The sequence below is a fragment of the Rhamphochromis longiceps genome, linkage group LG3, assembly GCF_057381845.1.
Source record: "Rhamphochromis longiceps isolate RC_006_pf linkage group LG3, R_longiceps_female_GT1.1, whole genome shotgun sequence".
Taxonomy (NCBI): domain Eukaryota; kingdom Metazoa; phylum Chordata; class Actinopteri; order Cichliformes; family Cichlidae; genus Rhamphochromis; species Rhamphochromis longiceps.
In genome coordinates, this window is record NC_140559.1 from 42,719,629 (window position 1) to 42,785,093 (window position 65,465).

General features: G+C 41.6%; 6 protein-coding genes and 1 pseudogene across 8 annotated transcripts; 3 read left to right on the plus strand and 4 right to left on the minus strand.

Annotated features, from left to right (window-relative positions):
* The first annotated feature begins 4,249 nt into the window (after positions 1–4,249).
* On the plus strand, positions 4,250–32,444 carry slc7a8a (solute carrier family 7 member 8a). 2 transcript variants are annotated; one of them, XM_085398702.1, is made up of 11 exons: positions 4,250–4,513; positions 17,990–18,194; positions 21,688–21,839; positions 27,647–27,772; positions 28,558–28,711; positions 29,143–29,266; positions 30,332–30,435; positions 30,825–30,921; positions 31,037–31,186; positions 31,387–31,564; positions 31,972–32,444. In XM_085398702.1, the coding sequence occupies exons 2-11, from the start codon at positions 18,034–18,036 to the stop codon at positions 32,130–32,132; spliced, it is 1,407 nt and encodes a 468-aa protein (XP_085254828.1). In that variant the 5' UTR covers positions 4,250–4,513; positions 17,990–18,033; the 3' UTR covers positions 32,133–32,444. The 2 variants fall into 2 exon arrangements, with proteins under 2 accessions (XP_085254828.1, XP_085254820.1); XM_085398694.1 differs by lacking the exon at positions 4,250–4,513 and adding an exon at positions 11,225–12,193.
* Positions 32,445–35,251: 2,807 nt separating this feature from the next.
* Positions 35,252–39,826, minus strand: LOC146674841 (ubiquitin-like protein NEDD8). The gene is made up of 4 exons (XM_085398735.1): positions 39,558–39,826; positions 39,404–39,451; positions 39,242–39,324; positions 35,252–38,196 (listed from the first exon to the last, which is right to left on the minus strand). Exons 1-4 carry the CDS (start codon positions 39,573–39,575, stop codon positions 38,070–38,072), a joined length of 276 nt encoding a protein of 91 aa, XP_085254861.1. The 5' UTR covers positions 39,576–39,826; the 3' UTR covers positions 35,252–38,069.
* Positions 39,827–39,988: 162 nt separating this feature from the next.
* Positions 39,989–46,381, plus strand: gmpr2 (guanosine monophosphate reductase 2). 2 transcript variants are annotated; one of them, XM_085398715.1, is made up of 10 exons: positions 39,989–40,121; positions 40,503–40,647; positions 40,920–41,039; positions 42,758–42,841; positions 42,936–43,109; positions 43,193–43,274; positions 43,531–43,637; positions 44,908–44,950; positions 45,041–45,200; positions 45,290–46,381. In XM_085398715.1, exons 2-10 carry the CDS (start codon positions 40,561–40,563, stop codon positions 45,477–45,479), a joined length of 1,047 nt encoding a protein of 348 aa, XP_085254841.1. In that variant the 5' UTR covers positions 39,989–40,121; positions 40,503–40,560; the 3' UTR covers positions 45,480–46,381. The 2 variants fall into 2 exon arrangements, with proteins under 2 accessions (XP_085254841.1, XP_085254848.1); XM_085398722.1 differs by having other exon boundaries at positions 40,030–40,121; positions 40,534–40,647.
* A 96-nt stretch (positions 46,382–46,477) lies between these two features.
* Positions 46,478–49,588, minus strand: LOC146674843 (tripartite motif-containing protein 16-like). Its single transcript, XM_085398744.1, has one exon. The coding sequence runs from the start codon at positions 49,578–49,580 to the stop codon at positions 47,997–47,999; it is 1,584 nt and encodes a 527-aa protein (XP_085254870.1). The 5' UTR covers positions 49,581–49,588; the 3' UTR covers positions 46,478–47,996.
* Positions 49,589–49,599: 11 nt separating this feature from the next.
* LOC146674844 (uncharacterized) lies at positions 49,600–50,885 on the plus strand. Its single transcript, XM_085398756.1, has 3 exons — positions 49,600–49,976; positions 50,063–50,180; positions 50,312–50,885. Exons 1-3 carry the CDS (start codon positions 49,905–49,907, stop codon positions 50,470–50,472), a joined length of 351 nt encoding a protein of 116 aa, XP_085254882.1. The 5' UTR covers positions 49,600–49,904; the 3' UTR covers positions 50,473–50,885.
* A 4,777-nt stretch (positions 50,886–55,662) lies between these two features.
* LOC146674845 (uncharacterized) lies at positions 55,663–57,401 on the minus strand. Its single transcript, XM_085402425.1, has one exon. It carries the CDS (start codon positions 57,259–57,261, stop codon positions 55,687–55,689), a length of 1,575 nt encoding a protein of 524 aa, XP_085258551.1. The 5' UTR covers positions 57,262–57,401; the 3' UTR covers positions 55,663–55,686.
* A 6,768-nt stretch (positions 57,402–64,169) lies between these two features.
* LOC146674846 (uncharacterized) overlaps positions 64,170–65,465 on the minus strand; it is a 1,630-nt pseudogene continuing 334 nt past the window's right edge.

Sequence of the window (65,465 nt, forward strand, 5' to 3'; positions counted from 1 at the left end):
GTGGTGAGTGTGGAGGGAATTATGGTGTTAAATGCAGAGCTGTAGTCTATGAAGAGCATTTTAACATAATTCCCCCTTCTAGTGTCCAAGTGAGTGAGTGATGTGTGGAGGAGATGAGAGATGGCATCGTCTGTGGAACGATTTGGACGGTAAGCGAACTGTAGTGGGTCCAGTGTGTCTGGTAGTGAAGAAATGATGAAGTCTCTGACCAGGCGTTCAAAGCACTTCATCACTACTGAGGTGAGGGCTACAGGGCGATAGTCATTGAGAGAAGCAGGGTGGGGTTTCTTCGGGACAGGAACAATGATGGACTCTTTGAAGCATGTGGGGATCACCGACTGAGATAAAGAGATGTTGAATATCTCAGTGAACACAGGAGCTAGCTGGTATGCGCAGTCTCTTAGGATACGACCTGGGATGCCGTCTGGTCCTGCTGCTTTCCTGGTGTTCACTCTCTTGAAGGCTCTCCTTACTTCATGCTCGGAGATGACGAGCACGTTTCCGGTGCTGGCAGTATCTTCCTGTCTGCAGCCCTTAGCGCCGCTAACACTAGCATTGTTGGAGACCTTAGCTGCAGCCTCGAAGCGAGCATAGAAAGTGTTCAGCTCGTCTGCCAGAGTCACGGCCGCGTTCGTCATACCGGTTGTTGGTGCTTTATAGTCCGTTATTGTCCTTAGTCCCCGCCACAGGCTCCTGGAGTCACTCTGTTGGAGTTGTGACTCTAGTTTCCTCCCGTAGCGCTGCTTCGCCTCTTTCACCGCCCTCCGCACGTTATATGACGCGGCTTTGTACGGGTCCATGTCCCCCGTCATGAGTCCCGTGTTGTAGGCAGCGGTGCGGGATCTCAGAGCGTCGCGGATGGTTTTATCCACCCACGGCTTCTGGTTGGGAAACGTTGTGATAGTCTTTGTCTCCACGGTATCATCCGCTAGTTTCCCGATGAATCCCACAACCGCTTCCGTAAACACGTTGACGTCATCGTCGGAGCTGTTTCTGAACATGCCCCAGTCTGCGTCATCGAGTGCGTCCTGTAACGCGGCCACCGATTGATCCGTCCAGCGCGCGACCTTCCTCTGAACCAGAACTTCCTGTTTCAGCCTTTGTTTGTATTTTGGCATGAGGAAGATGGCGGCGTGATCAGATTTGCCAAACGGGGGGCGGGATTGTGCCTTGTAGCCGTCCTTGACCGTAGTGTAGCAGTGGTCCAGTGTCCTTTCACCCCTGGTGGGGCAGGTGATGTGTTGATAAAAGTTCGGCGCTGCGCGTTTGAGGTTGGCGCTATTAAAGTCCCCCGTCACAATAAGCGCAGCGTCCCGGTGTTGTGTCTGGTGCTGTGTGAGTGCCTCATGCAGCTCGCATAAGGCGGTGACCGTGTCCGCTTGTGGTGGAATATAAACGGCACTTACAATGACCGATGTAAATTCCCGAGGTAGATAAAAAGGACGACACATGATGGACAGTAGTTCCAGATTTGGTGTGCAGGAGCGTGTGAGAGGAACAACGTTCGCACTGTTGCACCAGTTGTTGTTCACCATTAAACACACGCCGCCTCCCCTTGACTTCCCCGAGTCCCGTGTCCTGTCCATGCAGTGAACCGAGAAGAACTCGGCCGGCTGGATGGCGTGGTCCGGCACCGCTGGGTTCAGCCATGTCTCGGTGAAGCAGAGGAGATTGCAGTCCCGAATGTCTCTCTGGAACTTTATCCTGGCCCTGAGGTCGTCAAGCTTGTTCTCCAGTGACTGGACGTTGGCGAGCAGGATGCTAGGCAGAGGTGTGCGGTGTGCACGAGCTCTCAGCCTGTTCCTGACGCCGGCTTTTAGTTTCTTTTGACAATGCAATGAGAAATGCTAGGGCTGCCTATTTTTCATACCTGGTTGCAAAGAGCAGAGGTAATCCTATCCGGTCGTTAAGTCTGACGTCACTAGCCGTGTCTGGGTCTAAACTCCGCTGCAGGTCCATATATCAAACGATCACTATGGCATTACTGAGAGTTGAAAAACTGTCTAAAGTCTTTCATCTTTAATAAAATGATCAGCGTTCTGCTCTACCAGGTGTAACAATTGAGTTTAACATCCAGCCATCCATTAAAACGGAATTTATGACATTTAACGGAGTTAGAAGTTAGCAGGAAGTTAGCTCGCTAGCTTCTATCTAAATACAATATAGCATGTCCTGACTGCGGGTTTTTGGAAACAAATTAAAACGTACAGCTCTGCTATCACTTCCAGCATAAATGAAGACAGAAAACTAAACAGCAGTGACGTTTGTAGGGTTACTGAAGTTTAGGGTTGCCAACTCCCTGAAAAATAAATAAGGGACACCTCGTGGCCAGGGCCGGGCAACCCAGTTGTCTTCACCCTTCCCAGTGTGGTAGCTCTTTTTTTGTGTGTGTGAAATTATTTTTTAACCATTTGACTTGAATTTGATTTAAGCAGATGCATATTCTTTGTGATATGACCATATGGGAAACAAATGATCATTTAGCCATTTATTTTTAGCTCAAAATGACAACATTAACACAGTAAAACAGGTCTCCTTCTTAAACAGAAGCCTGTCATGCTTAACTTTTGAGAATATAAGTAAATCTTTCTTTAAAAGAACTCTGTCCTGCTTAACTTAAAATTATATAAATTAATAGAAAGCAATACAACAAAAATATTCTTGTAACAGTGCACATTTAGTGCATTTAGTACAATTGGCTTCAGTTGAGGTATTATTTCAGCTTTTCTAATGCTAATCAGCTGCTCCTGTTTGTAAACCCGCTTTTTCCCATGATTACGCATCTTAACTCATCATCATTATTAATCTATGTATTACTTTTATGTATTATTCATCTATTTGTTGTAATCATCCATCCTTGCAGTTGTTTATTACACAAAATAAATGATATTATCACACTTCTGGCCACATAGCGCTGATATTCACCGCACATGCCCATATTAACCTTAACCAGAGGGTTTAAACAACAAACCAGTGTTTACATACCATATCTGCTTCTGCCGTGGCCTGGTGGACAAAAAATTGGTAAAGGGTTCCCCGAGCTTTCACGCCCCTCATGTTCTTCTTGTGCCCACCAATAGAAGCATGCCTATGGAAAAAGTGCGCCGGCACACAGTGCAGTGCGCTTTATAGGTGTTATCGTGCACTTTCCCAGCCAGGTGTTTTCCTTTTCCCAGTCCTCCCTGTACTTTTGCAGCCTTTTTTCTTTTCTTTCTCTGAGGGGAACAAACCTTGCTGCTCTAATGCTGGGCTCACACTGTGCGATTTTTGGCCCATTTTGAGCCGATTTTTGAGTCGTGCGACCGATTTGGTGATCGGCCCGATTTTGGCCTTCATCGTGCATCGTGTAGTATACGTGGGGTAACGAGAAGCGATTAACACCTCACGACCAGCTCCCGATCATCAATCGCTCGTGAGGGTGTCACCACAGCCGCTCACACTGCTCATGCGCAAACACGTAAACGTCGGTGAAAAAGATGGAGCAGCACGGCTGTGCAGCCTGTGATCTGGACACAAGTGATGGAGGCACTTGTAGAACTTTGGAAAGCTCATCCGAGCCTTTTCGATGTGGCATCACAAAATTATCACGACCACAACAACCGTGAAAATAGTTGGATTTACACTGCTGCTCAATCACAGCTGCCTGATCATGTTTTTCATTAGCAATTTAGCAAAGTTGATGGTGGTGGTTTGTGTGTCTGTGTGAGTGAAAGACAGAGAGAGCGAGCGACAGATTTTCTGTTATAACCTTCATGTTATGGAGGCACAGTGTGAGCACTCAGGTCGCATCAGAGCATCGGGCGGTATAGTGTGAGACCTGCATCGTGACCTGCAAACTTCTAACCCCTGCGAGTCAATCGTGCAGTTTGAGCAGGAGCTGAATAACGTGACTGAAAAAAATCGCAGTGTCTGCCCAGCTTTAGGTGTACTGTCATCCGAGACGTGCACCGCAGTGTCGGCGTTTGTTTCCCTGTTGGCCATGCTTCTTGTTGTGGTCATCTGTTGTCTTCCGGTATTTTCTCCGCAAGCGACCTTTCCTCGACCAATGAGATAATCTGAATTGTCATACTCGAATTGTCATAAGTGTGCTGTCAGCTCATTGGTCACAAAGCAGGAGAGGGGCTGGGAATGATGTTTTCAAACAAAGTGTTAATTCCATTAACATTTATAGACTACTTTTGATTCTCACTGTATTACGGGACAAAGTGCGTCCCTTATTAGCTCAATACGGGACGTGTACTTTTGTTTCTAAATACGGGACGATTCCGTTTTTTAAGAGACGGTTGGCAACCCTACTGAAGTTGGGCTAGCTGGTATATAATGATGTGCTACGTGACCGCTAGCGACACAGCTATGTTAGCATAATATAAACAAGCTAACTTTTTTTCCACTCGATAAAAGTTAACGTGAGTGTTCTCGGTGGTCAGGAACAAATGTAATCGCATGGCAGGATGCTGTAAAAGGACCAAACTTCAGCCAGGAGAACAACTGAGATAATCCATCCACATATGAGGTTAGTCATTCATATACTGCTGCATGGGCTGGGCTGTAGTTACATCCTAAGGTTTTAAAAACTGAGCTTAAATAAATGATTAGTGGTAATAAAAGCCGAGGGAGGTCAACAGTGATCACTGACTGTTTTAGGAGCTTTTTGAGATTAAATAGAAGAAAATACAAAACATTAAACATGTTAACAACACAAAAGCCAGACTAGACACGCAGACTACTTTAGGCCCGGAAGTAGTCAGCCACTAATCAGAAGGTCGGTGGTTCGATCCTATTGCCCCATCGCAGTCATATGATGCTTTTACAACTTTCATACATGACTCTGGTCAAGCAGCCATTACTGTTGGTGTTTACTGTCCGGTCTTTCATCTCCTGTGGTCTGCATGCCTGGCTCCACAGCCATTGCCTCCTGGTTTGGATGTTATTGTTCCAATTTTCCAGCCACTGAGCAGCAAACAACCTGGAACAGCGGGGTTACTCATTAACTGCCATATCTGGAGAATCTTGGTTGTTCACTGCCCAATCTGCCACCTGCCAGGTGTGCATGTGAGTGCAGTTTATGTGAATGCATATGTTACAGGTTATTACATCAGTATCCCTGCAATTAAGTAGGAGAGTGAATGTATAAGAAGTGAAAACCTGAAGAAAGAGTGAAGAGCTGGTCTTTTCAAAAGCACTGAAAATTATCTAAAGAGTATATTTTTCTATATGTCAGCGCATATCATTGTGTCTGTATAAGAACAGTCCTGTGTGCATATTTCCCCCCTACACAGGTATGTGTATATGTGCAGCACTATCTGAATATGAGAGCCACGGCAGGCTTTACCACACTGATAAGCTCCCAGCAGGAGCTTATCAGTGAAGTTCAGCTCACGCTGCCGCTCCTCTAACTTTGTGTCTGTTCCAGCACTTGTTCCTTAAAACAGCCTCCCAAAACTTTCAGTTCTAGACATATAAACTCTGGTCTTTAGACTTATTCGTGATTTCAGTACAGAGTTTTTCAGTATAGCTATAGAGTGCATGCATGTCTGCTGCATATTGGATTGGAATTTAAACAGTGAGTGCGAGGCAAAGCAAAGACTTTCACCTTTCATTTGAGGTAGTTTAACAATGATCATAAACGTCTTAAACTAACACTCAGAGTCAACACGTCTGTCACATTCTGCCAGAGGCTGCAGGTCTGGTGCACTTAGGTCCATAATATATTGGACAAAACACAGTTTTTGTAATTTTGCCTCTGTGCACTGCCACAGGGGATTTAAGGCGAACAATTAGGACACGACGGAAGTGCAGAGTAGAAGATTTAATTCTAAAATTTATGAGACATTTATGGGATGACTGGCTGACGAGTAGTATCTTGGCATGTTCCCTTCAGAATCACAGTCAACTTTATTGACCAAGTATGTGTACACATATAAGGAACTGGGCTCTGCCAATTTCTTTGCTCTCAGTGTACGCAACAGAATAGACAATACTGACAATGAGACATAGACAGTAACAACAAAGCATATTTATTGAGCAATGGTGCAGAGTGTGAAGACGTTGGAATAAATTATGGAATAAATAAGGGATAATTTACTAGTTACTATAGATTCAGTATATTAAAAAAGCCTGAGCGAGTGCATAGAATATGATAAGGATAAGAAACTCTCTGTTACAACATCAAACCAAGTCCAGAATTATTATTGCTAATATGTATTGTAATATATCTATCTCACTAAAGCACTTCTGGATGGATGCAAACTGCATTTCGTTGCCCTGTACCTGTGCATGTGCAATGACAATAAAGTTGAATTCTATTCTATTCTATTCTAGAACACTCCTGAGAGATGCGTCCATGAGTGTAAAACAAGGTTCAAACCGCTGCTTACACTCAAGAACAAGAAGGCCTGACTAGACTTTGTCAGGAAACATTTTAAAGAGTCTGCACAGTTCTGAGAAAAAAAATCTTCCGACAATTGAAACCAAGATTATCTTTTAAAAGAATGATGGGAAGAGAAAATCATCATCTGTCAGACATGGAGAAGGCAGTGTAATAGCATGGGCATGTATGAGTGTGATGATTTGTCTGAATCAGAGTCATCACAATCAAACATTTGCTGAGACCTTTAAGAAAAACATTAACATGTATCATGGTGGGATTAAAGGAAAAGCCAAATGATGACTAAGGTCATTGAAAAGTATCCGTATCATACTCCGAATAAAGTCCTTACACCAGCGCTGTCAAACATAAGATTCAACGGGAAGAATTGGCCCTGCAAAGTCTTCAATCGAGCTCACTGGATGACTTTGGAAAATGTGAAGGAGAAGATAAAATTTGGACTTTTAATTGCATTTTAAGGTTTTTCAGCCTCCCAAAGGCCATCGAAACAGATATCAAGACATCAAGGACGATTTCTTTCTGTTGAAGTAGCACTTCCTGTTTTTATATAAGATACCTCAGGGATTAAATGTGCAGTTAAACTTCTGTAAACTAATAAAAAGTGCACTTTCATTGATCCATCCCACAAAAAATCAAAATGGGCTGGATGTGACCCATTATGTAAAACGAGTTTGACATCCCTGGTTCACACTGTTCATCTAATCGGGGACATAATCATTTTCTGACTCAGCATGCATAAATATTTTTTAAGCCTCTTTCAACTTCCACGCTTCTTTTCCTGCACTGCTGTCTCGGTGCTCGTGTCCAGGGTTTTATCAGGAACTCTCTGAGCCTTATCTCTTTGCACAAATGCTGGACAAACACACACATGTGCACACACAAATTTAACAAAAACAAGCCATTTATTGTTGAAATGCCTGTGACCTCTGCAAATACTGACCCCCTCCTTTAAGCTGTTTGCAGGGCACGTGATGAGTAAAAGCAAAGGAGTGTTTACCGAATACTGACCCTGCATTAGATAACATTTCCTTTGCCTGTTTTAAAATTTAAAATTTAAAATTTACCCTTTTTAATTTTTCATATTTATTTCCTATCTTATTCATAGCCTTTTCCTTTTTTGTTTTCTTTAGGTCACGAGCAGTTGTCCAAGCATTTCACAACATATCGTACTGTGTATGACTGTGTACGTGACAAATAAAATTTGAATTTGAATTTGAAAAAGAGGAAACCAAAAGGATCGCTGGCATCAGAGTGAGCACTGTATGGGATTTTGCAAGCATTGTTAGGTAGAAATGTTATTGATTAGATGACCAGTTAAGCAGCTATGGCCTTTTAATTAAACAGATTAAATGACTGACCTAGTTATATCTTTTCTTTAGAGAAGCAGTGTTGGTCAGTTCTCAAACCTATTTTCTGGTAAGTGTTTTATCAGAGCTCTTTATCCTGCTACAATTAGAGTGACGTAATTAGAAACAGTCCAATCTAATCAGCCAAACAATGCCTACAGAAGGCTGCTTTGTTTCAATCAGCGAGCGAGGAAGACGATCAAGGATCAGGTGTCCTCTGTATCTGCAGCCCAGCACAGTCAACACTATCAGAAGCAAAGGGGCCAGTGTTTGATCACAAAGGTAGCTTGATCAGCCTATAATCGCAAGGGTTTTTACACATAATGAAGAAAGAGAGCAATCTAATTCCCCTGCCTGTGTTTATTTATATTAGAATATATTTAAATATAAAACACTTGAGATTTTTGTAACTTGACTTCATTGTGTGATATTTAATTTGTTGTTTATGTGGATCAGAGTGTTTGGCAGCTTTCGGCTGGTTAGCTGATGATGGTGACAGAGGAAAAACAGACCCAGAGCATTTTACTTTGAGTAACTAAACCTCCTCTGGAAAAAGAAATTATAAATAAGAACCTTTGCACACTGTCTCATTTTATCAAATCACAACGTTTCAGTCCAACCGACCTTCATCAGGTACAAAAACACAGAGTACCTGATTTAGTTAAACCCGTAATTAAACCTCTAAAGTGTCGACCAAAACCCAGACACACAAGGGTGTTTGAGGCTGAGCTTCAGTCTTCATTATAGCCACACATTACATCTTTAAACTAATCATTAATTCAAAATTAAATTAAGGAGGTCGATTTCTTTAAAGGAACTTTAATTAGATTAACTTTTGTTCTGTCTGATACATTTAAATGAAAGGCGGTCAATACACGAACGTAATCAAGTGATAATGCTGAATTCATTTATTGGTTATTGGCTTCTTGTGCTTCTGAATCTCAGAGAGAGAACACCTCCAACACGCTGTGTATTACATATATATGTACTCTGTTTAATGTGCATAATTTTCTGAGTCATGAAAGGAGGAAAAAAGTAAAAGTTGGACTATTAATGTTTTAATTTCTTTTCAGGCACGACTCTATAGCTAAAGGGAGGTCTAGTTTCTGTACTTGCTGACCCACTAAAACCTGCTCAGTGCTCAGTTACTACAACAAACTGGTCCACTTATTTTTACTTTCCTAATGATGAAACACGTGATGAATGTGTTCGTGACTAAAGGTGGATTTGCAGTATGAACTTTTTTGTCTGCGATGACAAAAATCTGGGTCATTTCAATCCAGTCTGCAGCGATTCGGGTGACCTTGTTGTTTTGTTCACTCGGCACAGAAAAGCAAGGCCTCGCACAGATTTGTAGATTCAATAACTCAAGATATGTAACGCCTGTCGTCTATTCCGCTATCATGAGTCAACAGTTGTTCAGGAAGTGCTGCTGGGGGTCTCTCAGGTGAAGCTTTCCTATAAAATCAGAGGAAATGCGAATAAAGGGAAAGATGTTTGACAGTAAATGTGTTGTGAAGCACTTTGGCTGAGGGCTTCTCATCCTGCCAGCTAGCTCCTGCACTGAATGAGTGTCCTTGTGTCTCCTACACCGCCAGGGACTGCTTACTCCAGCTGTCCTCTTATCTCTTCAGGGAGAAAGGAAAAATGAGAAATTCCCACCAGTTATTGAGACAGTGAGGGGAAAATCTGGAAGAAGCGGCAGTGCTTTGGCTTTTAAAGAGACATGCTCGTGTTCTGCACAATATTCAGTTAGCTCAAGAAGGATTAAGATATATTTATATAGAGATCTTTTCTATTTTAGCTGAGCACCTACAAATACTGGTGGTTGGACACACTACAATAAGAGGTAACAATGCAAGTTTTTACAGAGAAAGAAAGAGAGAGTGTAATTTCGAGTAGTGCACACAAATTGTTTTTTTCTCTTCGTATTCTCTGACCCTTCTCTCTGAAGGCGCCAAATTGTTTTTAAAAACACATTTTTTATCATTATAACTGATTTTCCAAGAGCAACCATCATTATGTGAATTCTAAATATAGATTTATTTAAAAAAACATGCAGCCCAAAGATTCTGAAGCAACAACATCGCATGCAGGATGTTTACAATGTTGCTGTGTAACCAGTGTATTTCGCTCTTTAGCCCTCAGCCATAAAGGCTTAAAGGCTGGTTGGTTTCCCCCGGCAACCTCAGCTGGTTTGTGAGTGATTGCTGGAGGCTGCAAGGAGATGTGTGGTGCAGGATCAAAAACCTCCTTCCAATCACTGTGAGCTCGGGATGCTGGCAGCGAGTTTGCACGGAAGTTCCTGATACGTCTGCAAACACTCGCCAACTGCTCCTGATAGAGTTCTACCTTTTATGCGGTGCCTATAAGCGCCTTGTGTAATGTTCACCTACACACTCACTGGGGGCAGCTCAGGGTTTATGGAGAGAAAATATTCTCAGAAGGTTGATACATGCGGATGATGTGATCCACAGCTGTAAACTAAAATGTATAAATGTGTGTAATTCTAAGTCTTTCCAGATGTGGGTTTGCAGTACAAATGTGAACAGGCACAAAACCATTTTACATCCAAACCGGAACAAGCAGTGATCACAAGCATTTTTAATTTCAGTGTCACATGTTTTTCACGTACACAGAGTAGTGTACACATATCCAAGAGTGTTTGTGCCACGCTTCACACCATCACCGTGCACGTGCACTCCAGGATTTCGGACGATTTGGTGTCAGCTTCACGGAGCCACATGTTTAAGAAAACTGGGACATATGATAAAAAAAAATATCAGTTTTTAATCGTGGAATGACGAGTTATCCACTTTATTTAGAAGAAAAAAAGAGTTTGTTTTTTGGCAGTGACACGGGAAGTCAGATATGCCAGTTTTCCGGTTGTACTTAAACGCATTTACATTTGTTGACATGTGAAACTGACACCGTAAAAACTGCAAGCATGGCGTGCACGTGCAACGTGATTCGTCCATATCAGGTGATCATTTTAGGCATATTTGATGATTTATAGGCGAGTGAAAAAATGTCACAAACATTCTTAGACATCTGCACACACAGGAAACTCTTTGGCCCGGAAAAACACCATATATGTGGTGAGGTAGAAATAAAGAAAATATGTTTGTTCAGGTCTGGATCTATTTGTAAAATATATGTGTGTATGTGGATTGGAACACACTAGCAGACACACACACACAAACACAGATTTACACACAAATCCCTGTGAACACTTGTACATTTTGGTTCACGCATGTAAATCATCAGACTAATTTCTCTCCACAGAATCAAAATAAATGTTACACCCCCGATTTAGGGAAAGGGGTCTGTGACCATGTAAAGCTGCACAGACCCCACGGATGAAAACACACCGGCAGTGCTGTGGCGTGCAGCGTGAGGTGTGACGTCTCGGTGAAAGAGCTAAATTTAGACCGCATCTTGAATAATAAGCGAGAGAGTATGACAGAGGAAGGGGGGCAAAGGGAGCAGAAGCAATGAAGACTGAATCTACATATATATCTTTTCTTTTCTCTTAATCAAAAAGCGGTTTTAGTTGTTTATTGAAGGAGGAATGAGTAACGCAGCACGAGCTCATGGTCGTGAGAAGAAAAACACAGACTCGAAGTAGACAGGGGGCTGGGAGTGGGGCGGTGCTATGAAGAACGTGTATCTACTCAAATTCAGTGTTCTGTTCAAGGTTTTCACAAGTCGGTGTTTACGGCAAAGCTGAGCTACTTCTGAGTGTTTCCTGCACTGCTGGAGCAGCTCTCTGAGAGGATGTTTTTGTCTCTCCGGCTCACACCTGGAACAAGGAAAGACTGAGAGAGCTCTTTCTTGTTTTGTTTCGAAGTGTCTCTTTGTTTGACACAAGGACCGTGTCACTGTATTTATTACCTACCTGACACTGGAATAAGCGTTTTTCTCTCGATAAACGGACTTATCATCACGCGCTGCTTGTGTCAGGCTCTACTGCGCGAGATCACTTTGTTTGGTTTGTCAGCTGCGCGGAAATCTTGAAGAAACTTAGCTGTCAGGAAGCTGCGCTTTTTTATTTCTTTTTGCACACGGTTTCCAAAAAGCACTTCACATTTTTGCTGACCTTATGCTTTTTAATATAGAGATTTTTTTTCTTAATCTGACAAATTAATCAAGTTGCTGAAAGCAGCAACGATAAACGTCCTTTATCAGATAAGCGGGGCACGTTTCCTGTACGCACAAGAAAGACGCACAAGGAAGACGCTTGCGCTCAAGCACTCCAAGCGCACGGGCAACACCAAGTGCATAAAAAAGACATTTAAAACGAAATAAAATCGTCCATCTAATAAGATGACGGACGGCCCAAGACAACGCAGCAGCACGGCGGGATCTGCCAAGGATGGTGCCGCTGTGAAGGAGTCAGGAGGAGGTGTTGCGCTCAAGAAGGAGATCGGGCTGGTGAGCGCCTGCGGTATTATTATTGGTGAGTGTCACTGCTGTTGCGTGGGAATGACATGTGGTGCAGGCTGTTGTCTGACAGCACAGCGACGAATCTTTATGTTGAATGTCTGAGGGTCTGAGACTGTATGAAAAGTGTGTAAAAATGAGAATATGACAAACAGGGACGGGACTAAGCACTGCAGAGAAAATCAGAGTATACAGCCACCTGCTCTTCAGTTATGAGCAGGGTAAAAAAAAAGCTGCACTGGGATCAAATTCCAGATTTGATGAATGTAGTTTACAAGTTTATGATAATGATGATCATTTGTGTGACTCTAAAAGCAAGGCAGAAATGTTGCCAACACATATTGTAGTTAATCAAAAAGGGCGTTAAGTCTCCATCATGCTTAAAATGATTAAAACAGGCAAACACACTCTCTACAGAGCAACCTCACATGACAGCTGGAAACAGCTGAACACAGGTAGACACCACAAACTAAACTTATATTGTAATTGAGTCTGCCCTGTAACAGTCTCCTGCCCTTTGCCCCTGCAGTCGTTAATCACTGAAGCTATCATCATTTTTCTGTAGTCAATTTTCTGCAGCAATCAGGATGTTGTCCCTTTAACTCATCTCTGAGGATTGGTGCATGCAGTTTTTAGGCTCATGTGACTGATCTGAGCCTGCAGCTGTAATTTAGTTAGGATTGACTGGAAAATGCACCTTTAGCCCATTATAATGCACACACACACCACAATACAAGCTCAAAATTTCAACCCTACAGTGATACTGGATCATCCACTTACCATATATGGTTCATCAGATAAAGGGTTAAAGACATTTCTCCAGCCACTTTAACTTTTAGTTCAGTTATTTGACTCCTTACTCCTGTAAAATGCAGGAACCTTTGCACGGGAATCCACCATTCTTTGTAATTACAGCTGAATACTGCACCGTGACACTTTTGAGGAAAAGTACTAATAGAAAGCTGCTTTGCTATGTATTTGAGTATCGTGTTGAGTGCAAAGACCCACAAGACTGTAAAGTTTAAGATCAAATCAGTAACATTTTGATATTTTCATTATGGATTTTCAAAAATTTCACTCCATGACTAAGACTCCTGTAGTGATAATGCCCACTATTCATGCTTAGAGTGTTTAATAAAGTATTGAGTACTCCAGCAGTCCCCTAAACTGCAAGGAGTGAGGAGTAAGGAAATGATGACAAAGGCTTAAGTCTTCGAATCGTTCAAAGTGCTGTTTTATATTACACGGGGCAAATTGTAAAATAAGCTATATGTACTGCAGCGTAACATAACATGCAAACTTCTCTTGGAAGAAGCTTTCCGAGGTCAGAGATAGAAGCAATGATGATGAGGATCAGGTGTGTGATTGATTAGCATTGTTTTAAATGTTGACTGATTGATTTTCAATCAAAATAGTTACCAAATAACCAGAAATTGCTTTTCATTTCAATTCAAATGACCACAATCAGCCTACTAGCACTGTCACTATCCTCGTGGATTAGATGGACTCAGTTAACGCGAGCGGTGAAAGCCATCCCTCATTTGTCTAACAGCAACAGGGGTCTCTCGATGCATTATCATCATCACATGACAAACTGATCTATAAAAACTTTGGGGTAAAATATGGCACAGGTTGTCCTGCCAGAGTGTGCGGTCCTCATGCTGACCTTGCCAGGAGGAATAGAAGGGCGGGGGATGAGTCACTCATTCACGTGTTTCCACGGCAACGGGAGAAGAGAGGGGAGACGGCGGGGTGGGTTGATATCCCGAGAAGCTTTCAACAAGAGAGGAGTACAAAAAAATGACGTGGCAGGGAGAGATGAGACTGTTACTCTGTGAAATCAGACGCTGGAGATCCCTGCGCATGCTGACAGCATCCTTACTCCACCAGCTCAGCTCCACCCTTCAACACACCCGCATTCATCATAATCTAAACTGCTTGCTTTATCAATCTCCATTTACCTGCCAATCGTTAAGAAATGTTGGGGCAGCACAGGGCCGGGAGGTTTTTATAGCCCTCCATAGTCCACACTCCTCGGCGCTCAGCCCTCTTGTCCTTGGCCAAGTAACTCATTCATGCCACTTCAGTTCACGCCGTCCTGTGCGAGGGAGACGTGAGCTCAGGTGACTCGACTGATCCTTTGGTTCACGAACATGCCCTGCTGGGTTTCCATGAAAAGGGTCGAGCACACGAGGACATCAAATGTTTTTATGACCTATTGTACAGTTCAGGCATTTATCGCTCATACACGTACACACACACACACAAATGAAGGTCCAAAGCCTGGGATTAGAAGTGAACTTTTGGCCATTCTTGGCTCCACCCTGATAATGCTGTTTTATTAGCTTGCCTGGCTTAGCCATGTCTGAGCTGCACTCCAGTCTTTGTATTATGTAAAGAAATTCCTGGATGAATCGTACTTTTATTAAATATTAATTTCTTTTTAAACTGACTCACATTGCAGAGACTAAATCCAGGAATAATTGGCAGGATTAATGATAAACAGACAAACAAGCCTGCCTTTATTTTGCTTCCTCTTTTCCTCTTCTTGCTATCAAAACCATTAATGCGAGTTACGTCCGATTAATTACTTCAGTGTAATAATACCTTCCTTTCATATTCAAAAGCATGCACGCATGCACAGTCTGAGGCTCCGGCTGAGGGCCAAGCAGCAGGTTGCCTCAGCTTGGTAGCTGTTTAAACAGGGATTTGCAGCTGAGGGGAAATACAAAGACTAATTCTACAGAGCTTTGCAAAGGCTCATCTGGGTTATATCATAATGCTGCACAAACACACACACGCTGCCTAACATTTATAACTTGTGGATGCTGTTTGGTTGAGTGATATCTTTAGGGGTGTCACAGGGAGGCTCAGGCAAGCTAATTTATACAATAGGCTGTATATAAAAGAGGGACATAGGCATCATTTATCTACAGTCTATGTAAAAGACTGAATATATAAACAGTGGTTAATGTGGAAACCATTGGCTTATAAACTACGGTTTCAAAGTGTTGAGTGTAGCATTTTAGCATTTTCTTTTTTCTTGTGGAAAGTTGTCTTAGCCACTTTCTTGAGCAACGTGCGTCTCTAATCTGCTGTGACATTAAGACTGATGCTGACTTTGCAAAAACACCCTTGGAACAAAATGTACTTACTGGGGGGGATGAACACCAGACTCCTCAGAAGGTCTTTCATTACAACCTCAACACAACAAAGCAGCATGTTCCTGTCACTCAAAGTGGCCTCGCCCATAATTATGCACAACTAAGCCTGAAAATATTTTAAATGGGTTTATATGTTGTTGCAATGTAGACTAAGACCTTGTTTTGTACCAGATTAGAAAAATCTTAAATCTGTTTTAAAGTCGGAGTTTTAACATGAACACCGCCTCATTTCTGTATCCAGCATCAGGTGTTTTTGTGTTTATTTTTCATGGCATTGTTTAGATTTTGGTTGTCGATGCCAAGTCTTACTACCACTTAAAACATGCACGTTAAGTGTTTTTATTTTTGCTTCATCGCATTCTCTTTTTTGGTGTTTTATGTTAAAAAATTATTTTGCATAAAGAATTACGTATCATTTAATTTGCAAATTATCGTTACTTTTTAGCTACTTTTTATTTCATTGGGGGTGGGTGGGGGGGTTACATGACTGCTCTGGTGACTCATGTGGGCAGCTGAACGTACCAGACAGTGATCCCAGTTTCTATTATGAGTCACATAAAATGTGGCTTCCTAGAAACCTAGATATGAAAAAGTGGTCTTTCTAATTCCTTAAAAATGAAATCTTGTTTTGAAAAACAAGGAACAGAAATATGCTCAGAGGGCACAAACCAATCCTCTTCCTTTATGAAACAATGATCTAATAAAAAAAATATTTTATTTATATTTTGTAGTTAAAAATGTACCTAAATATGTGAAAAAGAACAACTTTGTGGAGATTCGACAGCTCAGACTTTTTATCGCCTGCTTCTTAAAGGTGATGCAGCACTCAGCTGGTCAGAGATTGCAAAGAGTTTAGCAACTCCACATTAAAAAACCAAAAAAACCTCCCAAATTTCTTTCCCCTTGGCCTGCTTGGAGACAAAGGGGTGTAAAACAACAAATGTAAGAACAGGAAACATGCAGATTCCACATTAGTCAGCAGTCTTGCACCGTAGTGCGCAATGATGCACATGACATGAACGCACTACATGCACGCACACATTTGATTGCCTCTATAAAAAAGTCTCCATTATCTAAAGCTCAGAGCATAAACACATTCAAAACAACATAGATCAGACACTTTACACTCAAAAGCCTCTGGAAAGTCTACCAAACTTTATGTTGCACAGGCAAATCCACCCATCCAGACCGTTTTACAAGAAAAGCAACATTAATGCTGAGTCAGCAGATGGCTGCTTTCCCCCCCTGCCTCTAGATGTTAAAGGTGAGGCACTTTCTGTCATAAAGTTGTCAACAAAATCAGGGGAGAAAGAGTTTGTTTGTCTCCTTTTTACCTTTAAGCTGCAACTAGCGTTATGTAAGCCAGCGGCTGCTCTCGCCACTCGCACACGATCCATATGGAGTCTGTTACAGCTAAAAAACAATGTGCATGTTTTTAGTTGTGCACATGCCTTTGACTTAGATTAGGCTAATCTTAGAAAGCCGAGGTACCACGAGCGCTTAAATAGAGCAGCATTGTGTGTGTATGAGTGTGCAAACAAGGGAGGATTTTTAAAAAAAAAAATTGTTTGATTTAGATTTATACAGGCCTGAAGAATCAGTCCTGTATTACACAAGTAATTAAAAAAAGCCCACCTGATTTCCTGGAAGATATATAAACAGAGATGTAGCGTTAATATTACACAGGTAAAATGTCTAAAAACCTTTACTAAAGGATGGTTTAGTTTGTCTAATTGGTTAAAATGGAAGTAGTTTGATAATATTCACAACTTAGAGCCCTAATCCCCCAGCTTGGTATGAACAGGAGTCGACAGCAGCTTAAATACTACACTTTATCTGCAGTTATAGCAGCCACAAAGGATCCACCTGATGATGTCTCGAGGCACAATATGATAGCATCGTTCATATCTCTGACTTTTGTACTGTAACACTGCACTCACTGTGATTTAACCCAGCCAACCTTTGACCCCGGCACTTTTCCCTGTGGCTGATGGCATCAAGCCTTCAAACCACGGTGAGCTGAACTTGATCAGTTCTCGTGACCGCCAACGTCAGCCTTATCAGAGGAGTGAACGCTTTCGTGTTAGACCTGAACCCAACCATCCGTCTCTTTCATCTGCTGTGCAAACTGCTCTCTGATGCTCATTGAATATGTCAGGGCATTATTCTCCCCCCTCTGCGTCCACGTTTCAGTCCTCCTCCCTCTTTGCACTCGTTAACCCTGCTCTCGGCCCTCTTCCATCTCCTCATAGCTATGCCAAGTCAGCATATCGCAGGTTCCCACTTTGCCAGGCAGCTCGACTGATTCATTGCTGTTGAAACTCTGCTCGTTCTCTCTCTTATTTTTTAAAGCATCTTTTCCATTTTACTCGTGACCTAACTATTTATTTCCTGTCTAGTTTGTCATATGTCTGTTTCCTCAGTCTTTCCCTCGGTGCTTCTGGGTGAATTCATACACCAGTGATCAGCCATCCACTTGTATAATAATCACAAGATAGTAATAAATTGGTAGAGCAGTTGCCCTTATAGCCACACTTTGTTTTCTAATAACATGGGACAAGCCCTAAAGCTAGACAACTACTTCCCATAATGCTTTTGGACAGCACTTCTGAAACGTGAACCCTTTCTCTCCCTCCACCCTCCACCAGGTAACATTATTGGCTCAGGTATCTTCGTCAGCCCAAAGGGTGTGATGGAGAATGCCAGCTCAGTGGGCCTGGCTTTGATCGTCTGGATCATCACCGGCATCATCACCGCCATCGGGGCGTTGTGCTACGCCGAGCTAGGCGTCACCATCCCCAAGTCTGGAGGAGACTACTCCTACGTCAAGGACATCTTCGGCGGGCTGGCAGGGTGAGTGAGTCGTTCGTTCTTTTATAGATGTCACACATCTTCAGGGGTAAATCAGCACCTGTGTTTTAACTCTTCCCCGATTGGAGGTCTATTAGGGGTAACTCTGTTTTGTTTATTTTAATTGAGGAGTTTCTATCATTGGCCTCGTCATTGAACAAAAGGCCTCAGAGTAGCTTACTGGGGCCACCCTTCGAAAAAACAGAAACTTATCCTAATGGCCCTGAAACCATGTTTTTATTGATTATATACTGAGGTGTCAAAACTCAACATTAAGGATACAGGGGGGGGGGGGGGGGGGTCGCCAGCTGTCTTCTTTATGCTGGAAAAAGTTAAGACCATGACGTACAAAAAATAGGACACCATTTGTTACTAATTGAAAGCTGATTTTCTCCATAACAAATGTGTTTTCAAAGGATTACATCTTTGTAATTGGAATGATTTATAGTTCAGCTTCTCTCTTTGGACTTTTTTATTCACTCTCACATCAGTGAGGGCTAAGAAGCCCCCAGTCATTCCACAAAAGGTTTGGTTATTAACTGCATAACAAAGAGAAGAAGGGCCTGAAATGGGCCAGAAACGACTAAAGTTAATTTGACATGGATTTGACGAGTCCTGGTGGATTATCCAGCTGATGGAGCTCAGATGTATGGATCCAAAGCAGGTCCAGAGGTACAAGCACAGCAACCAGATATAACATATTAAAAACACTAAATCCCACAATGACGTTAATTTTGTGAAATTTTTGCATCTAAAGTCCACCGTAGAAAGGTGGACTTTAGCTTGTAGCCAGCTGCAGATCTTAGAAACAGACATTCACCCAACTGACTCAAATTAGTTGCCAGTAAATGAGCTTCCAGGTGACTCAGAGAATCTCGAATGGCACGCCGCTGTGGGGGTTTTCAATCTTTAATGGAAAGTTTTGAATTGACTTTCCGCTCACGGCCTCCTCCCATTCATCCATAAATGGCTTCTTACAGCAAGAGCTTGGGAATCACGCTAAGTTAGTTTCCTAGCAAAAACAATATTGTTTGTTAGCGAAGATTTCACACACACTAGGCCTTTTCTCAGAAAGTAAACACACACCAGACCATTGTTGTTTTTTTTTCCAACTATCACAAGGATGCATATTATCAAGATATTCTGGGAGAGGAATTCAAGCAGACCAAACAGACAATGATTGTTTGTGTCTCTTTGTGCGCAAACTATCAATACACATCAATGAACATCTAACTCCAGAGACTTTGTACTCTGTGGCTTCACATGCTCAGTTTGAAGTGTTGGGGCCGCACCGTTTCCATGTGCCCTGGGTATAGCATAAATAAATCCATGTTCAAGGGATGTTTGTTTTTGTTTTGCTGCTCCCTTTGTCCCCATCTGTGTATATGGGGGCGTGCTTATAAGTCACTAACTGGAATGGTGGGTGTACTTACATCACCTTCGCAGCTGTGCGAAGGCGAGCTCGCAGAAGAAAGAATTTGAAAATTGTATCGTCAAACACTTGAATGGACAGCGCTTCATGCACAAAGGGCCTTTGTTGTATCAAACTGACGAGGGTTACGTAACACCTGTAATGTCCCCTACACGGAATACTGTAGGTGTAGCTGGTTTCAGTGGTTTAAGTGGAAGTTAAATGGAAACAAATGATTCACAAATTTCTCATTACATTCCATCATCCTAACTGCAAACCCTTCTGAAACTCTACACCGTAACTTTGCTGTGCCTGACACCGTAAACTGACGTGCATTTACTTAGAAATGTAACTGCAGGCCATGTTGTAGCCTCGACAAGTGGGTGACGCCGACAGCTGCATCTGTAGCTGTCGAGGGCGATGTATGGTTACATTTCTAGGAAGGTGCACGTCAGATTACGGTGTAGGATTTCCAAAGGGCTTGAAGTTATGACGTACCTAATGTGTAGGTTTAAAACAAAGTCGACTGAACACTAGCAACAGTGTCAACCACTTGTGTAGTCTAGGTCAAAGACTATACATAGACTCAGTGCAGAAGAAAGGCATTACTGTTAGCATTTTAGTTTTTAGGTGCAATGCTAACTTATGAGCTAACAGAATCTAACATTGTTTTCTAGCTGCATCCACAAACTTTATACACTGATATATTTAAATACTACTTAGTGCTAAATAACTTACAGATTGTTCTTTTCATAATTTATTAACAACCTAATATTCAACAAGTCCATTTTATAATATTATAGATAATTTATACATTAATTAACATTAAAATATTGCAGCTAGCTTGGTGTGCTTCAAAGTGTAATGGTAGATTAGCTTGTTTCATCGTTGTCACCTTAGTTTATCATATGTTTACACATTAAACCCAACACATTATTTTTTTACTGTATTTAACAGTAATAAATATAGGTTTTAGATCCTTTTAGTAAAGTAAAAAAATACATCATTTACCTGAAATATACTAAATTTGAGTATTAAAAATGCTAAAAGTGAAGCGAGCAGTGTGAAAGGGGAGTTATTCGAGAGTGACGTTTTTTAACAAACACTCACAAATTCCAGCGAGCCGCCATCCCATTAATGCACTCGAGTGTAATGATCCCTTTTTAAGCTTCCAGAGAATTTAATGGAGATATCACGTGTACGGTTATACCTGTCACTCCGTTAAGCCCCTGAGCTCTGCTAAATCTCGTGTCATCAGCCCGATATTCATTTTATTCCACTATTGCTGATATCTGCCTGTTTGCATGTTTTTGTTATCATGCTGAGGCGAGTGAGATAAGTATTGTCAGGCATGTCTATCTAAACAAATCATGTAAGATGAAAACGAGGTGAAAATTACAAAATACATCAATGTGAGTAAACACAATAAAAAATGTAACAAAAAACAATGGGCTGATGTGATATTAAAGCAGACAATGTGTAACATGTGGCGTGTTGGTGTATTGTTTCACTGTTGCGTTTCTCCATGACTACTGCTACTTTGGCAGGTTAAAAGACTGGATGAGTCACCCCATTTTAAACTGTTGCCAGGCAGAAATGTATGGTCTGGGTTAAACTAAATGTCGTTTCCCTGCACAAACACAGGAAAATAACGGGGCAATGTGCCGGTAACCTAACATCAAAGTAGCTGCAAATTTTTTTTACTATTTTAGTCACAAGCAGCATGAGATTTCCTCTCTTTGCTTTGTTCTGAGTGATGCAAGGAAGTGGTTCTATTCAGTAACTGGGTCATTTGTTTTTTAGTGTTAGCTGAGTATAGCAACTGAAGCCATTCATGGCTCCTCAGAACCCAAAGGTGACACTGTTGTGTAGCTTCTTTTCCTAGTACAAACTATTAAATTAATGTAATGTGGAGAAAGTGAAATAGGCACTGGTACTTTCATAAATGATTCACTAATCATTGACTGTTACAAGCTTAATAAACCATGAACATATGAACTGTTTTATTGACTTGTTATTTTTGTTCGCGTAGTCCATTAATACTCAGTTAAAGTTCTTTCATAACTATCCCTTCTTTTTGCGCAGGTTCCTGCGGTTGTGGATCGCTGTGCTTGTCATCTACCCGACCAACCAGGCTGTGATCGCGCTGACGTTCTCCAACTATGTCCTGCAGCCTCTGTTCCCCACCTGCTTTCCACCAGAAAATGGCTTGCGTGTGCTGGCTGCCGTTTGTCTTTGTGAGTAGCACATCACATCTAACTCGTGTGCACACGCCCAGACACAAATGAACCACAACCCAGAGGTGTGTTTTCCACGTCATGGAGGACAGACTTCCAACAACTAAGATAAACTGAACTACAAACTCTGACTGAATTTAATGGCGTTAATGCTAAACTGGTGAAGGCATTGACTTCTAAAGGTTACATAATAATTTGTGAAACACAAAAACGTTTAAGCAGTGATGTCTGTGAAGGTTCTCAGTCGTCCAGGTCATCGTAGTCTAAGGGGCTTGGAAAGAAAAGCGTCTGGACTTCTTTAAGTTTCTTGAAGACGTTTCAGCTCTCATCCGAGAAGCTTCTTCAGTTTTAAGAGCAATTGGTGGAGAGTCCCAGATTTTTTAAGACCTATTGGGTGTGTCCATAAGAGGGTCGTGGAGTCTCTATTGATCCTCTGCCTAATCACACGGTGTGAAAACGGGTGTTGGATCTCATAACTGGATTATAGATGGCGGACAGTTGGTGTCGTCAGCACATTGGTGTCGACACCAACTGTCTGGAGTTCTTCAAGAAACGTAAAGCAGTCTTTCTGAGCTGCTTAGAGTGGGGGTTTAAATTTGGCTTTAAGTATTGGTTATAGTTTCCTTGACGCATTGCCATCATATTTTGGCTCGGGGTCTCCAAGTGGTGTAAATGTCATCATCAGATAATGAGCAGAAGGCTCTATGGAGACCCTGTGGTTGTGTGATTGCTCCAAGTCTTACGTGGAGACTTGACCTTACAGCGGACTTGGAACGATGACTTGATCGTCTTGTCTCCGGCGCTCCATGTCGGCAACAATTGAGTACAATCGAGGGTTTGGGAGACATGTTTCACCTATTTTAAGGCCTAGTTCACTTCTCTTGTGGGAGGGGCTTAGAGCAAATATCTGCTTCATGCAGCTTTAACAAACGAGTCTAATAACAGCATTTAGATGTTGTGGAGTTCAACATTTGAAAGTCCTTTCAAGCACATTTTCCAATCCAGCAACTGTTGCTTTGTTGACGTCATCACATTCAACCTATTTATAATTCACTGACTGGTTGAGTTATGACTTTGTTTATCCAGTTTATGCCTTCTATCCCAGTTTTCCCCTGTTTTATGAAGCACTTGTGTTTTTTAACCCTCAGTTAGAGGTCATGTGAGAGAGGAAGTGCACAGGGAGCTGGCAGAGTTTAGCCGTGAGGAGTAAATGTGTGGAGACAAATGGAGAAATGTGTTGGCGCCAACATGACTGTGGTAGATTTGAGTACTTTGACAAAGTTCACACACACTAGACAAATACTTCAGGGAGCCTTGAGACACAAAAAGAGACGGTTGTGAAGCCTGGAGAAGAATACATGCACTGTTTGTGTTACCTGGCGGCGATTCGTGCGTTTCATGTATACATTGTTTTTATTGGGAGCTGTGGTCTAACCCCTGCAACTCTAATGAAATTTATTGGGGAATAAGGAGAGCAACAATGTTTTTAGGTCATCTCTTCTAAGGTACTGCAAAGTGCTTTCAGTTCTCAGGAGGACAACGGTTGTGTTCAGTGTGGTGTTTTCTGGATGCAGATTGATTTAAAATATCTCTCTCTGAGTTAAACTGCACACTAGTTCCTTCCTCGAGGCATTCTCACTCACTCATCTTGTATACTGCAGCTCTCTCAGATGTTTCCTGCATCTCCCTACTAAATCCAACTCTTGTTGTTTTTAAACTTTCTTTCTTTTTCGCCCTCCATCACTTTTTTACCATTACACTCAAAAAATGGTTGGATTTAGATCCTGAAAGTGAGTGGATGACTGCAGCATTTCTAATCAAAAGGCCGGTGGTTTGATCCCTGTCTGCATGCTAAAGCGTATAAAACATGCATAATTAAAAATGGCAAATACAAAGTTTCACTTTGTAAGTTTTTCAAGGGAGAGTGAAACTTTTTGCGGAGTATTGTATATTTTGATTTGCTTCCCATGATGAGCTCAGCTTGCTGTCCTGTTTGGCTTAATGATGCTGAAAGCTCACTTTCCAAAGACTTGCATGAGAATGCATGAAAAGACATTTAAATGTAGTTAACCAATTGATTGCTGCTAATGACCATAGCCAAAAACACTACTGCTACTTTACTAAGCTGGCAGAATAAGCAGTCTTATGCTCCGAGTTATTTGGCACCAAATAGGTGGACAGCAATAATTGCTTGCTTACATTTGAAGAAATGTCATTTGAAATTGGCAGAAGAAGCCCTGTTACAACAACAAAATAGCTACATGGCACGCTTCTTGTTGGAAACACTTAAGCTTAATGCGGGAAAGCCTGTAAATACGCCTCTGAAAGGGCTGAAAGGGATCAAACTTAATAACCATCATGGTCCTTGACAAGATATACAACAAGCATGTTGGTGCTGACGAAGCAGGCAGGAAACAGCTTCTTTGATATTGTTTAGTTTTTCTGTTTCTGTCTGAATACTTTGCTTTTAATGTTTCTGACACATTGACCTGTATTAACCTGCCTTTTTTTAATCCACTTACACAAATGACTTGAAGCCAAATGTGCTTAGCTCTACCAAGAACTGCTAGCACATGCTTTATTGCGTAATTCTAGATTTTCTTCTTTCTTGAGTTGATTAGACAGATGTTGCCAGGCAGCTTTTAAGGGGAAAAAAAGCTTGCTGATGATTTGTTGCTCAGAGAAAAGTTGGTTAAAGGTCACCTGCTCGTTTCCTTTGGGTCTGTGTTTAGACGTACCTGTGATTTCCTAAACATGGCCTTTGCAGAATGTTATGTAATAGTTTGCAGTAATAGTTTTGCCTTACTTATTTATTTCCGGATTAGGTGACAGGCAAACCAGACAGTACCAGTCACTGGGCAGTTTGACAGCATCATGCTGCATGACAGGCTTTTATTTTTTAAATGGTGTACCATTTCAAAGACATGCAGGGGGATTCTTCGTGAGGTCTGCCTCTTCCTACAGATGGCTCCGTGCAAGGTCATAATTCTCCAATGTTTTCCTACAGGCTCATGGTTAATTCAGGACATTTTCCTATACACACACACATGCGCACGGAGCAAATAATGTCTTCATTTTGTATGCTGTGCTTAGAAAAAGCTCAGCAGCTCCAAGTTCCAATGGTGCCTTCAGGTGTTTGTCCACAATCTGCCAGTCAGCAGCAGAGCAGGAGGGAATGTTTATGCTGTAACTGAAATGCAGAGCAGTGGGAAACATCATCTGGCTCTTAAAACAGTTGTTTACCACCAGATCAGTTTGGGGATTTAATATGTAGTTAATGAGAGTTACATAAGAATCAGTCTTGAACTAATCTGCATGCCTTTTGTTTCCTGCTTTTGTGTGGAGGAAGTAGCAGCAGGAGATGCACAAATTTCTGCGTAGCTCCACCACAACTATGTCCGATCTGCAAAGCCCATCATGTGCCCCTCTTTGTCTGCATTGAGCACACAGTATGTTAATATCATGCATGTCCGTTCACGTGCACCTGGCTTTGTTCCCCGCAGTGGCAGCTCCGCTCAGAGTTATTTAATGTGATGAACTTAATCCCACAAAGTCAAACAAGCTTATTCTTTGATGGCACCCTATTGGCCTGAACCCACTGGCTTGTTGTGCTCAGCAGTACAGATCAAATCCATTATCTCTTGTATGTGTTAGCTTTCCCATGAGGTCAAAAGCTTTTCTAAATACATTTTAGGACTTTCTAAAAAAAAAAAAACTTCTGCTAAATGCTAGATGAGCAGGATTAGAGAGCTCTGAAAGGACCAGACAGTTAGAAAAAACATCGGTCATCCCTATAAAACTTTAACATGTCAAGTAATTTCTCGAGGCCGCGCTTATCTGGCTTCATCACATCAACCCTGATATGAAGCTCTCTAGTAAATACATCGACAGGAGCAAGTCCACAAACTTTCAAAAAGTAGCAATCACATGTAATGTTGCACTATATAAGCATGCAAGCATAGAAATGCTCCAAAGTGCATTCACACATTGCATTATTCATAAATCGCCACTCGTGTTGTAGCAACTAATTGCTTCCTTTTAAAGGGAAACTGCAGGTGAGGCACACGACGATAATGGGTGAATGTGATGATGCAGCAAGGGAGTCAAATGTCGCTGCTGTCCTACATGTGCGGCTTTAATCTAATTCACTGACCTGATATGAGAGAAACTTTAAATCTATCGGGGTCATCAGTGATATATCTCATATCTCCTTTGCCTGTTGGGCAAAATTATGCAGTGACAGTGCCTTTGAGTGAATGAAGTGATAAAGCAATTAATGCATAAACCAGCACAGCCTTCAGTGTTACTGATCAACAAATTTTACTCGGTTACTATTACTTCAGCTCATAAACACCCGACTCCAAAGATAAGTCGACATAAGCATGCTCAGCAGAATACTTTTACACAATCTATACATGGTCTGACTGTTTCACAGTGCAAATTTCGTATATGTCCGGTAATAACAGTAGGAGTGTCCGATCATACGTGACAATCTGAAGTCAATGATATTGAAGGATTCGGTTGAAAAATTGGAGCAAAGTGAAGTAAAACAAGTCCAGTCAGGACCACAAGAAAGTCATTATGTCCATCTGTTGTAGTTTTTGTTGGTGGTGTGGTTCTGTTGTTTTATGCTTGCAACGCTGAAAGCAGAGAGGGCAGCAGCAAGACCTCAGACCAGAGCAGCATTAATGATGGTAGATATGCTCTCGGCTAACGCCTGATTTAGGAATCGCTGTTGAGGCTACCACATAACCTACGTAAGCTGTCAACGTCACTGCCGATATTTACGCTGGTATGCGGTGAATTATGTTAAATACCTTGTCCAAGGTATTTAACATAATTCCAAGGTCCAAAGACATGCAGCTTGTGGGGATAGGTTAATTGGATAATCCAAATTGTCACTAGGTGTGAATGTGCGAATGAATGTGAGTGCGAATGGTTGTCTGTCCTGTGTGTTAGCCCTGCGACAGACTGGCGACCTGTCCAGGGTGTACCCCGCCTCTCGCCCTATGACAGCTGGGATAGGCTCCAGCGCCCCCCCGCGACCCTGAAAAGGATAAGCGGAAGCGAATGGATGGATGGATGGACCTTGTGGTCCTTGTCCCAGTGTGTTTCATGTGGTGCCAGCTGATAGAAACAAACAAAATGCTGGGACTTTTTCCCTCCTGGGTCTTTGCTCTTTGTTGTGGTCAGTTGTTTTTTTCGGGTACAAAACATTTTTGTCCCTCTAGTTCTTTCCCTTACATCAGTGCTGAGTTTAGTTTCAGCAATTGCCCTCCAGGACTTCACTGACATTTGTCCTTACATTTGTACTATGATTATTGCTCCTAACTATGATACGATTTTTAGGCAATATTGTTATTCTCATTCATACACTGCTGCGAAAAAGTAGCCCGAAACATGGCACAGGTGTAATTGGCCAATCGCAGTAGTTGCTGACTGCACCGACTCGACGTGTAGTTACATTTTTAGGTAGGTGCAGGTCAGGTTACATTGTAGGTTGCAGGGCTGGTTTTCCTGGGTTTCGCAGTTAAGACGTAGCCACTAAAGGCTAAATTCTCTGAAACGTCTTGATAAGACGGAGCTGGGGTGGAGTCGGGTTGCAAAGTGGCTTGCATATTCATATTAAATAAAAGAAGACAGAAGCAGCCTAAATAGCACAGTTTAATGAGAGTGATATCTGCTGAGCCGTCAGCTGCTGCGAGCTGGCACTGAGATCAGCGACAGCTTGCAACTGAGCTTGATTTTGAGTATTGGCTGAATTAATGCTGTCCTTGATTAATAACTGTGTGCTTCTCTCTTATTAGTGCTGCTGACATGGGTGAATTGCTCCAGCGTGAGGTGGGCCACCAGAGTGCAGGACATGTTCACTGCCGGCAAGCTGCTGGCGCTGGCACTCATCATCATCATGGGAGTCGTGCAGGTCTGCAAGGGTAAGCTCACCGCTGCCATATGTGCATTCATATGTGCATCGCTCACAATGGTTTCGCCATTTCTTGCACACACAGACACAGACTTAGGGTCAGTGGGGACGCGCTCAGTGTGTCGGGACAGTAAAGGCTTCACATCAGGGGTCAGCGAGTTGCTGGGGCCCTTTTGCTAATATCAGCAGGCTTGTGAGGGTTTACAGCACAAACATGGCTGAGGAAGAGTTATTGTAAGGGCAAAACGGGGATTTCTGCACAATTGTCTGGAGATAATGAAGAGTTCAAAGGCTGATTTGATGGGAGGAATTTAGCTCATATCTGAGGAACTGTATGCAATAGAGAGAGTGGTAGACATATCTTTAAAAACAAGCCTCAATAGGGGATTTAAAAGAATAAAAAAGAAGGAATGAGGAAAAGCAGTACACATTCTGCAAAGTCACTTTACAAGGATTTAACAAAGTACCTTTTACAACTTGTTTTATACACGCTGATTTCATTAGCTGATAGTTTTCAGCTGGGCTCCCTACAGCATGGCCAGACCTCAGAGGAAACCAGGCTGTTTACCCCGGCAGCAAAACAAGTTATCAAACCAGAGATAAATGATTGGGAACAGGCCCGCTTAATTTGGGAAGGTCATGTAGATTTAAGAAATGAACAGAGAGAACCATAAAATAAACTGCTTTTTGTTTTTTGTTATTTACTATGACTAGAAAATTGGAAAAGTTTGTGCTATCGTTGTAAATGTTCCATTGTGTTTGTGCCAAGCTGAAGATTTTCTCCTCTACCTGTAGGAGAGTACTACTGGCTGGAGCCTGCCAACGCCTTTGAGCCCTTCCAGGACTACGATGTAGGTTTAATAGCCTTAGCTTTCCTACAAGGCTCCTTCGCCTATGGCGGGTGGAACTTCCTCAACTATGTCACAGAGGAGCTGGTGGATCCTTATGTGTAAGACACTTTACGCTGCCTCTCATATACATATATAAATATGAAGCTGCTGTGTGTAGAAAACCACATTCCCACAAGATTAAATGCCACACTGCCACAGGAATATATCTGATTTATAAGCTGCTTGTGACTGTTTGAGTAATTAGCAGTCACATACCAACAAAGCTTATTTTTAATCCCTGATCCTTTTTGCTAAAGCTCTCTGAAATTTATGTAACTTAACAATGGAAAAATTCCCCCTGACATTCCCAGTGTCTGGTCACAGATGTAGAAATAAAAAAGTAGTGACTTATTTCCTCATTTCCTTTTCTTTGGTAACCTTTCTTATCCATTAATACCCCACCTGTAAAACATCCTTTTTAATTTCCTTCCTTAAATCTTTTGCTTTTCTCTCAGTTCTTAAGTGAAGTATTGTGCTGTATTGTCTTCAGGAACCTTCCTCGCGCCATCTTCATCTCCATCCCTGTCGTGACCTTTGTTTACGTCTTCGCCAACATCGCCTATGTCACAGCCATGAGTCCTCAGGAGCTGCTTGCCTCAAATGCTGTTGCTGTGGTGAGTAGCTGTGGTGGTCCTGTCACTTCATTCAGACACACCTTGTTATTTCAAATGAATGACACCCTCTAATGGTCGTTGTTGGTAAATGCATGGGCAATAATACTATGACTGTGTAGGACAGGGGTGGGGAACTTTAGATGTGTCCTTGAGCACACAGCTGATGTAAAGGCTAAATGACCTCCTGAACATGTCTTGAAGTTCTCCAGAGGCCTGGTGATTAACTAGTCATTTGATTCGGGTGTGTTGACCCAGGGTGAAATGGAAAACCTGCAGGACACCAGCCCTTGAGGCCTGGAGTTCCTACCCCTGGTGTAGGATCTCAGGCATCTAGGTCAAGGTAGCCTTGAGAGCTTGAAAAGAAGGGAGCTGGATGTGGTTTTTTGAAGATGTTTTGCCTCTCATCCAAGAGGCTTCAGTTCTCAAACAACTGGTCCAAGGTCCAAGATAATATACACCTAGTAGGGTAACCATCCCCTTTAGAGGTGGTCCTGAGTCGTCACCAGGGCTGTTGGAGACATTATGGTGGGTGAGTTTATTACCTGGGACTCTCTGCTAGTTGTTTTAGAAATGAAAAGTCCTGTTGCCTTCTTTTAAAGCTCTCAAGTCAGTAACAGTGTGTTAGATTAAGAAAAAAACAGGAACTTTTCTGTGATTTGTTTGTTTATTACTTTGGCATAGTATGGATGTCCATGAGGGAGGTCTTTATCAGTGCCCTCGTTCACATTTTTCAAGCTGCCCAGTGGGTCAGATTGGAATCTTTGATTGGTCGTTTCAGGCCCATGGGCCTTATGTTTGACACCAGCAAGCTATAAGATATAAAAAGTAGTGTATGATTCAGTTGTAGGGTTAATTAGCATGTGACAAAACTTGAATGTAATCTATGAGTACATGTTAAGCAGTCCAGCTCCAGTTTAAAGTAAATGAACATGAGAGGTGGTGTTGAAGTGGGTTTTGCGTCTATATAGGTCTTCTGTGTGTACATCATCTATTTCTATCTCCAATTAAAACACATACTTATGTGCCTTTATGTCTGTTTATCATCCAACCCTTTCTCCATCCCAGACTTTTGGTGAGAAGCTGCTCGGAGTCATGGCGTGGATCATGCCCATCTCTGTGGCTCTCTCCACCTTCGGGGGAGTCAACGGTTCCCTCTTCACATCTTCACGGTTAGTTGGACTAGACTGACTTGTATCAACAGACTACGTACTATGTGAAGTCAGTGTTTGACATCAAGGCCAAAGCTTTACTATGAACTGCTCTAACATGACACATTTTGCATGGATTGTCTCAGTAGTCCTCAAATTTAAAGTCTGTTCTTCATAACCAAATGTAAAATGTGGCAGACAGAGAAGTCAACTAGGGCACTTGGTTTGGGGCAGGCAGCGTTTTTGGAGAGGTCGAAATGAGCTTTAACCTGCTTTTATGTCCACTAAATTCATCACAGTCGTAATACTGAGCACCCAGACTCCCTCCAGTCTTTCTTGCTTTCTTCATAATGTTTGGCTTCTCCCTCGTGCTAACATTGTTCATTGTGTTTGTCCTTCTCCCTTTGCAGACTGTTCTTCGCCGGAGCCAGAGAGGGCCACCTCCCCAGTCTGCTGGCCATGATTCATGTGACACGCTGCACTCCCATCCCTGCCCTGCTCTTCACAGTGAGTACTGCTCTCCCTGTTACACGGCTCCATATTACCTCTACCACATACACAAGTTCTTCTGTCTCCATTGACCACACTCGGTTAAACACAACAAACCTTTCTCATTCCTCAGTGCCTGTCCACCCTCCTTATGCTGTGCACCAGTGACATGTACACCCTCATCAACTACGTGGGCTTCATCAACTACCTCTTCTACGGAGTTACTGTCGCCGGGCAGATTGTTCTGCGTATTAAACAGCCCGACATGCACCGGCCAATCAAGGTCTGTTCATGTGGTGCTTTGGTTTAGCTTTGTACTCAATATATTTTGCACTTTGCTTATTTAAACAATGTAAATGTCCATCTAGTTCAGCTTTAATGGGAATAGCTTTTAATTTGAGTTAAATGAATGATTAAAAAGTGGTTTAAAAAAAATTGTTCTTTCTACGTTATAAAAATCTGTTTTCCTCTCTCTCCTCTCAGATCAGCCTGATATGGCCGGTAATTTACCTCCTCTTCTGGGCCTTCCTGCTCATCTTCTCCCTCTACTCTGAGCCCCTGGTGTGCGGCATCGGCCTCGCCATCATGCTCACCGGTGTCCCAGTCTATTTCCTGGGAGTATACTGGGACAACAAGCCACAGTGCTTTGACGCTTTTGTTGGTATGTCCCCATAAATCAGCCCAATATTTTTCCTCTCATTAACTTAATGATTCAATGTTCAGGAAATGCAAATTCATTATTGTTTAGGAACTATTTTATAAGTCAGAAGTGTTCTTTGACACCGTACTTAATTTAGACACAACATGCTTTAAAATAATTATATATTTACAGAAGCAATCATGACCAGTGGAACTTCGTGTCATAAGATGTAGCTCTTGGGTTGTTTGTAGTTGACTTTGATGTGAATTTGTTAGGACGTCCACTCCACGACCGCAATGTTATAAAATGTTATAACTACAAGTAATAGCAGTTGTTTTTCTTTATGCTATTTAATAACTGCATCATGTAGTCAGACAGCCTGCACCTCAATCTGTCCTCACTCCTTTTCTTTTGCTCTCTTCTCTCAGATAAAATGACATACGTGGGCCAGAAGTTCTGTATGGTCGTTTATCCGGCCGAAAGCGACAGCAGCAGCAGCGGGAGCGGCGAGGAAGGCGAGGAAATGAAGGAGGCTAGGGCTCCTCTGTCGAAGGAGGACAGAGACAACCGCAAATCAGCAGACTGCTGAAGTGCAACTTTTCATATCTCACCTGCTCACCAAACATATTCAGACACCCACGTGGGTGCACACGCACACACACACACACACACACACATGAAAACACACATCTATACACGTGCCCCCACGCCTAGTCTTTTATTTGATGTCAAATTAAGTAGTCTGGCCTCAAACCTTCCTGTCTGGGGTCCATCAAAAGTGCAATAAACAAAGGTTAGCACCTTCCATTTCATCATCATCATCATCGCCCTGCCCTTTATTCACTATCTGCAAACTCTCGCTGTAAGAGCGACTTTTTTTATACGTTTTTTTTTTTAATTTCTATCACAAGACTGACCGTGATGACTTCAATGCTTTTTTTTGTTCTTAGTTTTTTTGATGTTGTTAATCTGTGTTTTCATGCGTTCAGCACACCCGAGCTGCATTTTGATTGTGAAAATCCGATTCAGATCAAGTCATTTCATGTTGTGATGTACACTAATACTGTTTTTGTGTTTAACTTTAATTCTGAAACATTTCTCATTCATTTACTTTGTAATTGTGATAATTGCTTAAGTTTTTCTAGTACTATTAATATATTAATTTTAGTGTTTTCTAACACAGTATTCATGTCAGCTCTTTTTGTATTCTTCGAAGTGTGAATGTGGGACACCTGTATTGTATTAGTGGTGCACAGGTTTTTTTCTTAATTGCCTTAATTAGAATATACTCCTGTGCTCGTGTGCCATTCCAGCTGCGTTTTGACAGATGTGGGGACTTTTTCTTTTCTTTTATCAAAAGAAAATGAAGCAAACCCCCCCCCCCCAAAAAAAAAAACACACTACACAGCAGCACGGGCTGAAAGGAGCCCGCTGGTGAGTCGCGCTCGTTTTCTCCATGCTTTGCTCGCGTGCTCGTGTGAACGCCTGCGTTTAAGTGTTTCATGACCTCTGATGAAAATGTTTTTGTAGCTTTACTTTGTAGCTTTGTTGAAATCAGTTTTATGCTTTGTGTAAGGCATAAGCACAACAGCTTTACAACAAAATGATATTTTCGAATAAAGTAATGAAGTAGACGACATTTTAGTGCAATATTACGACTGCTACCAGCAAAATCTGAACACGCACCCCTGAATGAACTCATTACATGCTGTCTGGTTATGTTATGATTGTCCTGTACATTCTGGTAACAACCCTCCCACGCACATAAACACTCACTCCTGTATCCACAGCCTTCCTAGTTTTACACTAGTGTCTCAGGGCATCCCCACTGCCTTCTCCTTACATACAGTACACTGCCTAAAACCAAACACATCCGGCTGACGGCTTGTTTGAAAACCAGTTTGTTAGTGGTATATGTCTATACTGGTGCTTTAGATATTTATTCCTCAGGAGTCTCAGTCACACAAGAGGATGATAAGTGTTAGAAACCAGTGTTGTAGAGATTTGTCTTAAACTGTAAGAGGCGCAGGGTTTCTTGGATGTCTTTACAAGTACAATGATGTGTTTTGTGCCTGATTGTGCATTTACACCAGTGTCATAACAGTCTGTAGATTGTTTCTTAGTAAATAAAAATAACCACTGACTAATGTTTGAATTTTTAATTAAGGCCTCATTTATGTCTATCTATCTATAAATGTACACAAAATAATTTCAAAGGATGCTTTTAATGTGAACACCTTCGATCGTGACATTTCCATCAGTTTTTATGACGCAGGCCTGAAAACTTTTTCAACTCTGAAACAAAATGCTGCAACTTTATGTGACACGACAATGCAAACTGTGCCAGGTGTAACACAAAGTTTGAAGCTTGATCTGTGTTACTTAAAGCACCGCAGCGCCGACTTTCCTTCCCTGATGTGCTGCAGCTGCGCTTCTTGCTTGCATTTAGACCAAAAACAGACCTTCAGTGTGGTGGAACTATTTTTGTTGTATGTGCAAATAGCTAAGGTGATATGAAAGTAGCTAAGGTGATATGAAAGTTCCCTACTTGCAATATGTTATAATAACCACATACGCTGTAATAAGAATGCCATTTTAAAATCTGTCTCTAATTTAAGATGCATTTTACCTTCCGTGCTGAGACTCAAGTCTCAAGCCTACTTCTGTGTTGAAAATGTAAATGTACATGTTGGCGATGAGTGTGTGAGAAGAATTAAAAACATATGTGAGGAAGCGTTCTCATGTCTTCGTTTTTGCAGCTTCAGTTGAACTTAATCATCTAGTTACGTGTCCATGGTCCGGTGTTGTCTGACCTGTTCATGCTGTTGGCAGACTGATACACTTGATCACACTGAGAAAGGTTAAAAAAAAAGATAGGGGTGCTAGATGCCGTTTATAGGTTTACATTATGGGTCATTTCAGCCTGTTGCTGCGTGGTTGCAAAATGTATATAATTCAACTTTTGTGGATCTAAAGGTTGTTGTGAAATGAAAACGATAGGATGGATCATAGGAAGGTCTAAAAAAAAACCCGTTATTTTAGCTCGCTGATAGGTGGTTGCCAAGCAATGTGGTGACATCACAATATATCATACATAATTTAGCTTTTGAGTATTAGAAATTTTGAGATGTGGCTCAAGAGTTGGGAGTTCGCCTTGTAATCGGAAGGTTGCTGGTTTGAGCCCCGGCTTGGACAGTCTCGGTCGTTGTGTCCTTGGGCAAGACGCTTCACCCGTTGCCTACTGGTGGTGGTCAGAGGGCCCGGTGGCGCCAGAGCCTCGCCTCTGTCAGTGCGCCCCAGAGTGGCTGTGGCTACAATGTAGCTTGCCATCACCAGTGTGTGAATGGGTGGATGACTGGATGTGTAAAGCGCTTTGGGGTCCTTAGGGACTAGTAAAGCGCTATATAAATACAGGCCATTTACCATTTAGATGTGACTTATTGAAATGAGATGTTACCGTCATGAAATAAAATGATGGAAGCTATTTTTGAGGTATTGTAAGGGCAAAAATGCTAAAAACTGATCACTTTGAGCCATTGGTAGGTGGTTGCTAGGCAACACAATGACATCATAATATCAGATGTAGATAAAAACCCTTAGGGACGTAAGATGTAACTGAGTGCCACGTTTGGTTGTTTAACTCCTGACGGTGGAGTTTGCGGACAAACAAACAAACACAGATCAGAAACAGAAAGCAGTAAACACGAGTCGTTTGCAGGATCAAATTTATTCTACTGACAGATCAATCCAAAGCAAAAGTCAGTTTCTCATAACTCGTCACACACTGGTGGGAGCAACGTGGGAACTCACACAGCAATGCTTCTCAAACAAACAAACCACGTAAACTGAAGCCGCGCTCCTCACTACAGTCAAATATGCAATGAGAGCAAAAACCAACTCTGCCCAACACATTAAATAAATCAGTAGCTTACCCAACGGACATGCTCAGGCTGCTTATAAAGCAGGCTTACAATCAACTACCATATGTGGTCCATGATTTAGAACAAGTTGCAGGAGATTTTCCTGACATCACATGTTGGTCTGCATCACAGGAATAGTTTTAGATTTTAGGAAATGCAGATTCATGAAGACTTTCACCACTCTCACATAGTTTGGTCCATAATTTGTTGCACAAAGACACTTTGCCTCTGTACACGATCACAGCAGATATGTTTTTAAATGAAACAGTCTAGATATAATTTCACTCAAGCATTTTAAATAAAAATTAACATTAACCGTTTATGAATTATACAGACATTATATAGTCATTTTTATACAGTCTCCCATTTTCAGAGGCCTGCTCCTCGTTAATATTTGAAGCTGATTCCATGTGTTGAATTTATAATTTAAAGCTTTTCACTAAAACTCTAAATATGAGGAGGCCCAAGACATGTTAGTGTAAGTGAGGGAGACAATCATTAGGCTGAAGAGCTAAAATAAACCTGTCTGATCAACAATCCGACACATTCTTCCAAAAATATTAAATGAATGCAGAGCTCAGCAATACCACAGAAGACTAAATTAAAAGAGAAACATTAAAACAAGTCAAGCACACGCTTGAGGAAGAAGGTGCATCGCTGTGAAAGTCTACAATCACGACACACTTTCATGAATGTTAATACAGAAGGTTTACAACAAGGTGCAAACAACTGGTTAGACTCGAGAACAGGAAGGACACATCAGACTGCCGGAAAACAACTAGAAGAGCTCACGCTGTTCTGGACAGATGCAACCCAGACTAGCTCATGGGGACGTTTGGCTGTTAGGTGCACTGGGGGGGTACTAGTGTTTACTGATGATGTGGCTGTAGATAGAAGCAGCAGGATGAACTGTGAAGTGTGCAGGGTCGTACTCTCTGCTCAGATTTAGGCAAATGCTGCAAAGCTGATCAGACAGAGCTTCACTGTGCAAATGCATAAATGAGACAAAGCAAACTGCAAAAGCAACCCAAGAGTTTCTAAAGGCAAAGAAATGAGATTTATCAATGGGCGAGTCAGTCATCTGATCTCAAACCAACAGAGCACGCTTTCAACTGCTGAATACAAAATTGATGACAGAGAGACCCACAAACAAGCAGCGACTGAAGCTGGCTGCAGTAATGGTAACGTCCATGGGCTACAGACTTCAGTGGTTGACTTCATCAAAGTATTGATAAAAACCCAATTTTATTTTGTGCTTTCTGAGCCTCTAAAAATGGCTCTAATTCCTAAACAGTTTATGCAATTCTGTTAAACTCTTTGAAAGCTGCAGGTCTGCACTTCAATCACATCTGGTCTGTTTGATTTAAAAGCCACTGCGGTGGAGAACGGAAGCAAAACTACAAAAATTCTCTTTGTCCAACAAATTATGGATCTGTTAGGGTTACATCCAGCAGGCAGGTAGATCAGCACAAAGACTGGGAGAAGAAACCCACTTACAAACACTACATCGTGTCGCCATTTAACTCGCTTGGTCTTCTTTTAGGAACATAATCCAAGTGGAAAATTCACAGTTAGAAATGACATTTCACTGTGGGTTAAGAAGAAGACTGAAACACAGTTTCTGTTTTAAACACTTATTTTTTGCACATATTAAACCGACATGTGTCATGTGACATGTTAATAAAAGATTTAGAGATGCTAACAAAGGAAATCTGTCACCTAAAGAGTGCAGCCGGTCTTATTGCTGGGTTATTTTTCCATTCATCACTATAGCACAGTTTGCACCTTGCACTACTCAGTCTATCTACATTTTTTTACTCATTTTGAACTTTTGTGTTTTGATTTATAAAGTACTTATTCTACAGCTTGTGTTTCTGACTGTTGCATGTGAGCTTTTGCATTTAAACCTTCTATAAGCGTAATTTAAAGGACTTTCTCGGGACACGCCCGGTAAAGGAGCTTATTCGTGCTACACAAACAAGCAATTTAACCAGCTGATGATAGTGACTTCATGTTGAGTGATCAGATGCGAGAGGTACGTCGGTTTCCCATGAAGAATGAGTCGGTGGCTTTCCTTAAATGTGGAACTATCCTTTTACATATGCAGCGATTCATCCTCCTCAAATCTAACTACGCTACTGCACATCTGCATCATATAAGAATAACAAAACATGTACACAGCATAAAATAAAAAAATCAATTAAAGAAAGTTTGGAGGCAGCATCGCAGTCCAGTCATCAGTGTTATCATTAGTGGAACTAAAGTAACTTTTTTACATGCCTCGAAAACCTCGGGCCTGTCTGCTTCAGATAAAATAAGTGATTTGTTGACTTGAAGACAAAATTTTCTTTAATTCTGAGAAACTTTTCAACTACATAAGGGTGTCGCACCGTGGCAAATTTACAGTGTGGAAGGAGGGAGCGTTTGTGGCCAACACACTGTTGGTTGCAGGGAAATGTCTGAAATAAAGAGAGCCCGATCAGACTTTTTAGACCAAGGCTCCGTCTTGGCTACAATACCACCTGGTGATCCAGCAGCCGCTGGCTCGGAGTCGTCACTGTTCTTGCTTCGTGCAGGCAGGGCAACAGCTGAGGCAGCGGTGAAGGCTACACCGCAGGTGTAGAACAGAGTGTTGTGCGATGGTGGAGCAGGCATCCTCCTCTCAGAGCAAGTACCAGGTGGAGAACGGAGCCTCCCTGGATTTTATAGTCTGCTGCTGTTTTCTCATCATTCCTGAGGAAAGAGACGATGCATTCAATAGTCTTTTTTTTTTTTTTTTTTAATGAAAATCCATCTGACACAAATGATTTATTTTAATACGTAAAACAGTTTAAGCAGGTAAAGATGTGGAACTTTTCCCTAAACGTTTTGAGGATAATGTCGACGTACATCTGTAGTTCTTTGTATTATAAAAAATGCTGCTTCAGAAGAGAAGCGGTAGCAAAAATTAAGACAAGAGATTTCCTTCTTTAGAACAACAATAAGCTGTAAACGTTACTAAAATTCAACGATGAGTAAAAGGCAGTTATCTCACCATAAACCTTACAGAGTCACTGCTAACAACTAAAGTGACCCTTTAGACTCGACTGCTTTGCAAACAGCAAAAAATTATGTTTATGAATCTAACTCGTAATGATTTAGCTGCATTTTTGTGCCTGATAAGGCTGAATATGGTGGCAAATGTGGGAGTCATTGTTTCACCCCGTCCACATTCAAGCACCACCCTGCAGTTTTCAAATTAAAACGAGGTCAGCAATGTGTCTGTGGTTGTTCCTAAAATGCAGTATATAGGTGCAAAGTGGATTTTGTAAAATTTACACTTTATAAAATAAAAACCTATATGTGCAGATGGATTTTTGAGTCCTATGTTTCCTTCTTGCTCCAGTCAGCTGATCTAAGTCTCGTTGGCACAATGGCATGAAATGGCCTTTAGCATATATTTGACTGATTTTAACTATAAATTTAATACATTTTATAATTCGCCTGGGTACATTAACCTGAGGTAAAGTTGATCATTCTGCTCTTGCCCTTCCTATCAGTATTAGCATGCCAATGCAGATTTGTTTCTGTGACAGATATAAATCTTAAGTATAGTTTCATTTTAAACTAAGGCTAACTGATTTCTGGCAGATACACGTGGTGCACTAGTGAGCACTTGCTACACTGGGATATTTATTTTAAGAGATTTACTGTAATAAACTACACTGTGTGCAGGTGCTTCCATTAAATACATCCCCAACCTCACTCTTTAATAAAAAAAACTGTATCCGGGTCTTACATCTGTTTTCCACTGTAGATTAGCCTCTGCTGTTGGGGAGGGATCCCCTCTTTCTCCTCCACCCTTTCTTTAATCCGCTCCACCTGGATGGACGTGAATTAAATGCACTGAAAAACACAGCGACTTACTATCTGCGCACATCAAAAAAAGATAAACATGTACCTTATCTGTGGGCTCTATGTCAATCTCTATCTCCTTGCCAGTGAGTGTCTGTGATAAAAACATTGTTAAGCAAATGACTTCAACGGATCCAGCAGAGGCAGTGAGTCAGTAATAACAAGACGAGTCTCAAATCGTTCAGTATGACGGACCTTACCTTCACTTTAATCAGCATCTTTGTTGACTTCTTCGTAGAAATATCAGTCAAGTGGGATCAGTGGTGCGAGTATATATTAAGGGAATGTAAAATATCTCCAACTACGTTCTGGAATTTTAGGTTTCGATGTGGTATTTTGATGAAGATATTCCTCCTCTTCACAGAAAATCAGTGGGTACTTCCTGTGTCTTTCCCCCTTCTCGTTTGTACGTTAACCGTTCCGCTTCGTGGATTTCCGGTTTATATATTTTATTTTCCGCAAAAACAAACAAACAAACACAACATTCAAACCTAAATGACTTTACGTTAACTGGAGCCAGGTCACAAGAAAAGCAAACCCAAATTTCTCACCCAAGTACCTTAAAAATCCTTACGACATCAGTACCACATGACGTAAAGCGCAAGTCGAGTTAGTAGTTTTTACGTGCGTCGTCTCCCCCGAGCAGAAGCCCTTAAAAACTACAAGGCGGGTGCCAGCGGGTGTCCGCCACGATAAAGTTTCCCGCCAGTGGAGACGGAAGCTGAAGCGGTGAGGTTCGGAACAGATCTGTTATTTTCCCAACGGTAAGTACTTTGTTTTGGTAAATTATTAAAATGGTAGATAACTCACTCATTTTATTGTTATTAGCTCATGCTTACATGAACGGTCTGTGAGTGACTTCAGCTATTAACCCCGTTATGTGGTGTAACCTTGAATTTTGGCATCGGAGCTAAAAAAGCAGGACTCATTAGCTACAGAAGGACTTAGTCCATTTTCGTAACGCAGTCCCGGATTTTCCCCGAGTCTCTTTTTCAGTCCTTGAAGGATTCTTGGCTTTTTGAGGGTCCCTCCTGACGTCAACTTTGAGCGTACCTGCTTACAGTTACTTGTTTTTCATATACATGGCTGTATGAATGACAAAGTAAGGGGTGTCCCCTTAACATGAACTTTCCTCTCTTTCATAGATTCGCACTGCTCCATCTTTTTCCCTGTTAGACCGGCTGCTGCTGCTTCTTTTCGGAAATGCCTCGTATAGAGAATGACATCAAGCTAGACTTCAAGGATGTGCTCCTCCGGCCAAAACGGAGTACGCTGAAGTCTAGGAGCGAGGTGGGTAATGCAGCTGTGCGCAGTTTCCACAGGAAAGCAGGCTGACCTACATGCAGATGTTTCCATTTGCTAAATCATTAGCTATTCTTGGAAAGTGAGCACACAGGCCATGCGACAGTACTTTAAAAGGGGCACAAAATACAGTCTTGTGTGGCTCTGCGAGTCACCGCAAATCATTGATGGGAATTCCAAATAACTAAAATAAATGTTTTGCCAGCTGGTTGCATAAATTAATTCTTAAGTAATTTTTGTGGCCTCCCCATCTACCACAGGTTGACCTGATGAGGAGCTTTACCTTCAGGAACTCTAAGGGCAGCTACAGAGGGATCCCCATCATCGCTGCTAACATGGACACTGTGGGGACCTTTGAGATGGCTGTGGCTTTGCACCAGGTGCAGAAATGTTTGCTGTTATGTATTATTTCAATGAGAAGTGATTAAAGTAGTCCGAATAGAAGTAGGTGAACCTAAATTTATCTAAGCCATGAGTAATGTGAGTGCCAGTAATCCCTACATTACACACCTGAGGATGGGCACTGATTCTCTTACCTGTCCCTGCTGAACGGGGGGTTAAAAACAGGAGGAGTCTGATGCCTTAGTTTAAATATTGGTGGCTTACATGTGGAATATTTCTATATCAATAGAATGATAATCCAAACAACTGTGTGTTTCTTTGTATTATCTTACAATTCTATTAACCTTCTCAGCCACAAAAAGATGACAACCACATCACAAACACACACTTTTTTGTGTGTGTGTGTGTCATTCATTAATACTGCCCCTAATGGCCATCAGATGGCATGAGCAGTGTAAATATCAACAATTCACCAGTTCTTTTGATTCCTCAGAGGCATCCGATGGAAGACAAAACACTGCTCAGAAGACCATTTAACACTTTATTTCTCTTTCACATTACTTCTAGAAGGGAGATGCGCCCTGCATGACACGTTGCCGCGGATCTCAAAATGGTGGTGCGCCCCCAACAGTTTTATTACAGAAGTTCTCTCATTCTAGTCTAAACAACAGTGTCCCTGTAACTTTCCACTAGAGATGGTTCCCTCTTATCTACATTTTCCCAGGCAAGTGTGAGCGAGAGTCTGCAGCTTTCTACTCCCCAAGGACACACGGTCTCATGCCTTTATTTTTCAGGGCTGTGTCCACTTAATACTACTCTGTATAACTTTATAACACTCATTATTCATTATTAATAAAAAGCAAATTATTTAATCCCAACAGCAGTGACACCACTTTTCTGTACATCTCAAAATAAACCAGTCTCGGTCGTTGTGTCCTTGGGCAAGACACTTCACCCGTTGCCTACTGGTGGTGGTCAGAGGGCCCGGTGGCGCCAGTGTCCGGCAGCCTCGCCTCTGTCAGTGCGCCCCAGGGTGGCTGTGGCTACAATGTAGCTTGCCATCACCAGTGTGTGAATGTGTGTGTGAATGGGTGGATGACTGGATATGTAAAGCGCTTTGGGGTCCTTAGGGACTAGAAAAGCGCTATATAAATACAGGCCATTTACCATTTATTTACCATGCAATGCCATCTGGAAAGTGACTGAATGGTAGCAGCTTCATTATTCAGCATGACGGTGGTTTCAAACACACTGCCAATGAAGTTAAATATACGCGAATATAAAAAACACAGTGGATCACTATCAGCCATGGATTGGCCTCCTCAGAGTCCAGACTTCAATGCTATTGAAGCAGCGTGGGATCATCTTGACAGAGAACAGAACAAAAGGCAGAAACATCCAAAGAAGAGCTTTAAATGTCCTTCAAGAAGCCTGGAGAACTATTCCTGAAGACTACTTGAAGAAATCACAAGAAATCTGCCTCAGAGAGTTCAGGTTGTGTTGAAGAATAAAGATGTTCACACCAAATATTGACTCTCAAACTCGTTAGAATTGTGCAAATTCTTTTTTTGCCTTATATTTTGTATGTTCATGCATTTTTGCACCGATAAATCACTTCACCTATTTCCCATTTTTCTACCAAAATATAAAGAAACTCTGGTGGCTCAAGACTTGTGCACAGTACGATAGGCTGTGTTCCTGCACTGCTGTATGTCTGCATGGATAACCGAATTTTGTTCTTTGTGTCTTCCTCCAGTTTACTCTGTTCACTACAGTCCACAAACATTACACGGTGGATGACTGGTTGGAGTTTGCAGAAAAGCATCCAGAATGTCTGGAGGTACTCACTGCTGTTTGAACCAGTGATTCTGACGAGGTTATTAATGGCGTGTTAGCTGTAAGACGAGTCTCACTCTTCTGTGTTCGTCTCTTAGAGTGTGGCAGTCAGCACGGGGACCGGTGACGGTGACTTTGAGAAGATTTCGGCCGTGGTGGAGGCGGTGCCGCAGCTGAAGTACATCTGCGTGGATGTGGCAAACGGTTATTCAGAGCACTTTGTCCACTTCGTCAGAGACGTCAGGGAGAAGTTCCCCTCGCACACGATAATGGTCAGTTCCTGATTGTGAATCCTTTTAAATGCCCGAGGAAAACGACATTTCTCGGATACGTGCTGATTTTTATTTTTGCTCAGGCAGGGAACGTAGTAACAGGAGAGATGGTGGAAGAGCTGATCCTCGCCGGCGCCGACATCATCAAAGTAGGCATCGGACCAGGTGAGCCTTAAGGCATTCTGCAGTTGATCTTAGCTCGCTCGCCGTGAGGTTATCTTGCCTATTTTCTGCACAGGCATATTTAAATTATAAGAACATTTTCTATATTTATATAAAATTACCCACCTTGTTTACGTTCCTTTTTCTCTGCTAATAGTTATTCATATTTGCCACCATGCAGTCAACGTTCATTTGCCACATAAAGACTCAACAGTGCTTAAAACTGCTGTTTCCTGTTTCTCTCCTCCTTCCTCTTCAGGCTCTGTGTGCACCACCCGCAAGAAGACAGGGGTTGGCTATCCTCAGCTGAGCGCCGTCATTGAGTGTGCAGATGCAGCCCACGGCCTGGGTGGCCACATCATCTCAGTGAGTGCAGTCGCGATGAGAAGAGTTTGAAGATGGCATGTTTCCTGTGTTAAAAGGAAGCACACAGGAAGTGGTCGAAGGAATAGAAATAGAAGTGTGTCTCAAACCACAAGTTCTATTTTTTATTTTTTTAAATCCTTTTGAATCAATAACATATACCATTAATTTGTGAGCTTTCTAGGTGCACATGGTTGAGTTTTAGCTGTTTCTTGTATGTAAAATATGGGCAGTACATTGTGTTATGCACTTTAAAACCTGCATTCTTTTTAACGGCCAGCAGGGGGCGGTTCCTGTGGTCGAGTCAGATTTAATACATCGATAAGAAACTGCTCCTTTTTTGAGTTTTTTCATCTGAGATCTCAGTAAACACTCCTCTAAAGTGTTTATGGTCTCAGTCGTTGCTTAAAGTCTTATTTATTGCAAAATATAAATTTTAATAGATTTTGGATATATTTATATTTAGGGTAAAATAGAAGGTAAAGCGGGGTGTCCTCCACCCAGGGTGGTTTTCCTGTGGTTAATAAGTGACTGTTGCAGCGACATGTGGCTTAACAAAAACAAAATAAGGGCTCAGTTCGAGGTTTCGAAAACGAAGTGCGCAAAACAAGCCCCACCAATATTATGACTGATGCTACTGGTCGGTCATTTGAAAATCAGATATACAAGTTAAACAAACTTTCATAACATTTATTTCGTGGAGTTATTTATTTACTCTTTTACACTTTCCCCGATTGCTTGGATCAGCTGGTTGTTCCTTTGGTGTTGCCAACCAGAATCCCCTCTGGTGCACATCTGCATGGTTCAAGAGTGTTTGTCCCGCCTCTTCTTTCCTTTTTTGAGCCAAATAGATAATATCAGCTGATATCCAGATCTGACCATAAACTCACTTTCTATTTTAAATCTCATTTCAAAGCCCATCAGTTCAGACTTGCATGCTCTTCATTATAACATGTTCTTAGTCTGTTTACCCTGATGATCATTTTATTGTTGTTATTATTACATCTATCTTTTATGTACTGTGTGTGTTTTCCACTGTTCCTGGACAGAGTTTAGACTCATTCTTGTCATCTAACAACACAAAATGTTCTGGACTCTTCCTTTAAGCCGAGACCTGTGAGACAGAAACTGACATTGATTTATCTTTAGTTTATTACTCATGGGCCGTAGCCTGATGAAACTACTGACTGTAATTCCCAGGTCAGTGTTATTTGTTAGAGTTGTGCAGCCATGATAAAGTCACGCTCGTAACGCCTTGTTTGCTTTCACACAGGACGGGGGGTGTACTTGCCCGGGAGATGTCTCCAAGGCTTTTGGTGAGTTGCTGTGTTTTCAAAGAGAACTTTAACTCCAATCTTAGAAAGTATAACTAGCGTGAAAACGGAGTTTGTTTGTTTGGCTCTCAGGTGCTGGAGCAGACTTTGTGATGCTCGGTGGTATGCTGGCCGGCCACTCGGAGAGCAGCGGCGAGATCATCGAAAAAAACGGCAAGAAGTACAAACTGTTTTACGGCATGAGCTCCGACACGGCGATGAAGAAACATGCGGGAGGCGTGGCTGATTACAGGTTGGCGTCAGGTGCTTGGCTGTTAGAGGAAGGTTATTTCGGTGAGATGTCTCCTCTGAATGTCATTCATTCATTTTCTTTGCCTCCAGAGCGTCGGAGGGGAAGACCGTGGAAGTTCTCTACAAAGGTCCGGTGGGTGACACCATACGAGACATCCTGGGAGGGGTCCGCTCCACCTGCACGTATGTCGGTGCAGCCAAGCTGAAGGAGCTGAGCCGCAGGACGACCTTCATCAGAGTCACCCAGCAGCTCAACACCGTCTTCGGGAACGACAGCTGAACGTCCGGCTTTGCAAAGAAAGAAGCGGCGCCGGTTTGACTCCCACATGCCATTTGTCTGTTAGTCTTGTGTAAACTGAAGCGAGCAGACGTTTTATTACCGTAGTTAAAAACATATTTTGATACTCGTTCAGGTAGTTTGATGTTAACATTCAGCGCAGCTCTAGCTGCGTAAGTTCCACTCTCTATAACAGAAGTATTTTCCAGCACACAGACTCTGGGTCTCCTCACACTCTGAATATTCCAGTGTGTTTCCAGGTAGTAAGATGCAGGCTACCTCTGCAGGCCTGCTCTCTCATCATTCCAGTGCAAACTCCTAAACGCCTTTGTCACTGACATAAAATTATAGTAAATGTCTTAAATTATTTATACATCCTAAATGTTTCTGCAATTGCTGTAACAAAATTATAACATCGACTTGTTTTTTAGAAAACCTGTCATTCCTTTGCTAAAGTTTTGCACTTTAATGAGTTATACTTTCTATAAATGATCTGTTAGTGCAATGAGTACAATCTGGGAGCACAGACAGCATGTAGTAATGTAGTGCTGAACTTACAGTACAGATGTTATTGAATCTATTTGTACTTTTGTCTTACCTGGTTCAGCTGCTCCTGATCAATACCAAAGTTAGTTTGTGTTTCCTTTTACAAACGAGAGCTTCAAGTGGATTTACTGTAATGATTAAAGCCTTTAAATAAACTGATTCCTTCATGTTAGCTTCAGAAGTCCTTCAGTGTGAGTATTTAACAGTATTTAGTTTCACACAGTTCATTTCAAATTGTTCTTATGTAAACTTATTTTTTCTTTGTCATATTTGAGTGAAGATTAAAAAAAGGCAGTTTTTATATTTCAAAAGTCACGTTACATTTCATCCAGTCAATAAAAACCTTCCACAACTTCAAACTCCAATGACTTTATTATTGATTAGATCATCTACAGTGTGTACACATGAAGCTAAATATTTCTGTTTACTTACATCAGTATCTTAGCCTCCTCCCATCAAACCTGCACAGGGATAAATGCACATGATCCAGTATGGAAGACACATGATTAGACAAAGTGCCTGCATTGATAAAGCCTGTAAGCAGGGCCCAGAGGATGTTCAGGGGTGATCTTGAAGCATGCTGAAAGGTTACTTTGATACAAAAACATGTCAACTACCCCAGCTGTGAAGCAGTAACACATTCAATACCAGTTGATGGAGACAAACACTTTAAAATGGAAGGCTGGATAAGACAACACATCCCAGAACAGAATGACAGCATTTAAATAAAAAACCTCAAGTTTGAAAAAAGGCAGCTTTTATATTTCAAAAACTCACATTTGTTATGTTTCCATAACAAATGTGAGTTCTAGTTTATCCTCACATTTAGATTTGTGTGTTTAGGTATAACCTTTGTATGCTCAGAAGGATGAAACTCGGGGCCAGCGCCAGGAGCTTCCTGGGAAAACATGGTGGGAGCTGCTCTCTGCCCAGCCGCAGCCCGTGGGACAGAAACCTGTTGTAACTAAAAGATACAGAGAGTTGTGTGTGGAGGGGTATTAAAGAGGAGCTGAGACATCCCAAGGGCAGAGCTGGCATGACTGAACTGTGATGTTTGATGTGTGTGTTGGCTCTCCTGTGCAGTAATATATAGCTTGATCATAGCTCTTTGCGTGTTGCAGACTTTATTTCCAAAATTCCACAGCACATTTCATCCAGTCAACTGAAATGATTTTATTATTGATTAGATCATTTACAGTGTGTACACATGAAACTAAAGATCTGTGCCACTTATATCACTCTGTATCTTAAACTGCTTCTGGAACTAATGGTAAACACAACAAACACGGGGATATAAGATAGTTCCAGAGGATGAGGCTGCATGTCTTCTTTGTTGGTTTCCTTTTATCCTCTCCACGCATGTCACAGAGAACAGTTTGTGGCTCTGTTCTTCTCCGTTTTGTTTGTGTATTGTTAGACATGTTTTCCCAGCAGGAATGCCTCCATGAATGCAGTCCTTGATGCTCTCTTTTAATGAAACTGAGGATGGCTTGAAATCTGATGAATCCTTGAGTTTTCCATTTATTTATTTTTTTGCCTGTTTCTGGTGAAAGTCTTCAGCCTGCTCAGGAGCACTCCACAACAGTTTCAGTTCTCTGGAAAATATCTCACCACTGCTAAACCACACACTGAAAGATTGGTCAGACAAGTTTGACTGACGCTCCCTTGTAATGTTTGCAGTTTGGTTTAATTAACAAGAAACATTCGCAATGTCACAAATACAGAGTAAGCTGTCGATTATATTTAAGCAGAAACACACCAGCCATAATTTAGCACAAGAGTGTTGAATTTGCACCAATTATGATGAAAACCCTACTCTAGACTACTTTTGCAAGTTTTAGCAGTAGAGAGACTTTTGCACAGCCAGCACCACATGTTCATTTACAGATAATCAGCATTTTAAGAGGAACTAAAACTTACATGGTTAATAAGAAATGTGGTGATGTGGGTTTTGGACAACAGCATGAGCATTAGTTACAGAAGTTCACAAAGCACCGCTGTTATTTGTGCCACACCAATGATATTTCCACAAGAGCAGGTTGATTTGGAATGCATGGGATAAAAAGCCCCTCCATAATGGTATCCATCAGTAGACTCACCATAAATCTGCCCACATGAGCATTTCCACTGATTCTGATATTGTTGCTGAATTTGTCCAAATGTAAATGCACTCTTTGACCCAAAGATCGATACATTTGTCGCTTCCTTTTCTAAACCCTGGAGACAAACAAAAGGCTTGAGGTCTGAGCTGGTAGAGCTGATTGTTACTGTGAGTAAGTTTATTCTCTGGTGCTGCCCGATCCTGCTGAAGAATGATAATGAGTCTGGAAAGCTCCACACAACTTCCACTATTTGTGGTCTGGTCATCTGTGGTTCCACATTTCCACCTGGAGTGTTGATCACTTGTTGGGAAACCTTATAATGCTGTTGGGGCGTTTCAATTTTCGGCATCCCAAACCCCATTACAGGTTGAGTTTCTTTCATAACCCAACTAGACTCTGTTGTGAGAGAGAAGAGCTGGTTACCTTGGCAGCGTAGGCCATAGACATTTCCATCCTTCATATTGGTTGCGTAAGTGTCGTCACATACACCAATGGTCCAGTCACAGTCTTTGGAAATGCTGATCACCCATCTCTTAAAGTCAGGAACAGGAAGTGTACTCTTAATGAAGAATAAGCAGGAAGAACAAAATTTCATCCACTGACTGTGGAAAACCTTCCTGTTGTCTTTGGACAGCGACACGCCAGGACTCAGAGTCTGTGGCTCAAAGATCAGGTGTGAATCAGTGGGAACAAGCTCCTGGTGGTGTTCAGGATCAACCAGAGTCAGCAATGATCCCCAGAACTGAGACGCTTGCTTCACCATCTTCTCCCCATTCTGTCTCATCTCCTCAACCAGTTTGTCCCGATGGCTGCCCGGCTCCAGCCCTTTTCTCAGATCCACAGCTTTGGCCTTCTCCACATCCTGCTGCACCTGAGAATACATCTGCAGGAAACTGAAGGTGTCCTTCTCCTTCTGTGCTGCTTCCAGGCTGCTCTTGCTGGTTTTCAGGGACACCATACGAGCAGAGACTGAGCTCTGGACGCTGGTCAGAGAGATGTCACGCAGCTTAGTCACAGCCTCAATCAGACGCACACTGCAGCGACCCAGCTTCTCTCTTTCACTCTGCTCCCACTTTTCCAGACTCACATTCTCATCGTCTGTTTTCTCCTGTAAGATCAGCTGCTCAGCTTTCAGCTTCTCCAGGAGCTCTTTGTGGGCTGTGGAGAAGGTCTTCATATTGTGTAGGCGGTGCTGGTCCTCAATGGCGCAGGAAACACACACACAGGTCATGTCGTCCAAGCAGTAGTACTCCAGGAGCTTGCCGTGCTGAGAACATTTGGTGTTCCCACATAAAGCCATGGGTTCAGTCAGAGGATGAGTCTGCAGTAACACAGGTGTGGTCAGGTGGGCCTGGAGGTGCTGGACACACATGGAGATCTCACACTTCATGCACGTCTTCTTTGCTGGTTTCCTGTCCTCTGCACACATGTCACAGAGGATAGTTTGTAAATCCATCTTGATGTTTTCAGTAGTGATGGGACGTTCTGTATCGAGGCTTCGGAGCGTGTGTCGAGTAATGGAGGGGGCGTTTCCGCGAAGCGCGTATCGAGGCTTGCTTCATTTATGGGAGGAGCTGAAAATGATGACGTCCGAAGCCTCGCTGCCCGGCTCTACCACGTGACTGGTTCATGAAGTGGTTCGAACTTTGCCGCGAGCTATGACAGCGATATAAACCCCTCAGACTTCATTCAAAAATGTGGGTGTTTGATGGAGAGTTGCGGTTAGTGAGAGTTTGGAGACAGTTTGGAGGTTTATGAGAGTGAGGAAAGTCAGGAGAGAATGGAGCCAGCTAAGAAGAGGAGGATGTCCTGCCCTGTGTGGGAACATTTTGATCTTATTCCTCCCAACAAGGTATGTAAATTTCTACAGAAGATGTATTTTCATGATACTGATGGTGCAATACAATTTATGTTGAGCTGTCTTGACTTTTGTACAAGGTGAAGTGTTTGCTATGTGCCAGGGAGCTGGGATATAACAACAACACCTCATCCATGCTTAGGCACTACAGAGCTTTGCATGAGAATAAGGGGAACAGCGATTGTGGAGCAAGACCAGGTGAGCCATCAAATGCCATGATAATATAGCATGCAGTAATGTTACTAAATGATATAACAATATTATACAACTGTTATAAGTTACGTGTGTGATATTTATATTTGTGCTTTATCTTTATTGTCTTTCCTCAGGAGAACAATCTCAAATAGATGAAGACCTGGTCAGCATGGTGATTGAGGACTCACAGCCATTTAGCATTGTGGAGGACAAAGGATTCAAAAGATTTGTTAAATCATTAAATCCTAGCTATGTTCTCCCCACTAAAAAGGTCATAAAAGCAGTGAAAATTTAGTTTTTACAGAATAAAATGTGAACAGGCAGGACTGAGGCTCAGTGTGTAGCTGTTCATACCTCAACGTTACAAAAGCACAACTACTGTCCACACCCCAACCACACCTCACCTCACAGTAAATGATCATTTCCATTTTAAGCATTTCCAAATAATCATTTTCCATACTGCCACTATAAATATACACAGTATACTGCCATCACTACAATATACATGTTTTACACACTCCTTTTGTTGTTGACATTTACAGGCTGTGTGCAAAATGCCACACTCTTCAAATTCATGCCAGCTATTATTTTTACGTCCAGTAGGTGTCCTGCTAGAGCAAATGAAGCTTCATGAAGCTTCGCGTTGGGGTGAACCAATTGGATGAAAAGCTTCAGTGCTTCATGGGGCTTCATCTGCCCATCACTAGTTTTCAGACATGTTTTTAAAGCAGGATGTCCCGTTTAGATAAGTTAAAAATGATTCCTTGTTCAAGTTCAAGTCTTTCAAGTCCTCGAATTTTGCTCGTGTCTCTAACGCACTTTACAAAGAGTCTCTGTTGACTCTCTGATTCACACTGAAGGGGTGGGGTCAGACCAGCGTGACTGCAGCTGTTTTATAATGGTTTAACTTAGGTTTCATTTCTCATGAAACTCCTACTTAATGTAGGAGGTGCCAACGAGTATGGAGGGAAATTTGCGTAAAAAAGGGCTACGAATGCGCATGATATGATCCAAAAAGGTGAACTAAGATTTACAAATGCGTGGATCGATTTTTGTTGACATCTGGGTTCACCAATCCACTCAAAAATACGAAGCACACACGTAAAAATAGTGATGGGGGACACTGTGCTGAAGCTTCGGAGGGTGTGTCGAGAAATCTTTCGTTAACTACTTGTGTCAAGGCCAGCCTCCAATTCGAGACTTGCAGTCAAGCCAGCCTCCAGTTTGTTTTCTGTTCCCTGTGTATTCAAAGTATTACGGGAATGGATGTGGAAACCGGATTTCAAAATAAAAGCCAACTTCGAGTGAATTAACAGATATGTTAAGAACATAATAACATATAATTTAGGCTTGTTTACAAACTTTAATGTTAGATCTACATGACTCAACATTGTACCCTAATAGCGCCCTGTCAATAGCAAGGCCATCTTATTTTGGATTTCAAAGTAAAAGCCCTGTGAATTTTCATTTTTTTTAACTACTCTTTCAATGACTTCAGAATGCTCTTAAAAGCAAAAGTCATATTTCCAAAGACTAGTTGCATTTTGTATCAACACTATCCAACCACAGAAATGTGAAATTGCCCATATTTGACTTACCGGTACTCTTCTAACGATTTCAAAATGCTCTACAAAGAAAAAATCTTGTTTCCACAGGGTAATTTCATTTTGTATTTACAGTATAAAGCCCCACAGTGATACCATGTCAATATCAAGTCAGTCTGATTTTACTTTCCAAAGTAATGGCCCATTGAAATTGCCCATATATGACTTACTTTTGTAATGATTTCGAAATGCTCTAAATAGAAAAAATCCTGTTTCCACGGGATAATTTCACCTTAGATCAATAGTATACAATCTCGCGATGTTACCGTATCAATTTCAAGTCATTCTGATTTTACCTTCCAAACTAATGGCCTGTTGAATCTGCCCATTTAAGACCTAACTTTCAGTGGTTTCAGAATGCTCTAAAAATGAAAATTGCTGTTTCCACAGGGTAATTCCACTTTAGATCAACAGTATCCAACCTCACGATGTTGCCAAGTCAATTTCAAAGCGTTCTGATTTTGCCTTCCAAAATAAAAGCCTTTTCAAAATGCCAAGATACGACCTACTCATTTAACGATTTCAGAATGCTCTAAAAATGAAAATTTCTGTCTCCACAGAGTAATTCCACTTTAGATCAACAGTATGCAACACTACAGTGACACCATATCAATATCAAGTCAGTCTGGTTTTTCTTTCCAAAATAAAAGCCTTTTCAAATTGCCTATATATGACTTATTCTTTTAACGATTTCAAAATGCTCTTAAAATGAAATATACTGTTTCCACAGGATGATTCCACTTTAGATCAACAGTATCCAACCCGACAGCAAAACCATGTAAATTTCAAATTCGTCTGATTATGCCTTTCAAATTAATGGCCCGTCGAATTTGCCCATATGTGATGTACTCTTTCAATTATTTCAGAATGTTGTAAAAATGAAAATTACTGTTTTCACGGGATAATTTCACTCAAGATCGACAGTGTACACTATCACGGGGATATCAAGTCAATTTCAAGTCGCCTTGATTTTGCCTTTCAAAGTAATGGCCCGTTGAAATTGCCCATGTATGACCCACTCTTTCACTGACTTCAGAATCACATTAAAAGCAAAGTTGCTGTTTCCACAAGATCATTTCACTCTACATTGACAGTATACAACCCCACAGTTTTATCACGTCAATATCGTAATTATAATTGTTTATTTGGTACTTTTAATAATTAAATGTGGATGCTGTTAACAGGACAATTACTGTTTCCACTAAGTAATTGGAGTTCATGAAAACCATACACAACCTCTACAGTGGTAACATCTCAATCTCAAATCAATCTCGTTTTGCATTTCAGAGTAAAAGCCTTTTGACTTTGTTTATAGGAGCTTGTCTTTCCATAACTTCAGAATGGCATTAAATGGAAAGTTCCAGCTTCCACGAATGAATACCAGTTCATGCCAACACATATCATTGCATATAATCTAACAGTGGGGTCGGGAACAGTTTTTATAAAAAAACAGAGGTGCCAGGCAATGCCTTACTTTAAAACCTGCATTCTTTTTAACGGCCAGCAGGGGGCGGTTCCTGTGGTCAAGTCAGATTTAAGTCATCAATTCTTTGGAAATGGATTGCCCACTTTGTATAATACAAACTTTTATTTGAGTATCATGATGTTCTGTGTTTGTCTATAACTCACAATATGAGTTTGGCTTTAGATAAACTGGAAATTATCAATAAGATGTGGGGTGTACACGAAGTAGGAAAAGTGCCTCTAAATAAAAATCATGGCATCAAAAGATTTTGCTTGTTTGGTCAGTTTTATATTTGGTCCATCTTGAGATTCTAGAATGATCCAAACTACGATCAGTCTTTTAAACACTTCGATCAAAAGTCATAAACTTCAGGCTGGACTGTATTTTATATATATATATATATATATATATATATATATATATATATATATATATATATATATATATATATATATATATATATATATATATATATATATATATATATATATATATATATATATATATATATATATATAGTTAATCCATAAAGATGCATCAAAATGCATTAATCTGACAGACACTTATTCAATTACCTTTATTCTCATTCAGTTACACAAACAACCAAAAGGATCTGGAGAGTTAGGATTGGCAAAGTTCATGAACCCCCTCAGTGAAGCATGGAATAGTTCTTATGATTAAAGTAATAAAAGATTAATAAAGAGGTTTGCTGTGCTCCGCACACATGTCACAGAGGATAGTTTGTGGATCCATCTAAATGTTTTCAGACTTTAAAAAATCAGAATGTCCTGATCAGATTTGTTGAATATTATTCAGTCCTCCTGAGAGAAGTCCTTGCTGCTCTTTGTTTCACTCCAGTTTGATCTACTGTAGAATGTCCCAACCTCGTCTCTCAGTCTGTATTATGCCCAGTGGCACTGCAGTTTAGATTAATGTTGTCACATATTGCACTTTGTACCATTAAAACAAAAACTGAACAGGTGGAGTCAGACAAATTTCACAGCATAAATATGGATGTGTCAACACAGAGACACCCACCAAAGTTTAACTTGCAAACACACTTTTGTGATAAAGTAGAAAAGACATGGACTTATGATAAAAGCAAAACAAATGTCGAAATTAAGGCAGCGATAAGGCGATGATAGTTTAGCACAAAAGCTTATCATGCGTTTATCCTGAATTCACATTTTCTCAGTTCACGTTTTTGCACAACTAAGACCGCATAATCATTTTGATGCAAATAAGCATAATCACTAAACAAGACAAAAAAATCATAATATTCTGGTCATAACAGACAGGACTTGCAAATGTATGTGATTAAAAATGAATAAATATAACTAGTGTGGTGTACACTCAGTTTTCAATACTGAATTTTTACTGGTTAAAACTAAAAGACCCAAAATCCTTTGTTCAACCTTTAATAGAGAAAGAAATGTATATAATAAACTGGCAACTTTAATAAACAAAATTTGATATTAAAAAACTTAAAAATGCAGTGTTCACTGAAGCACCGCAGCAATTTCCTAATGTTGTAAACCTGCTCAACATTTGGCAATAAACCCTTTCTGATTCTGATTCTGATTCTTGCTTGAGTTAATCAGAAAAATAAAAGCATTCCACATATTAAAATATACTCTGTTATATATCAGATCATTTACATTGTATAAATCAACTCTGGCTGTACAATGTACAATGTGAGAGTACCACCAGTAGATGGAGACAAACATATTCAACTTGCATGTGAAATAAAGCAGAAACGGTTCAAACGAAAATAATTAGTTGGTGCATTAGAAGCAAATACCAAAGCTAAACATATATAATTAACCAAAAAGAGGTTCATTTAATGAATATGATGTGATGTATGACATATGATGTACATTCCTGTGACAGAAACTAAATCGGATACATTAATAAATATTTGGTGAGTGGAAAAAAACATCAGCAGAGTTCGAACTACCAAAGTTTACAAACCGTCTTTGTGATGTTTTCACCATCAATCATTTTCCACAGGAACAATTACCATGAGGAGGGTAGAAAATATTATGATAAGAGTAGCAAGACAGCACCAGGAAGGGGAAATAATTACAATGAAAATTTTCTGCATCCCAAACCCCATTACCAAACCAAATGCAAAAGTTAGAAATTATTAAAACTGGAAAAACATGCAAGAAAATATACATTTCATATTTCATTTGAATTTTGTTCGGTCAAAATGTAACAATTTAATCACAAAAAAGCATCATACTGAATTTATCGGTCAGTTACACTTACATTCATCTGCTGAAAGGAAAAATAAAATAATGAATAGATCTACAATTAGCAAAGTTTACAAACCATCTCTGTCATCACTAAGAGCTTTTCCACAGGAACAAACAGACTGGTGGGAGTAGCTGGAGCTATGATCCAGAATGTGGGTTTTGGACAACAGCATGGGTGTTATTTACAGAAGTTCACAAAGCACCGCTGTGATTGGTGGGGAACCAATAATCTTTCCACAAGAGCAGATTGACTGGGAAGACTTGGAGCCTAAAGATGTTCCATAATACAATCCATGACCAGATTTAAACTTCCTACATGAGCATTTCGACTGATTCTGATATTGTTGTGAAAATCCTCCAAATTGAGATGTCGTTGAACTGAAGGTGAACTCATTTGTCGCTTCCTTTTCTAAACCCTGGAGACAAACAAAAGGCTTGAGGTCTGAGCTGGTAGAGCTGATTGTTACTGTGAGTAAGTTTATTCTCTGGTGCTGCCCGATCCTGCTGAAGAATGATAATGAGTCTGGAAAGCTCCACACAACTTCCACTATTTGTGGTCTGGTCATCTGTGGTTCCACATTTCCACCTGGAGTGTTGATCACTTGTTGGGAAACCTTATAATGCTGTTGGGGCGTTTCAATTTTCGGCATCCCAAAAAACATTGAATGTTCACTTTGAATCATAACCCAACTAGACTCTGTTGTGAGAGAGAAAAGCTGGTTACCTTGGCAGCGTAGGCCATAGACATTTCCATCCTTCATACTGGCTGCATAAGTGTCGTCACATAAACCGATGGTCCAGTCACAGTCTTTGGAAATGCTGATCACCCATCTCTTAAAGTCAGGAACAAGAACTGTACCCTTAATGAGGAACAAGTTAGAAGAACAAAATTTCATCCACTGACTGTGGAAAACCTTCCTGTTGTCTTTGGACAGCGACACGCCAGGACCCAGAGACTGTGGCTCAAAGATCAGGTGTGAATCAGTGGGAACAAGCTCCTGGTGGTGCTCAGGATCAACCAGAGTCAGCAATGATCCCCAGAACTGAGACGCTTGCTTCACCATCTTCTCCCCATTCTGTCTTATCTCCTCAACCAGTTTGTCCCGATGGCTGCCCGGCTCCAGCCCTTTTCTCAGATCCACAGCTTTGGCCTTCTCCACATCCTGCTGCACCTGAGAATACATCTGCAGGAAACTGAAGGTGTCCTTCTCCTTCTGTGCTGCTTCCAGGCTGCTCTTGCTGGTTTTCAGGGACACCATACGAGCAGAGACTGAGCTCTGGACGCTGGTCAGAGAGATGTCACGCAGCTTAGTCACAGCCTCAATCAGACGCACACTGCAGCGACCCAGCTTCTCTCTTTCACTCTTCTCCCACTTTTCCAGACTCACATTCTCATCGTCTGTTTTCTCCTGTAAGATCAGCTGCTCAGCTTTCAGCTTCTCCAGGAGCTCTTTGTGGGCTGTGGAGAAGGTCTTCATATTGTGTAGGCGGTGCTGGTCCTCAATGGCGCAGGAAACACACACACAGGTCATGTCGTCCAAGCAGTAGTACTCCAGGAGCTTGCCGTGCTGAGAACATTTGGTGTTCCCACATAAAGCCATGGGTTCAGTCAGAGGATGAGTCTGCAGTAACACAGGTGTGGTCAGGTGGGCCTGGAGGTGCTGGACACACATGGAGATCTCACACTTCATGCACGTCTTCTTTGCTGGTTTCCTGTCCTCTGCACACATGTCACAGAGGATAGTTTGTGGATCCATGTTGATGTTTTCAGCAGAAGGTTCTTCTTCAGTATTTGAATATTATTGAGTCTTCAATAAAGTTTTTGTTTCTTTCTGCAGTTTGATAAAATTTTGAATTTTGCTCCTTCTTTGCTTGTTTACTCCCTCTAACGCACTTTTGTGGTAAATTTTCAGGCAGATATTTTCATGCAGTGCTTCCACCGAACACTAAAGGGGTGGAGTCAGTTCAGTTTGACTGCAGCTGTTTTGAAATGATTACTTTTAAGTTGTTTTTGTTCCTGAGAAGATAACCAGGCAGTTCTCTCTGGAACTGATAATTTATTAATGTAGTGCCAATAAAAATGTGTGCCCATATTTGGGTGTTAAACACACAGAGTCTGCAGCTATGATACTCTAGTTTAAAAAAAAAAAAAGTCAGTGATACTTCAGCACAAACTATGAAGAGCAAGAGGATTTTTATGATTTATATCTGATCATGTGTTTGACAGGTCTTCTTTGCTGGTTTCCTGTTTGTGGATTCGTCTGGATGTTTTCATACATGTTTTGTTTTTTTGTTTTTTTTAGCAGTATGTCCTGTTTCGATAAGTTTAAAATGATCAGTAGTGTTCAATAAAATCCTTGTTGCTCTCTCTAGAATTTTTCCTCTCAAACAAATAAAACTAATGCTGGTGGACACTGTGCTGAGGCTTTTGGAGGGTGTGTCAAGACATCCATTGTCACGGTGGGGTGTGCTATGTATTTTTTAAATGAACCCAAGAGCAGACACTGCAGGAGACGCAGCTGGTTTGCAAATCAAAGCAATCCTTTATTAGGGCTGAATGAAGGCAAACAACAAGAACACTAAGGAGAAAAACAGAAGACTACAGCTAAACTGACTACAGGTTACGAACAACTATGAAACTGTGAAGAAAATGACAACTATTATGTGGAATATGCTGGACCTTCAAGGCTTCATGAGGCTTCATCTGGGCATCACTACACAAAACTATTTTATAAATGCGTACATCCAACTCTGAGTAAATACTGTTTTTTTTTTTTACTGGTAATTTATACATAATACAGCTTCAGCTTCATGAATCAGATAATTTTCTTGTTCAAAAACAAAAACTACAGATAACATCCTCTCCAGGTAACAAATCCTTAAATCTCCTGATACACACAGATCACGTTATATGCCCATGTTGGATTTTGAGACAAATTTTACGCTGCCAGCTTCAGGTAGATCCACAAATGTTAAAAATTGTGAAAGTGGGACATGTGGGCTTCCTCTGTATTTCTTCATTTTTTTGTTGGTTTTAAATAAATAAAATCTTTTGTTTCTTTGTCAAGTCTTCTGACTCTGCTGCTCTTTGATGATCCACTCACTACAGCACTGTACAACAGTTTTGATTGTGTTCTATCCATTCACTTACGGTTGTCCTTTTCAGGGTCGTTGGGGGCGCTGAGGCCTTTACTAGCTGTCTTAGGGCAAGAGACAGGGTGCACCCTGAAAAGATCGTCAGTCTGTCACATAGAGATAGACCAGCATTCACACCTTTAAGCAATTTAGAGTTTCCAATTAACCTATCTGTTGGACTGTTGGAGGACGCCAGAGTACTCATGCAAACACAGGGAGAACATGCAAACTCCCCACAGAAAGCCCCTGGCCTGATAGTGGAATGGAACCCAGGCCCTTCTTGCTGTTAAGCAACAGTGCTAACCACCGTGCAACCGGTGTTATTTTATATATTGCACTTTGTACTGCTAAAACAAGTCAAGTCTGACTGCAAAAGTATGGACTTTTTTGTTGTTTGAACTTCAAGGGTATATGACCTGCATAGGTAATACTTTTAATGTTGGTGTACTGTGTAAATATATCGCAAGGAAGGACTATATACCATAAAGAATTTATTTCTTTGTATTATGTTCAAGAAATCAGCAGTAGAGAGATAAGTTCATGTCTAATTATATGTTACAATGCATGCTTGTGCAGCAGACAGCAATCTGTTCATTATGTCATTTATTCCTTGTAGGAGAACCACATCACTCTACTTAGAAACAAGAGCAGAAGTGTTATTTGCACTTTATTTCAATAATGGATTTGCATCCTAACTGATGCCCCCTGGTGGCCACATTGATTATGATCTGGCAAATCTACTCCTTAAAACAGGGGTGTCCAAACTACGGCCCGCGGGCCAACTGCGTCCATTTTTAATTGGCCCGCAAGTAATTTTATAAATAGAATAGCATATGGCCCGCACTTCAACTTTTGCTTGAGTGTATTGCACTTCTTAGTTTTAACACCAGGGGGAGCTACTGTTGATCAAGGCAGTTGCTCCACCAAAAAGGACAGTCACAGAAGAAATTTACCCCAAGTTAATAAACATGGCAGAACCAAAGAAGCGAAAGGTAGAAAGTGAGTGCAGAAAATTTCAGACATGGTGGGAGAGTGACTATTTCTTCAAAGAATTCAAGGGGAAGTGTGGCAGTTATGAAAGAGTATAATGTACGGTGTCATTATGAAACCAAACATCAGGCCTATGCATCCTACACTGGTGCTGAGCGAGAGCAGAAATTAAACCAAAGGGTAGCTCTCCTACAGGGACAGTAACAGTATTTTTTTTGTGCTCAAAAGGTCAAGGAAAAGGCTACAATAGCCAGCTATGAGGTCGCCCAACTCATCGCAAGACATGGCAAGCCTTTTTCAGAGTCACCGAAAAAGTGCAGGACTTCAGCAACGTCAGCATGTCCAGAAACAGTTGTGCACCGCATTGAAGACTCGTCAGCCAACATTAAACTGCAACTGTCTGATAAAGCTGTGCTTTTGATTTTTACTCCATCGCATGCGATGAGAGCACCGATGCCACAGACGCCGCACAGCTGCTAATTGTTTTGGGGGGAGTGGACGAGAGCACGAGCACTTTAGGCCCGATTTACATACCCAGCGCAGCTGATACTCACCAGAATAATTTACTAAAATTATATGCACTCCTGTTATTAAGTCCAGTTCAGTCTGTTAATGTTGATAACGGTTTCAAACCAACATTAATGGGCGTGTTTCTAAGCCTAATAACTAAAATAACAAGCTTGAAATGTACCCGTCCCATTTTCCCCTTTATTGTTTTTCTCTGTGCTGTAAATCTTCTGTCTAAGAAGAAATCTGAGGCTGCTGTTCTGAGAATGAGCTACCAAAGCTTTTTCTGAATAAATGAATCAAGATCCATTCATAGAAAGATGTGATGAAGGCAGTTTTGTCTTTAATCATATTCAACAATATAACATATTTGACCACTTTTAAGTGATTTTTCTAACTTTAATACACTAAAGTTAAGGCTATATACCTAATTTCTAGTAAGTGGCCCCATATTTTTATGTATGTGGCCCTCAGTGACAAAGGTTTGGACGCCCCTGCCTTAAAACCTCTGCAACATTTGGTCCTTGAGATTTTGATAGCGTGCTTACTGTGCATTTGTCTAAAGATGTTCCCAGATCAGCATAAGGGCAGGCGCCCAGCAGACGTCGGACCCTGCAGAGATACTCGGACACCTGCTTGGAGACTGCTGTTTCTCTACCAGAGCCACATCACTCTTCCTGCTCAACTCCCTATGTAAATTACTCATCAGAGCAACAGCAGCCCTATCACAGTGTGGAGAGACTATCAGAGAGATATGCCAGGATGACTCCGCTCACTCCTAAAGACTGGAATTCACCACAAGAAGCTGGAGCTCAATATTCACGTCTGCCTGATCACACAGACCACCTGTTTCAAAGTACCCCTGCACCTCCCAGGAGGTTTGATGGAGGATAATTGTAGGCTGCAACAACAGGTGATGGATATGCACAGAAGAACTGATGCCTGCACTCCACTTACTGCACCTCTGTTGCTGTTGTGGTCAAACACCTATTCTTCAGAGACATCTGAGCCAGCTCAATAGCAGCAATCTCTAAAGAAAAATGACAGAGTATCGACCAGCTGTCCAATGTATTGGTCATGTTTTGCTTTGGGAGCCCAGAGAATTTGCCAGACTCAAGGTTGCCCTGGAAAATCCACTACCTGAGGATGCTACAGAGCACATTAAGTACCAGATAGATTTTGCTGGATCATCTGCAGTATTAGGAAGCACTTTTTATAGCAGACTTACGCACCAATTCCCGTACAATCTTCTACTGATACAATCGCCAGTTTCACCGAGCAGTATAGGTAACCTCACCAGCTAGCTCGCACAAAAATTACTGACCTCATTCAAGCTCTGAACATTTGCATGTGATGACAATAGTGGGCGCAAGTAGTTTGCACTGAAAGTGAGAGCAATTATTTGGATGATAGATCAGCTTGGAGTCACAGGCCAGATTGAACCTGTCATGGTCCGTGGTCCTGTGTCTGAGGAGTGTGTGTGCGATGCCCTGGTGGACACACCCCCGGGCTGGACCATCACCGGCACACCTGCTTTCCATCCGGGGCGATTACCTGCAGGACTGTTTAACCCCGCGGATGCTCCACGCCAGTCCGTTAATCACCTCTCTGTGGTAACTAGCCTCCCGCGAAAGCGTTGTACGGATGTATCATTTGAAATGCGTTAACTCTGCCTTTGTGTGTCTAGATTTCGATCCGGCGTGCTGTATCTGCCACCTGCCTGTCCTCCTATTTGCATGGACCACCCAGTGCATCACCTGTCCTCATCACTGACTCCTCGGATTCTCTTTCCACGGACTCTCACACTCTCTTCCCAAGTCCCACGGTCCCACTCCGATCGTAAGCCAGCTACTCAAACCCCGTCTTGTTGTGTTTCCCTGTTTTCCCGGCTCACTAGTAATTTTCTCCCCTTTCTGTTGCAGCTTTCCACGGTCCCGATTTCAGCTTCCCGGCGTCATTTATTTCCCCGGGTTTTTCAGGTCCTCGCTTTCTTCTTTGATTATCCCGGATCACCTTTTGTTAAGATAATAAAGCGTTTTTTCTGCTCGCATTGGAGTCTGCTTTTGGATCCTTTGGGTGTACGCGCGCCTTGGCGCATGACAGAACCTAACTGTGTGTCCCATGTGACACGGCAGCTCACCAAGGTTCTTGTATCCTGTGCGGATTATTTTTCCCACCCTCCTGTATTTCTCTGATTTGCTTGACTATGAACTGAATATTCAAGAGACCCGTATGAATCTTGTTACACTGAAGATCGGAGTAAATCAGCACCTTGGACAGAGCACTGCTACGACTGCAAGGTTGGTAAGAGCACCAGAGCTCTGCACACTATAACAGCCTTGGTTAACACCAGCCCCAGGAATATCCCACCCCAGCACCGAGCCAAAACAAAGGTCTCCATACTGTCCTTACTGTACCTACACCCAGCATTTCCTTGATCAGTGTGCACATTTTTCACAGCTGACAGTAGATCCAAGAACAGTGTGAATCAAAACCAACAGGTGGTGTTGGTGATGTGGTTGTTTGCATGAGCAACAGCATCTGTACCTAAAGCCACAAATGTTATTGAATCTATTTATACTTTTGTCTTACCTGGTTCAGCTGCTCCTGATCAAACCAAAGTTAGTGTGTGTTTCCTTTTACAAGCGAGGAGTTCAATGGATTTATTGTAGAGACAACCTTCATGTTAGCTTCAGAAGAAGAGCATTTAACAGGATTTACTTTCACACAGTTCATTTCACCATTTCACACTGTTTGTATGTAAACTTGTTCTTTTTTCCCCCTTGTCGTATTTGAGTAAAGTTGAAAAAAAAAAGGTTGGTTTTTATATTTCAAAAACTCACGTTAAATTTCATCCAGTCAATAAAAACATTCCACAACTTCAAACTGAATTGAATATTTAATGTTGCTGTCCCTCGTTGTCCTTGTGCGTGTGTGTGTGTGTGTGTGTGTGTGTGTGTGTGTGCGTGTGTGAGTGGTGGAACTCTCTGACGCTGGATTGTTGTGTGTCTTCACGTTATTCAAGTTAGTGAAGGTTAGTCTGCCACAATTGTGGTGTTTCTGACGACTGCCTCTGTGTTTTCCTAGGATTGTGGGAACGAGAGGGCAGCGAGCACGGGGTGCTGGGACAGGGAGGAGCGGAGACACACTAACACTAGGAAGAGGAAATAAATAAACGCCCTGTTTTCATCACACAAAGTCCAGCATTTGAGTCCTGTTTCCCCTCATCCCAACGCCAGCCAGCGCAGTCCGTGACAGACTTACTGATTAGATCATTTATAGTATGTACACAGGAAATGAAAGCGATGTATTACTTATCACTCTGTATTCTAACCTCTTTCTGGAACTAATGGTGAACATTTCAAGTGTTTTCTTTGTTAATTTATGCAATATAGCAAACATTATTGAGTTAGGTTTTCTGTTAGCCAAGTGAGAGTTCTCTTGTGTTAACTGAACAGTTCAGACATCACGATTGAGCAGTTACAGTTTTTATGATATTGTAGGAACAACAACACAGGTGATCAGATGCAACTAATTGCATTTATTAATTTCCCATAATATCTTATGGATGACGTTCCCTTGCTGGGTTCCTTTATTTTCTTATTATGTATTTTTAAAAAAAAAATAAAACTGTCAACACTTTAACTAAACAAAAACATTCCAAACTGAACATCAACTTAATTCATTATTGATCAAATCATTTACAGTGTATCAAAAACAGAAGTTTCTTTGTTCTCATTAATGAGGCCAAAGAGCTGTGTGAGAGCACCAACAGTAGATGGAGACGAACATCTTCAACTTGCAGCTGAAATCAAGCAGAAAACTTTAAACTAAAAGACTTTGTTGCTACATTGGAACCAAATGCAAAAGATAAGTAAAATTGTAAAACATGCAAGCGAATATGCATTTCATGTTTGATTTGAATTTTGTTTACTCTTCAAATTTTACAAATTCATCACTAAAGATTCATCACACTGAATTCATCAGTGACTTAAATTTATATTCCTCTTGTGAAAAAAACAAACAAACAGAGCTATGATTGGCAAAGTTTACAAACCACCTCTGTGACACTAAGAGCTTTTCCACAGGAACAAACAAACTGGTGGGAGTAGCCAGAACTATTGTCCCGGTACCTGTTACAATTCCAGTTGTATCCTTTCCCACATGAACACTTCCAGTCCTGCTGCTGAGTTGTGCTGTGGATATTTTGCTTTCCCAGTTGGACAAATGGGACCAGGTCCCAGTTGTTGATGCTTACTTTAAGCTTCATTGTGATTATTTCTTCTCTCTGGTGCTGTCCGGTTCTGCTGAAGAAGGACAGCGTGGAGGCAGTAAAGTTCCACAACACCTCCACCTTTTCAGGTTGTGGTACAGGCTCTTCTCCGTTCTCGCCCTGATATGTGATTAATGAAGAGGTTGTCACGAGTTGGGTCCCAGTTTTGGCTGTGCCAGTATTTTGCACCTTCAAACCTTGTGAAGTGGATGATTGAGAACCTTCATTTCTCTTTGTTGTGAGGCTGCTGAGCTGCTTATCTTCCCAGATCAGTCCATACACAGCTCCATCCTTCAAATTCTTTGCACACTTTTTATCACATAAACCAATCGTCCAATCAGACTCTTCGGACAGACTGACCACCCACCTCTGAAAGCTGCTGGCTGTCTTGGTACTACAGATTAGAAGAGTTGCACAGCACTGTCCCAGCCAGCTGTTGTGGAAAACCTTCCTGTTGTCTTTGGACAGCGACATGCCAGGACCCAGAGACTGTGGCTCAAAGATCAGGTCTGAACCAGTGGGAACAAGCTCCTGGTGGTGTTCAGGATCAACCAGAGTCAGCAATGATCCCCAGAACTGAGACGCTTGCTTCACCATCTTCTCCCCATTCTGTCTCATCTCCTCAACCAGTTTGTCCCGATGGCTGCCCGGCTCCAGCCCTTTTCTCAGATCCACAGCTTTGGCCTTCTCCACATCCTGATGCACCTGAGAATCTGCAGGAATCTGAAGGTGTCCTTCTCCTTCTGTGCTGCTTCCAGGCTGCTCTTGCTGGTTTTCAGGGACACCATACGAGCAGAGACCGAGCTCTGGACGCTGGTCAGAGAGATGTCACGCAGCTTAGTCACAGCCTCAATCAGACGCACACTGCAGCGACCCAGCTTCCCTCTTTCACTCTTCTCCCACTTTTCCAGACTCACATTCTCATCGTCTGTTTTCTCCTGTAAGATCAGCTGCTCAGCTTTCAGCTTCTCCAGGAGCTCTTTGTGGGCTGTGGAGAAGGTCTTCATATTGTGTAGGCGGTGCTGGTCCTCAATGGCGCAGGAAACACACACACAG

Excerpts from the sequence above, each read along its gene's own strand:
- LOC146674845 (XM_085402425.1), bottom strand. The coding sequence starts at position 57,261 with ATGGATCCACAAACTATCCTCTGTGACATGTGTGCAGAGGACAGGAAA.
- LOC146674844 (XM_085398756.1), top strand. The coding sequence starts at position 49,905 with ATGGAGCCAGCTAAGAAGAGGAGGATGTCCTGCCCTGTGTGGGAACAT. Across the intron at positions 49,977-50,062 it reads ATCTTATTCCTCCCAACAAG|GTGAAGTGTTTGCTATGTGC; the intron begins GTATGTAAATTT and ends CTTTTGTACAAG. Across the intron at positions 50,181-50,311 it reads CGATTGTGGAGCAAGACCAG|GAGAACAATCTCAAATAGAT; the intron begins GTGAGCCATCAA and ends GTCTTTCCTCAG.
- slc7a8a (XM_085398694.1), top strand. The coding sequence starts at position 12,061 with ATGACGGACGGCCCAAGACAACGCAGCAGCACGGCGGGATCTGCCAAG. Across the intron at positions 12,194-17,989 it reads CGCCTGCGGTATTATTATTG|GTAACATTATTGGCTCAGGT; the intron begins GTGAGTGTCACT and ends ACCCTCCACCAG. Across the intron at positions 18,195-21,687 it reads ATCTTCGGCGGGCTGGCAGG|GTTCCTGCGGTTGTGGATCG; the intron begins GTGAGTGAGTCG and ends CTTTTTGCGCAG.
- LOC146674841 (XM_085398735.1), bottom strand. Across the intron at positions 39,325-39,403 it reads ACATAGAGCCCACAGATAAG|GTGGAGCGGATTAAAGAAAG; the intron begins GTACATGTTTAT and ends ACGTCCATCCAG. Across the intron at positions 38,197-39,241 it reads ATCTACAGTGGAAAACAGAT|GAATGATGAGAAAACAGCAG; the intron begins GTAAGACCCGGA and ends CTCTTTCCTCAG.
- gmpr2 (XM_085398715.1), top strand. The coding sequence starts at position 40,561 with ATGCCTCGTATAGAGAATGACATCAAGCTAGACTTCAAGGATGTGCTC. Across the intron at positions 41,040-42,757 it reads TGGCTGTGGCTTTGCACCAG|TTTACTCTGTTCACTACAGT; the intron begins GTGCAGAAATGT and ends GTCTTCCTCCAG. Across the intron at positions 43,275-43,530 it reads CAAAGTAGGCATCGGACCAG|GCTCTGTGTGCACCACCCGC; the intron begins GTGAGCCTTAAG and ends CTTCCTCTTCAG.
- LOC146674843 (XM_085398744.1), bottom strand. The coding sequence starts at position 49,580 with ATGGATTTACAAACTATCCTCTGTGACATGTGTGCAGAGGACAGGAAA.